Raw genomic sequence first — 72,089 nt, 5'->3', positions numbered from 1 at the left:
TCTAAACAAAACACAGGATGTTTTTAATTTCAATGCTGACATTAAACAGCGAATAATTTAGCCAAAATTGGACAGATTTATGTAGGGCACAACAAAAGCAACTCTAATTATGTGTTTTCAAGATTTTTTGATGGTCTGCCTTGGAATAACTTCTGGATTCTGTTTTGGATCATAAAGTGTTAGTAAGTGAATGTGGAGACCATTGCTACAGCCTTCTTGAACCACCTTTATGTGATTAATTATGGACAACACTGAATGATTGTACCTCTCCACCAACCTCTATGTTTCCACAGTGGCTAACATGGTGATGTCAGTTCTCACTAATGTGTTTGCCAATTAGGAAGATTTAGTGTGGTGACTGAGGACAGTAGAGCGTTGGTGGCAAATCTGTAGTTGTTCTAGTCAAATATGTGACAACCAGGTGTTAGAACAAGTGCTTTAGGTTTCATACTAATGTGGGTCTGACTGTGCATCTTCCTGCAGCACTTCAGTTTGGATCACATAAGGACACATCAGTCACATCTTATTATGTCCCAGCAAATCACTTTCTGTCTTGTCATTGTACTTAATCAACAAATCCAATGCCATGTGCCACACTCCAAAACATAAGTCAAGTTAATGCCACCAAGGAAGAGTTTTGATTTTCTTTGAATGAATGCAATGGACTGCTTCATCAAGACATGTGTTCTGTTATGCGAGACCCCTATAAAATGTCATAAGAATCTCTCTCCCCTAAAAAGCTTGCAAACAGGAAGCAAAACAATTTGACCATGCAGACCCCTGACACACATCGATAAAGAACACGTCTCCATCAACTTGACAGGCACACAAACGTTCAGTCCACCAAACCAGGCTGAGATATGTGCACTGCTGCCGTTGTATGAAATACTTCAAATGCTACTCATAGGCAGCAGGCTTCAGCTGTCGATGTCAAGGCAGTAACCCTGTAGCTTGCGTAATTGCCTCTGTACAGGAGTTCGTGTTCAGCCGTACCTCCCTCTGTGAAAAAGTTGAGCTGCAGGATAAGAGCTTTCACACAACCAGCTGCTGCCAAGCAGCAGATTAGCAGGTAATCAGTTGGCTGGTAGTAACTTCGTCAGCTCCCAGAGTCTTGCTGTGTGTTGAGGGCGAATGGTGAAGTGTCAAGGTAGGTGCGCAAGGGACTGAAGAAGATGGCTAAGGTGTGAGATTGTGTTGGTTGCGGGGTGAGAGGAGCAGGTGCAAAGTGGCCATGGGTCACTGGCTTTGGGGAGCAGTAGTGGGCAGAGGGTCTAGGAGGTAATGCAGAAGCCCTGATGTGAGGGGCTATCATCTTCTCCAGAAAGTGTACAGAAGTTCTGACATGCCTCAGCCTTCTGCTGCTGCTACTCAAACACATGTGAAAGGATGAAAAATGGCAATTTCCATGAGTTCAGAATAATGCTAGGTAACCCATGCAAGCACCACACACTGCAAGCTATCAGCAAGCTGTCTGCGTCTCCAGCATGGATAAAAACAACAGCATCCCAGGCTGGCAAGTGATCAGGAAGCAATGCCAAGTCCAAGTGGCTTAATAAAGAATCAGCCGTATCAAAGCCATTGTGGAAGTTTTACTTCACTGCTTTTTAAAGTTCATGATTTTATTTTCATTCTGTGGAAGACTGCTACTGGGTTTCCTATTTGGAGGAAACTTAAATCCTAAAGTAAGAGGTAGAGAGGCCTGCCTTATTCATTTCTATACGCACTGTGCTCACTGTACACACTGTGATGAGAGACAGTCGTATGCTTTGGCCACTTTATGCCAGCTACACAGACACAAAGAAACCATCCAGGGAAATAACTTTGACAGAGAGGGGTTTATCTGGCAGCATTTATCTAGCACTGCTTCTGCATTCCCTTTTCAGGACCTCCCCTCCTCCTCCACCCCCAGCATGATGGTGGAGGAAGGGATTAGGGAATAGAGGGAGAAGACCAGAAAGGAAACATCACCGGGGAATACTAAGTCTTCAGCTTTTCTCTGCCTGACAGCAGTCCCTCAGCACTGGGGATGCAAGCTACAGCAGCCCTGTGAAAAGGATAAACCAGCCCCTACGAGGACCTGAGAGCAGAAAAATAAACCGACAACACCCAGTACTTCTGTGACATTCCTGAGCTGTACAAATCACTTTCCCAAGTCCTCATGTATTCTCTCCCTCCTCCCAACTCTGCAGCACTGCCACAGCAAATCCACAGCGCCTGGACAGCTGGTGATGGCTGGGATTTGGCCCAGGATGTGGATGTTATTTGGGGGGTTTGTTGCATTTTTATGTTGACTAACTGCATACAATGGGCCAATGTTGCTATCACCACATAACTGTCACACAACTTTTTTGTTCTCACTATTATTTTATTTATTCCTTTCTTCCCCTGCCACCCCGTAACAAAGAAAAGAAAATTCAGAATAGGACATGTGTTATTTAATATCTGTGTCAGTGTCAGAATGCAGGCATGCTTTTATTCTTTTGCCTTTTGCAATGAATGTGTGATACCTGATATATTAGGTATTAATAAAGCAGACTGCTTTATACTGTTTATATTGGTAATATGATTCGCAATCATATCCCCAGCTGAGGGGGGTAGGAATGTGGATTTTTCCTTGTATATTACTGCCCAGCCATGGCTAATCAAGTATGCGATATGTTCTGATTTTTGTGTATTGTTTTATTTTTGATTGACTTTAATTAGAACCAGCTCTCTATATAGTAAGTAGATATATGAAAAAAGAAAGGAGAGAGCAATAGCTAAAAGGCATAGAGAATGAAAAAAAAAAAAAAGAATAAAAAAGAGAACCCTATGGAATTTTGTAGCCTTGCACATCACAAAAATTTTACAGCATTTAACCTATAATTGCCACTGCTAATCCCACCCATGCCTGCAAGAGCAATCAGTCCCAGACATCTGCACAAGAGGCATCAGTACCACCCAGGGTGGAAGATACCCATCTGCATTAACCAAGGGGTAACAGCAGAAGGGAAATAACAAAGCCATGATAGCATGGAGTGGCAAGGATTGTCTTCTGTTGACTGTGGGTGAACACTGAGATTTAGAGACCATGAACCAGTTCAGACAAAGTAAGATTCTCCTGAAGCTCTGACACACGTTTCAGAATTATGCGTAAGAAGTTTTGTGCTTCCCTTCGTCTTTCCTTATATACATACTTCCCACAAGTTTTTTCCTGGATTATATTCAAATTCCTGCTGTGGCTAATGTCAGTGACAAAACTCAGATGTCGTCAGGCACCTTCCCAGCAAGAAAAAATCCTTTGTCTGAATGTCCAGTGCCTCCCAAGGAACGGCTAATGCTTCCATTAATTCAGTCAGCACTGACCCTAATTTTCTTGCTCCTGGATAGAAGATCTGATCACATAAACCACTTGCACTAACTCCTAGGTTTATCCTGCTGAGGAAAATAGTGGCTAGCCTGCCTAGTATCACAGCACTTGATGCCTGTTCTGCAGGGCTTTTTGCATAACATCTGGGGAGCATCTACTTCTAAGGAAGTTTGAAAATGGTCCCTTTCATCAGCATCAGATCCCATTGTATTCAATGAGAGCTGCAGGTGTTCTGTACCACTTGGGGCCAGGCCCTTCATCATAATAAAAAGGCCAGATTTGAGCTGGAAGCTCTGTCTTTAAAACTGCCTGTAGTGTATTAGTAATCTGCTGAACCTCCTAGAGGCCCAGAGAAACCTTCTGCTGCGTTACTTTAACTCTTTGTGATTATTAGAACAGTGAGGATCTAAGAAGGGGCACATTAAATTCCTGTCACGTCACCTCTCTGAGTTGCCCAAAGACTAATAGACCCAACAAAACGTTTCTTGGGACCACAAAGTAAAAGGAGCTCTCTCTGTATGAGATTGCGTTGATTGTCAGAAGTGCCCGCAATGTTAAGATGACTGACAGTCTCTCCCTCCATTTTATTTTACAGTTATTTTAATTTATTGAACACCTGGAGATGCTCATGAGACTATCCAAACCAGTTTTTAGCACCACTGAAGTGCACATTGAATGAATCCATTCCCTGATGATCTCTTCCCAACTTTGCGGATGCAGTTGGTGTTTAACACAAGGTTTGAGGCCATTTCTGTTCCAGCCATGGGAAATGCACTCAATCTGCTTGCAATCCTGAAGGCACTGCAGTGACTTTTGTTATTCCTGGATAACAGGAAGTGAGCAGTGTCTGTGTGGAGACCACACGGGGAAGATGTGAGCTGACAACCAGACCATTGATAGGGACCATTTGAGCATGGAGGTGTTTCTCTTGCAGAGCTCTCCTAACATCTCATAGTTGGATCATTTGCTACCAGCGATATGTTGTGGACACAGATGAAGCTGGGGCATAATATCATCTGTACTACCAGCCAAGAAGCCATGTCACCCAGCATAGGTCGCAGTGGTACATTGGTGTGCTGGAATCAGCAGGAGGAACAGAGGCATAAAAAAGAGGCTAGGCTATTCAAGGAACTTAAATGCAATGTAGACTCTGTTCACATTGTATTTATTAAAAGCAAATTATTGGATCAGAATGGTTTTTCAAATCAGTTCAGCTAAATACTAGGATATGACCCAGATCTTCTATCCAAACGAACATATGTATACACTTTTCTGAAGCTTGAAAGACTTAGGCGGTTAAGATTTAAGAAAGGGGAGAGATTTATTTTCCTGGGGTAGGTAGCTGTTTATATTTTATTTCAGTTTTCACATAAGTCTGTTCTTGTTGGATTCAGGAAAGACCAGAAACTGCAACCAAATGATCTGCGTAGTGTCTTGGATAGTATGAAGACGAGGTTTGGAAAAGCTTCTGAGAAACTTCCAAATATCTATAGCCAAACTTTCTACAATTTGCCAATCTCTGTTATTGGAATATTTCTTCCTGTCAAAAGCTGTGACTTGCATAACTCAGAAGGGTCCACAGAGAGATTTTCATTTCTTTTTTTCTTCCTTTTCCATCTCATGAGATTCTACATGTCATTTTATTACGAGCCAGAGGCTACATTACTGTGAGCTTCAAGAAACAATTAGGGTTGTGGTCACAGCAACTTGCAGAGATGCAATGAATTAATAGCATCATGTTAGAACTTGATAATGATGCCATGTCACAGGTTTAGCACGGCATCACATGCCATTTCTCTTATGCTAAAAATAGACCTGAAACAAACCCCCCATACACTCCCAACCTCTGGGATTTGGCTCCCAATATAACTCTTTGCAAAGCCAACCACTTTTTAACAGGCTGTGCCAAAATCCTGGATCAGATACCTATCTATTTTTGGATCATACCCTATTCAGATCCCAAACTTTTCCAATGGGGCCTTGTCTCTGTTTATAGAGCAACTCAGCACTGTGAAACTGCTAGAGCTGACCTGGTGCCCACTGGCTGCAGGTCATGGATGTGCTGCACTCCCTTGGGTTGTCTATTCCTCCAGAGGTCCAAAAGGAGACTGAGACCTTGTGGTAAGTCCGACTGACAAATTCATCCATAGGTCCACCAGAAATAAGATATAATGCAAGCTCTGCATCTTTGCATACTACTGGTTCTACTCCTTTAAAGACTGGGAGAAGTTTTCAAGCTCAGGGTCTGGATTGCTCATGGTTGAAGGTCTGAATGAGCTATCCCACTACAACAAGTACTACAGTTCATTCTGCCAACAAATCTTATTTAGCTTTATTGACAGAGCAGCTGCTTTTGCATCCAAGAGCTGTCAGTCCAAGATGAAGAAGGACAGATTTCTCATGGAGTTAATATGTTAAAGCATCCAAAAAATAAATATAGTATCACCACACATGAAAACAAAGCTCTTTTTTCTTTTTTTTCTTTTTTTTTTTCGTTATCATCTTTGGCACAAAAACATACTTTTTCCTCTTTACACTTTGTGACTCCAACTGAAAACTATTTTAAATGAAATTTTCAGGAATTTTTTTCTCTTTATGTCATGCCTTCAGAAGTCTCAGAACCATGTGGTTAAGCTCATACTCCCTTTTTCTGCCCAGGTCTCAGAAGTTATTATGTGCTTTAGAAAGCACATCTCTCTGCTATCCCTCTGTATCTCAATGAGCTCTCACAGGAGATTCAGCTAGGCTGGGAACAATGCTCTGTCTGCCATTACCAAGAGAGGAAGGTACGTTTTCAGGGACTGGGACACGAGAGCTCATTCTTCTCTTGTTGGTGTTATAGTTTTTTGTCCTGAAAGACACAGACAAACAGAGCATAGAAACTAGGTATGGGTCTGCATTAGAACATGCCTGACCTCCAGAGAAACCTGCACCTCCTTGGGGACTCAGCAGCAGCAATAACCCCCTCTGCACACCAATGCTTTGTCCCCACTCCCATCCCCTGCCCTCTCCTTGCTGCCTTGTGTTCTGCATGGCAGTCTCAGTATTTCAGAGCCGGTCCTCTGGTTGGACTTTTTTTTGTTAAGATGTATGTCCATTTCAAAACACACTGACAGAAGACATGAATTACAAATATTATGATGCATTAAGCTGTGAAAAGACAATGGTTAAATAAGAAAGCTGAGTGGTAGGGACCGCAGAAAATAACTGGAATTCCATCAAAAAGGAAGATGAATGAACAGAACTACACTGACATCTGCTGGCCCATACATCAGCGCTGGTATTGTTCATGCCACCAAAAATTGCCGCGGTGATAGGAATAAAAGAAAAAGACATGCTAAAGTCAATAAATTCTTCAAACATACCTGTCACTTCAACCACACTTATCTACTACGTCCTGCCCTCCAGCACTCTCTGGTTATCCAGGCCATTATCTCAAAGGGAAGAAGTTTTTATAATTGCACAGGAATAGCATTTCTTTCTTTTTTCTTTTTCTTGTTTTGTTTTGAAGCAGACAAAATCCTTCATGTTACTGCAGCTTTATGTGGACTGCTGGACTTGCAGCAATCCTGCACATGCAGCCAGTGTATGCAAGGCTGGTTCTATACAGCTTGCACATCAAATCCCATGCATATGGGACATCACACCCTGCAGTGCTGCATCCCTGAAACTGCTAAGTTTGGTAATTGCACCCTCACTGAACTTGCTGTGTAAATATGATATGTGTAAGCACATACACAGAAGGTCATAGAATCATAGAATGGCATGAATTGGAAGGGACCTCAAAGTTCATCTAGTTCCAACCCTATTTGTGCCTGTCTGGGAGATCTTATAGAGAAATATGGAAGCAACCACACTTAAGAGTTTCAAATTTTGGCAGTTCAATTTATTAATTTATTTATTTTGAATGAGGATGCACAATACTCAAATGTTCTAAAGTATATATATATATATATATAATTTTATACCCAGCACAAATACAGTCAATAGGGATGGATGCAATTACGTTTATCAGAAAACACATACAGAAAAGAACTGTGATCAAGGAGATCTTGCTGCATGTTTATCCACTTTACAAGCTTTGTAGGGAGCTGTTTTCCTTTTTTTTTTTTTTTTTTTTTAATAACACTGAACCTTTGTCTTCTGAAGATGTAAAGAAAAAAATCTTTGTGCCCCATATCTTTTTTTTTTAATACTCATGTATGTCAGAACGCTTACATGTGGGAAGAAGAAGGCTATAAAGTCAGAAATGAATCATTATTTTTCCTTCAATTTAGTGACTCCTGTATGTTTTGTACATATTGATAAGAGAACATAGTCATTTATTAAAGCACAATCCTTACAGCTCAAGTCACAATATTGTCATATTTCAACATATGAATAAATGTATACATTCATTTAATTTCTTCTCAGAAAGATACCTTCACAAAACAGTCTCCCTTAAAGAGTACGTTAACAATGATGTTCTATTGCTCTTACAGAAAAAAAAGTCCTTTAGAAAGCAGCTGATTCACTTAGAAATATGCAACCCGCACCCTTGCTGTTTTAATCCTGATGACAAGGAGGTGGGGCTGGATGATCTGAAAAGGAGCACTTCGTTTCCCTTCCAAATCACTGCTTTGGGATTTCTCTGGGTTGATTTTGATAGTTCCACTTTTACTGCATGCAAAGCACCTTTTTTTCCACATCTAAACGAAGAGGCAAAAAGATCTCATTATTAAAAGAGTAGAGATAGGAAGAGACATTAATTCACATGTGAAAACATGAACGTTTGTTCAAAGTTATTGTTCGTTAAGCACCACTGATGAATCAAAGGAAGCAGCTAGATGGAATGACCAAAATATGTTCTGAAAGACAACTATAAATCGACTCAAATATTTTTGTTTTGAATATTTTTTGCCATTTCTAACAGTAACAGCAATTAAGTGCATTCCTAAGAAAGCATGTTTTGGGCTTACACTGTCTAAGCATATTGACTCCTCTCTGCTTTCTTCCTTATGCCTCCAAGTCAGAAGACCTGTGAGGTTTCAGTGACTTACCTTATCAAAGAGAAGGTAAATTGATCAAACATTGTTTTTTCTATCATAGAGGAACATGGAATTGATGATAAGTTTTTGGTCCACTAGAGAAGTTAAACAAGAGCAGGAAAACATTATTAAGCTTGATACAAATAGAATCACTAACAGAGAAAAGGGTATGAATGGGAAAGTCATCTCTCTTCCAATAATGTTAGGGTTTGAAGAGTTCTGAGTTTCTTTTCTTAATGGGAATACATTCTGTACTGTGCTAGACATACAAATTTTAAGGCTGGGGAAAGACCACTTTGATCATCTGACATTTAGCATTTCTTTGCAAAAAAAAACATGCAAATGCTGTTTTCTCACTTGAAATCAACAGCTGCTCTTGATTTGAACTATACTGTTTTACAAAAGTTCAGTTGAGATTTGAAAACATTTAGTAATGGAAATTGCACAGAAATAATACTAAACTGTTTCAATAATCAATTAGTCTTGCCGTTTAAAGTGCTCACCTTATCTCCAACTTGATCTAGTCTCTTTTTCAGACTTATATTCTTCTTATTTCTTTGTCTGCCAGCCTGTAGAGCCATCTATTATTGTGTTTCTGTGCCTTAAGAAGTTGCTATCAGCCCATGGTAAAATTTTCTCCTTCTTCTCTTCTTAAGCAAAAAGGATCAAGTACCTTCGATCTTTCACTATAAATAGCATATTTTGCATTTTTCATCATACCCACAGATTTTTCAGGAGATCTCTTTTCAGTACTATTTTCAAGGTAATTTATTTTTTTAGCAAGTAAACAATACAGAAGATTGGCATGGCTCGGTCAGTGAAGGTTAGCTAGATCAGCCACAGTAACTTGACCATCACTGGGTAACCAACTCCACGTACGCCAGAAGTGAGCTATACTTTTAAAACAGCGTGACTTGTGTCATTATTTAGACAAGTAAAGTTAATCATCCAGACTTAATGAGTTATGGAGATATTATCAGTCTGGACAGATATTGCACAGACTGCTGCTCTGTTCATCATAAATGAAAATAAATTATTGTGCATTGAAGAATTTCTGGAGGTACACCACATCCAGCCATACAAATAAGAACTTGCACTGAAGTTATAGCAATGTATGGATTTTCAAAAATAAAGCAACACACCGCACATCAGATCTCAGATTATTATCTCAGATAATACATTATCTCAGATAAATGTGCCTTTACTGGCTCTAGAGAGAAATGTAGAGATAAATGCTGAGGTATTGTTTGTTTGGAGTAACTTAGTGATGCATTGTGCTTGGAAACATCTCAACAACTTCTGCTAATGCAGATAATGGCCTTTGTTCTTTTGTTTGGCAAAGGTAGCCATGTCAAAAACACAACAGTTTCTGTCTGTATTGCTCTGGTACTCCATATTCTTTCAGGTTTGTTTCAAGTAGTTTATTTTCATGCCCTGATGTCTGATCTCTTTTGATTGTAGTATTCCTATAGATCTTGTGATAGAGACATGGACTCTTGATAAAAACATTCTTCAGTTCTGTTTGAAGAACCACTAGGTGTGGCCCCTATGTTACCTTGGATGGTGGACTGAAAACCACTGTCTCCATATTCTTAAAGACTGCAGGCAATGCCTATCCTTAAGATGCTATTCAAATGCTGAGATCAAGAAAAGGAAGGCTGAAAGTCTGATGAAAACCTATTATAACCACTGAAGTTGTTCATTTCTTTCAGCATAAGTGTCTCTTGATTGTCAAGGTGCCCCACATATACCATTACATAGACATGTTCCTATCTGGTTGAAGGTTCGATCAAAAATAACCCTACACTAATTCTGCTACGTATTCTGCATTCCATTTAATTAAGACAATTGTGACTGTTAGCAGAAGGGAATTTCCCAGAACATTTTGTACGTAGTTCACAATTAGCAAAAAACTGAAATGATGAATGTACTTGTGAATTTATGTGGTAGAATAGATCTTACATTTGCAGCTTTGGCATTTCTAATAATAGAAAGGAAAAAGAATCTCATGTCCTGTGTTGACTTCACAAATGAAGAAATAACAGAGTTATGATTAGAAACGTTTCCTAGCTCATTTGGACACTGATGTCCAACTCAGAGCAGCACCGCACCCACAGTTTCTGGGAATAAATCCATTAATGGATGAGTGAAAATTTTCAGCTTGTTGCATATGTCTGCAATGAGTATAAAAAAAAATTGGCTCAGTTTGACCATGAAGAACCTCATAATAGATTGGACACAGGTCCTGTCATGTAATAAAATTCAAAACGCAATGCAAAATGCAGAAGAATGCATTGGATGAGGACAATGCTGTTATTTACATTCATGCTCCCATGGTAAGTACAGAAGCTCTGTTTCCAGGGTTCCTGCTTCTTGTGTAGTTTCCTTGATGTATTTATATCTACAACAATGGCACACATCACTCCAGTGAAATCATCAGGATAGCATGTGGCAAGAGCCACAGTGTGGCTTCAGCTGGACTTCATTACTCCCTGGACAATTGACCGTGACATGTAACAGTGTATGCTGGGAGCTGACCTTATAACAGAGAATAAATCTGGTGCACCTGGGACACATCAACCATGTGGTATATATATGCAGATGCTGTGGAACACAAGTGTAACATAGCTGACAAATGTTACATGGGATCAGCTACTTTTGTTCACTTCAGTGTTGTCTATTTGGACATGGCAGTGTACACTGCCACAAGACTGATCAGCTGTATAGCCATGCAAAGGAGAAAATCCACAATGCTTCAGTCACTGAGAAGGTGCCACATGGTCTGGGAAAAGTTTTCTGGAAGGTAAGGCATGGTTTTGATAAAACCTTAGGGGTGCCTCAGGATGCTGAAATTCTACGGATGTGGCTGACGTGTCATCCAGTTAAGAGGATAAGCACATAACAAGCAATTATATTCTTCCAAACAAATCTAAATCACAGTGTAGTTGCAGTCTCTAATACACCTTGCAGCCATGGAATCCTACATGTTTTCCAAAAAAACACCATTCTTTATTTGAATAACATACGTAATCCAAATGGGTAAACCTATATCTGTACACATCTCACTCAATAGCTGCCCCATACCAACATACCATCTGATTTTGATACTGAAACAGTCCTGTTCTGATGCTGACACAGCAAACAAAGCGCACACACCTCGGCCACCTAGTTTATGTGTGAAAACACATAGCAAAGTGGCTGCTGTCTTTGCCCTGTGGTGTCCTACTTTTCTCCCAAAACTAACCTAATCAAAGTAAAAGGCTTGAAAAAGAAACAAATAAATACCAAATAAATAAACAAATCAGGAAAAAAAAAAAGTTTATCACATAAATAAATAGCAAACAAGAAAATAGTGTTAATTCCATCATTCTGAAGAAGCATTTATTGCCAGCCTGCTACAATTGCCCTTCAAAAGACGACAAGCACAGCAGCAAAGAGAAGGGACAAAATACACCTGTCATCAGCCAAGTGGCATTCTGGTCCTGTACATTCACTCCTCGCCCTCTGGCTTTTTCTTCCTCCAGGGTAGCAAAGCTTGATGATGCTCCAGGCTCCTAGTTCATGGGCCAGTGACTTTCCCTTCTGTCACCCGCTGGGCCCCCATCATAATGAGAAGTTGCAGTTTTCAAGGGTAACACTTTGCATGCCATAGCTATTTCACTCGAAGAGCAGGAAGGTCTGCATAAGAACACGCATGGCTAAGTGCAAATCTCAAATTATAAAAACACTGCTCCTAAAGTATTCATTTATTCCCGAAGAAAAACATATTGAAGTTTGGAGATGAAAATAAAATAAGCTCAAAATTCATAAGAAGTATTTGGCTAATTCCTTTTTTATGAAAACCATACAGCGCAGATTTGCAGAACGTTCACTTCTTCCATTGACATCAGTTGGAATTATTAGGTCAGTGCCTTTGGAAATCTTAAATCTGCAAAGAATATTTAACTTTCAATTAAACTGCTCACTCCAGTTAATTAAAAGGACAGTCTAGTAAAAAATTCTGCTTAAAATCTTTTCCATTCATCATGATATGTCTTTAAATTTCATAAAACTGAGAAACAATTATTGTGAAAGTGACCACTCAGGTATTGTCAGCATTCCTGAAGTGTTTTAGTAGTTTGCTGAAGTTTTCCCTGATATTCTTCTCTGTTCTTTTCAGAAGTGAGAAAATGTGTATCTAACAGCTTTTTACAATTTTACTTTGTTTTGGTCCATTTTCCTCTCCCCTTTCTCTTCCATAGCAAAACAAAAAAAAAAAAAGGAAAAAAAAAAAAAGGAAGCGAACAAATGGAAAGAACAAGAAACCTAAAAATAAATAAATAAATAAATAAATAAATAAATAAAAGTTGGAAAAAAAAAGAATGAAAAAAGTTAAATATGAAAGTATTTTCATTTTGAAAGCAAATTAATTAAAAAAAACACCCTTATATAAGCAGGAATCCGAATCTTTTGAAAACAAGTCAATGATTTAATTTTTCACATTTTCGTAGATAATATCACTAATATTAACAACATTTTGGAAAGATCACTTTTTTTTTCTTTCAATCAGCTTTCTGATCCTTGATGTGGATGTCATGAGTGACAGTATTCAGGATTTTAACTGCATGCGTTAACAAAAGGAAAGCTTATAAAGTAGCTAGCTTGCTTTTTGCCTTTTTCTACTTTTCATAATTAAAAAAAAATAGGAGTAAATTATTTCCCATGTTAAAAAGATGTCATTTTAAAAGCTGACCAGAATTCAGATTGAATCAAACATTATTGGATCGTTAAAAACAGTAGAAATGATGGATTCATCACAAGAATTCGTACATGGTGTTGTACGCCTACAACACATTAATATTGAAGATTATTTTTAAAAATAAAATAAAATAAACAAGCTAAAGTCTGGGTGCCTCTTCAAACCTGTCAGGAATGAGCCTTCAATTTATTGTTAAAGGTAATTTAAATAATGCAGCCAGCTTGGTCCTGAGTTAAGAATACCAGCTCATCACCATCAGCAGATCTCGATTTCAGCCTCTTGTCTTCCACGGATAGCATAATGTATTGTTTTTCCATGATTTATTTGTGTTGTGAGAGCTCCTAATGACCCCCTGGTGACACAGAAAGAAAGAAGGATTTGTCTATGACAGCAATGACTCTGAAATTCCAGATCTTCTGAGTTTTTGTCCAGCGTTCAGAGAGACAACACTGTCAGTCTTAATTATTCTTGAAATGTTTGTTTTATGCTCCCACTTACAGGGTAGTATTAAAACAGCAATTAAAGGGATTCAAAGTAGAAGACTGAAGACTTGTGTGCTTTGAGAATTGCCACTCCAAATCCAGTTAGGAAAATTCCAGGTTCTGAGACAAATTGAGCGGATCATTTTGCTGTTAAGAATCCGCAGTGTTCAGCATGGAATTTGTTTCCCAAACTGCCAGCTTCCCTCACTCCTTTTGTCATTTCTCTCCCTCTTGCCTTCCTTCTTTTTCCCCTTTTCTTCCTTCTTTCATTGCCTTTGGATTTTCTTTGTACAAAATTCTGCAATCAATTCCCTTTTGTCACCTGTTTTTTATGTCCCCAACTCTCCCCCAACATCGCTTCTCAGAGGCCATCCTCAACAAAAATTCCTAACATTTAATCAGAGGCCCAAATGATTTAGGCTTTTTTTTTTTTCAATTCCCACCACACCATGTGATTTCCATTATATGTATAAATGTTTCAAAATAAGTTGTTTGACAGAAGAGTCAGAACATCAAAAGGCTGCATGTTGCAGTCCTATGTAGAAATTCACTGCCAGAAGAAACATTTATTTGCAGCAGCAAGATGTGGAAGCTGCAGTGCACTCCTTTGGAGGAGAGTCTGGTTCTTGCTCAGTAGCTTTGCCTTCACCTGGAGGGAGGAGTAACCTCACCAAGTTTTCTCATTCTGGCTCGGCTCCCCAGCACCGAGAAACTCACACCTAATTACTGGGACTTCAATCCTCCACTTGGCCAGCTGTGTCAAAGTAAGGCTGCCATGGGTTCCCAGGTGCTTGAAGATCTATAATTCAACCGCCATATAAAAAAAGTCAATATTGGACAAAAGAGTGACATTTAAAAATCATAAAATAAGTAGCTTGGTATTTACCTAAGGTGCTCTCTTCTTCCCATAGTTTTATATAACATGTACTGGTGTGTTTATATTTCACTTGCTTTTTTCATGAGTGGAATAATTCTCCTTCAGCTTCAGAAGATACCTGCACAAGTAAAGAAGCGCGGACATCAAGGAAAGGCAACAGGGGATGGGCAACATTTGAGATAGCTGAATTTGTCATGTTCTGAAAGACATTAGGACTTCTGTAACTTGTGGTTTTCTCAATTTTTAAATAGAGTTTTGGTAGAAAGAAATGGAGGAAGGTATTCAGGAAGTATAAAGACAAGAAGATAACACTCTTGGTTTTAATGCACGAAGATACATTAGCTATGTTAAAGGCAACACATGAGTTCAGTGGGGCAAGAAAAAGTGGAACGGCTTCTTACATGTTGGACTCTGGTCTCATTGCTCTGTAGCTGTCAACATATTTTTTTTTCACCTAAAACAACAAAGGATGGGTTAAGGCAAAATGATCAATTTAGTGAATATTGCATTAAATCATCTCCTTAGAAAAAATTGAATAGAGGAGTTGCTTATGAGTAAATCCAGTGGCACCTAGCCAAATGTACCTAAAATGGAGGCCTGTGGAGGGGTGCAGTGACACACCAGTTGGGACACTAAAGCAATGTGGAAAAAAAAGGAAGGAAAATCAACCTGAATTTAAGGAAGGTCAGCTACTTTTCTTTCTTCTCCCATCTCTTTCTGCTGATCTTTTTTCTTGTCTGTTTGCTTACATTCTCTTGTTTTTCCTTTCATTTCTTTTTACTAATTTATCTTCAGCTTCAATTACTTTCTATTGGACAACTAATTCTGATAAGCTGCTACCTGTACACTTTGATCATTATCTCTCTAATTTTCCTTTCATTTTTTGCTTTTAGCCACTGAAATGCCACAACTGAGGATATTGTTTTGCAGTGTACAAAGCATTGTTTTCTGCAACTCCTGTTTCAAAGACCACTTACTTAACCAGCATGAGGACTCAAGCAGAGAGGAAAGAGATTGTATTTAGATTGTTACTTTAAAGATTTGATCTTTCACAGCTACTCAAAATACAAGACCAGACTATTCAATTAGCAGCAAGCAATTTGCCATGGCTTGCTAATTAATTATTGAAACTGGAATCTGTCAGCAGTTCCTCATCTCTCTGTACCTTTTGCTCATGATCCCAGAACAAACCTCAACAGTAGAGCCAGGATCACGAGATTTCTCAGTCCTTGATCTGCTGAAAAGAAGGAAGGGGCAGAAACTTTCTTTATGTAAGAGGACTCAACCCAGACTAGGGAAAGCTTTTACAGAAGGCAGCTCCGAACTGGCCACGCAGAGGACAAAGACCATGGCAGCCTTGTGATTTTCTCTTGCATCTCAAGTTCTAAAACCACTGTAATCACCACTCATTTCACCTGGGGTTTATCAATCTTGAGAGAAAAGAAGGAATTTTCTAGGAAGTGTTGAGGAAAGCTTTTTTTCAAATAGTTATCCACTTCCTTTTCTGACACTTTAGGAGTTTCCTGCTGCATTGAAAGACTTCCACTCGCTGATTGGAACCTTCCAAATGGGCATCAGCCAGTACAGCACTGCCCAGCCAAACAAATGCTAGGCATGCTGACAGCCCTGACATGTCCTGTTGGTCAGCATTTGCATTTGTACTGCAGGCATATCTCTGATCTGCATTACCATTCTGACCTCTCTTTCCTGTTCAGATGCACTGCAACTGACCTTCACCAACATACAAATTCCAGTTTACTTCACTTCAAATGCAAGAGTGTGAGTCAGCCCCCTGAGGGAATGGCAAGGAATTCATTATAGCAACACAAGAGAAAGATGTGGAGGAAGTAATGTGCTTTCTTTACACAAAAGGGAAAAGAAATAGATGGCGAGATCACCAAGAAAGCCCAAGAAATCATGAGATGTAATCTGACAAACTGGCACTGAACTCAGTTCTTTTTGTCTGTAGGTGTATGACCTTATTAGGGCTTAAAAAATAAGCCAAGCCTTGTCTGATCCACAATGCAGCCTGCCAAGCGAAGTAACCGGTGCCAGAAGAAGAAATCTTCATGATCAATGTAAAGTCATTAGAGGTACAACACTATTGTGAGTGATATCTTTCAGAGAGAGAAAAAAAAAAGTCACAATTACTTAGTCATAGAAATTAGAAGAGGGCAAGACTTATTCTATTATCTTGTCTGCCTTCTATCAGTGTTCTTTGGACATATCTGCCACATGCTGTATCAGCAGGATTGTTTTTCAAAGGTCCTAAAGAAAGAGGTCTCTATGTGAGTAGAGGACCCTCCTGAAACCACACAGACATTATCAATCCCGTTATCTTTTCCACAGGGACAAGGTATCAACCCTGCTTTTGGCTCCATCTGAGTTAGTTACGTTCCAATTTTTCAAATTCCTTCCAAAACTATTTTACCACTCTCATATCCTCCCCTCTGCTTTCCTCCGTAAAATGCCAGGAAGTGCAACACTGAGCTAAAAATCTGTCCTGTTCCACCATAGATAAGACTGTGTTTAGAAAAGTGCTCCGCAACTGAGGTTCTGAGGGATAGTTTTAACTGCCATCTCCTCAAAATATAGCTGGAGAAGGATGAAGAAAAGACAACATTGTGAGGCACTGGCATGGGTTGCCCAGAGAGGTGGTGGATCCCCCTCCTTGGAGACATTCAAGGTCAGGCTGGAAGGGGCACTGAGCAACCTGATGTAGCTGTAGATGCCTTTGCTCATTGCAAAGGAATTGAATGAGATGGACGTCAAGGGTCTTTTCCAACTCAATCCCGTGATCTTACAGTGGTGTGCTGGGCAGAGTGAAAGTGAACCCGAATTACCTTCATCAGGAATCCAGAAATCTGTATTAGTGCATAGAGCAACATATCCCCTCATATTCATTTATACTGTTAGCAATGGGAAATGCAAGTTAATTTAAAAAAAAAAAAAAAAAAAAAAAAAAGCCTTTTCAGTTTTTCTATCTCTTATGAGTCAACAAAAGGACGAAATGGGAAAACAGGACTGATAGATCTAAGTAGCAGTAATTACATCCCTGCTAATTTTATTTACAACTTGAAGGAAAATAAAATATTTTATGCTTTTAACGTACTCAGTTTTTTTGTTTGTATAATTATTAACTTAGGGATATTATGATCCCAAATGTTTTGAGAAATAACGGGGAATAGTTGTAGCATTGCACATTTTTACCGTTCATTATAATTTTTCTCTACAAAGTATGTCCAAACATTTACTTTCATTTTATAAAAAGAGTACACCAAACCAGCAAATTCAAAAAGAATATTCCACTACTAACTGCTAAATTATGGCTAAATTCACTGCACAGAAAGACTTTGTACAAAGGTTTGTTTTTTTCAGAAACAGGATTCACAATGAGGAGCTAAATTCACAGCTCAGTGCTCGGATGGTGGTTAAAAACTCTGCTAAAATCTGGAAAAGACCAATATCCATTATTAAACTGGCTCAGAGTTCGTATTTCTCAGAAATTAGGTGGTTTCTTCCCAGCATGGAACTTGGATTAAATTTTGTTTAAATTGTTTTAACTACTTTTCTACTGCTTGATTTTAGGACAGTTGTTCTTTAACATGTTGGTTTCAGGAGCGTGCAGATTTTTACACAGCAGTTTGAAGCTGTGTTTTTCCTGTTGAGATCCTACTTTCAATTCCTTAGTACTTCAACCTATTTACCAGCATCTGAGGAAATGGAAGAAAACACCAGAATTTTTGGCAGCTAGCAGTATCCCATTCCTTGCCAGTACAGAAACAGGTACCACAGAACATAATTCATAAAATCAAATAAGGTGGGACTGGAAAAGATCTTACCGTGTCCTGACTGCTTTGGCCACTTTCCCAAGCATACACACTGCCATGCTGTTCTCCACTCTTACCTGTGCCTGAGGAGGTTTGTTCTGCTACATATACTATAGCTTGTCTGATCTTTCCAATTTTTCAACTGCTTGACGGGAGTTTAGATCTGGACAAATTTGTTTCAACCAGAATTTACCAAATTTTGGATAACTTGAGAAATGTGGTTCCACCTAACTCAACAAACCGTAGTTCTTAGTTCTTTCTCTGCTTCCCTTTTTCTGGGAGATATACTTGTTTTGTTCCTCTTTGGATTTACAATAAAGATAAACCCTTGTCTGGTATCCTCAGAGTCGGATACTGCTTTCTATCTGACAAGTGTATGGAGGGAAGCCATCCTTTGCCATGTCTCAGTGAAGTGGGAGGTGGTTTCAAACAACCCACCTGAATCTCCAAGGACAAAAGCTCTTGCATGCTTCCCAATCCTCAAGCAGATCTCAAACGCTGCCTGCAAGATGGGCACAGTGGCATGACCGGTGTCAAGTATGTAATACCAGAAGTGCCAAAAGGCACTTCATTTGAAATAGTAGGAGCTTTAAGTCCCCCAAGCTTGAACCGCTCTGCTCAGGTCAAGGGGCTAGGGAGCACATGTGGCTTCACAGTCATCTCCATAGCATCTACCACAACTGATTGCACGTGCAGCTGAAAGCAATCATGACACTGGCTTCTATGTGTTATCCTCTCCTCAGGGCATGTGGGGGTTGCTTCCCACAGAGGTATGCCAATGGGAATATTCCTTGGAGGAGTCACCCCTGAGGGCAGACTATAGTGTGGTAACCTGTAAAATCCCTGCCATACCGACTAAAGAGATCAAACCGAAGGTCTTTTGTACTCTGGCAACAATGTTATGGACAGAGGACTGCTAGAAAGCAGCTTAGATCATTTCATTTTATATACACTACAGAACAAACAGCACATGCTTGCAGCTTTCAGAAGTCACTGGAGAACTGGGTCAGATTCAAATCAGCAACCTAGAGGTGAAAGTCTCCCTATCCCATTACCAAACCCTGAGACATCCAGTCCCCCATGTACACATTAATAGTTGATCATTATGAATTCCGTGTTGGGATAATTAATTACTGCATCTGAACTCTGCCTTAGGAATTATTAGATCATTTGGGGCCTGTAATTTATTTTATTTAGCACTGTATGAAAATTGCCACTTTTTTTTTTTTTTTTTTTTTTTTTTTTATTCTCTATATTTTAGGCTTTGAGAACCACACAGTGTTTTCTGCAAAACGCAAACCACAAAACAAATATCTCTCTTATTGGGCCTGGAGTTAGTCCTGCAGGATTTGTTAGCAGGCTCAGATGATCGACGGGAGCAGCCATGCATCCAGCTAATGAGCTGGCTCAAGGGAGAAGGAACACACCAAGCCACTAGCAATGGATGTGGAAAAAGAGTCAGGGGAACGCCGGAGCATGTAGCCAAATGATGAGTCTTAAAGGTGGCTTCCCATATGAAATTAAAGGTTTTTGCAAAAGCAAATGCTATTTTTCGCTCTCTCAAAATAAATAAATAAATAAATGAAATGGAAAACAAGGCACATTCTTTCCCAAAATGGATGTTCTCTTTGACTCCTCTATTTTATTAATAAGTCAAGATCGCTTAGAAAAAGTGAAATTCTTCAGAAATGATTTAACCTACACTTTTGGGAAGCAGTGGTAGGTCTTGTGTAATGAATCCTGAACTGTAATTGAGGACTGCAAAAATTTGATCCTTCGTGTACAGGAGTGAGAATTCCAAAGAAGTTGTAAGAAGCCTTTCTATGCATAGAAAGCCAAGGAAAAGCACCTCCACCCTTATTCTACAGACCATTTGGTATTCTGTTCTTCACTGCAGGGATGTGTCTTAGCTAGGTCTGAAATTCTCTTCAATCTAAGGGCCAGATTCTGACTCTCGGTACTATTGTGGAATTTATTCCTTGAAATATATATTTTATGTTCAGTACAGTAGACTAAAATACTGTCTATTGATTTTTTGCAGCAGATGGAATACTTTGTGCTGTTTTCACTTGTGTCAACAATTGGTAGATATCTAACTATTGGATGAAAAGTGTCTCAAGAGATAGAAAAATACAATCCAAGTTTGTTAACAATTGTAAGCCTCTACAAAGCTTCAATCTGGGCAAGATACGTCTGCTTTATAGTAATGTTAAATGCAACTAATTTTATTTCCCAAAAATGCCTCAGGAAAATTACCTGCATGAAGCAGAAAACAGAAATACTGTCAATTTTGTTTTCTACAGATATCCTTCCTCCACCATCATTCAATCACCTGCTAATAACGGACCCTACAGTTCTAGAAAATTCCCAGGAATCTTACTATATATAATGCTTTCTCAGGGTTTCATGAAAGATAATACTTGGGAAAATCCTGGTTTGTGCAAAAGATTCTGGATGAAGACCTTGATTTGATCATAATTTGTTGACTTTGGGTATTCTTACCACGTATCTGGCAGAGCACAGAGGGTCGTTGTTGGTGGTGCAGAGTCCGGTTGGAGGCCTGTAACCAGCAGTGTTCCTCAGGGGTCTGTGCTGGGTCCGGTCTTGTTCAACATCTTCATCAATGACCTTGATGAGGGGATAATGGCCACCCTCAGCAAGTTTGCCGATGATACGAAGTTGGGAGGATTGGCTGACACGCCTGAAGGCTGTGTTGCCATTCAGCGAGACCTGGACAGGCTGGAGAGCTGGGCAGAAAAAAACCGGATGAGGTTTAACAAAAGCAAGTGTAGAGTCTTGCATCTGGGGAGGAATAATTGCATGCACCAGTACAGGTTGGGGGATGACCTGCTGGAGGGGAGCTCTGCGGAAAGGGACCTGGGTGTCCTGGTGGAAGACAGATTGGCCATGAGCCAGCAGTGTGCCCTTGTGGCCAAGAAGGCCAATGGCATCCTGGGGTGCATTAAAAAGAGCGTGGCCAGCAGGTCAAAGGAGGTGATCCTCCCCCTCTACTCTGCCCTGGTAAGGCCTCATCTGGAGTACTGTGTCCAGTTCTGGGCTCCCCAGTACAAAAAAGACAGGGATCTCTTGGAAAGAGTCCAGCGGAGGGCCATGAAGATGGTGAAGGGCCTGGAGCATCTCTCCTATGAGGAAAGGCTGAGTGAACTGGGTCTGTTCAGCCTTGAGAAAAGAAGATGAGAGGGGACCTGATCCAGGTCTATAAATATCTAAGGTGTGGGGGGCAGAATGGCGAGGCCAGACTGTTTTCAGTGGTGAGTGGAGACAGGACAAGGGGAAATGGCCAGAAACTGCAGCATAGGAAGTTCCGCACAAACATGCGCAAGAACTTCTTTACAGTGAGGGTGACGGAGCACTGGAACAGGCTGCCCAGGGAGGTGGTGGAGTCTCCTTCTCTGGAGATGTTCAAGACCTGCCTGGATGCCTACCTGTGCGACCTGCTGTAGGGAACCTGCTTTGGCAGGGGGATTGGACTCGATGATCTCTGGAGGTCCCTTCCAACCACCACAATTCTGTGATTCTGTGATCTGCACATCATGTGAAATTAGGTCTCAGCTCTCATGTATGTTCAGCTTGTTGTGTAGGTTTTGCAACCATGAAAGAACCACCAAATGCTGAGATGTCAAGTGCAAGTGGCACATAAATGGATACAAGTGTTTCCGCTAGTGCTCCAGTGTCATTTCTTTTACTTGAGGATGCATGTTTTGTGCTTTCTGAGCAGGTACTTGGTATCCTGAGATTATCTTTTCCTGAAAGAGACCCCTGGAGATATCCTCCTACATGTTTTTTTATAATGGGGATTTGCATTCTGGGGAATCTCTATTTTATTAAGGTGGTTCATTGTATTAAGATTTTGGCATGCAGATCACCATACTGATAAACACAAGGACAATCAAAAACAACAAGCCTTGGCTAATTGGAACACCAAGTCACCAGCAAGATTCTGTCTCCCAGTTTTAAGTCTTGTAAAGCACATCATAAAAGCTTCAGTAGAATCATTGTACGCCATTATAACCCATTTGATAATACTTCCTGGAATACTTTGGGATCTCTTCTGCAGACAATGAATCTTCAGTCACCCAAAGCTGACCAGCAACACTGTCTAATACTGTACCACTGACAATAAGTGAGATGAGGTTAAGTTGCTGTTGCGTGGGAACATGCAGATCACTGAGCTGTTGACGTGCTTTCTTTCAGTGGAAGGAAGCTAGTTATTATGCCTCTGTGATGGGATTTGTACAGCTTAGTTATCAGAGTCAGATACATGGTCATGTTATGAAATCGTTTCAACCAATAGATTTCAACCTGTTATATAAGAGGTAAGTTGTCATCATTATTACTAAGCTGCTGAAAGCATATTTTGTCTAGTTTCACCCATCTAACTCAATTACATTCCCATCAATTACTGATTCAATTTCCATCATCTTTGTGGTGTCCTCATGCTTTCATGTTTCTCATTTTAAGTGTTTTGGACTCTCTCATGCAGCTTTAAGACCTCTTATTACCCTATGGGATTAATTCAGGCTTCCTTTTGTAAGGTTTTTCGAAGTTTATGATGAACTAACCACAAGGGAACCAGAAGTTTAGACTATATGTAGCCAAAAATTCTCAATATTCTTTCAACTTGAAAAATCAAGCTTGAAATCCAAAGATGACAAACCTTAGCACATTCATGCTGATTTCTTCGAGCAAGTCTCAGGAAAAAAAAAAATATATATAATATAAAAATATATATATATCAGTTTTTGAATGTGGTAGCTATCATGGCTGTTTGTTGTAGAACTATAAAAATCATAGGAATTTTAAAAACATTGTGAACATTAACCTAATAGTCTCAGTAGTCTCAAATCCTGCAAAAGGGAAATAGGTTAAACATAACGAAGAAGGGCTCAGGTTCATGTTTATGTTATATAACAAAGAGGACCCCATCTAGTAACTCCATTCTTTGATATTCAGTCACCTCTATTATGATTTTAGAACGAAGAACAATGCTCCAACTAGTCACAGCCGTTAATCCAGATGGGGTGTCCTGATCGTGCAGCCCAGAAGCTGTTGAGCCTAACAGAGTTTCTCTTAAGTGGAGACTTTCTGAGCGCAAAAGGGGGAGACATGGTTTCTGAGCTGGAAGTCTACTCTGAATCCCATCTGCCATCAGTGTAGAGTTATATAAATCGATTTTTCAGGCAAGGTGATACTCCAGAGCCAGGTGACAGGCTGGACTATGGGATGCTTAGGGAGGTTAGCATGAGCTTTATAGAGCTCCAGGGTAGAGTGCTGAATAATACTCTTCAAGCCAGTAGGACATAAGCACTAAATTATATTTCCACTTCCCATACTGACAGGTCTCTGGAATCTGCAGGAATTCCCCACTCTTCAAAGGATATCAGAGCGCACAGTATGCAGCTTTCAGGGGTTGGCAACCTCACTTTTGTGATCTCTTGTAATGAAATTTACCCATAATGCTGTAAGAATAAGGAAACACAGCACTCACAGACAGTAAAACTAACAGCAGATCCCTGCCCAGTGCCTGCACCACTCCTTCATCTGGCCAAAGATAATCATGCATACTTTGTTAAATTAAAACACTTTTCTAATTTATACATTGACTTGTGAGGAGGCATTTCCAATGACTTTGGCATTTACATCTTGGACAAGCTGTTCTCTCAAATCACTCTGGCACTTCATAACCTGCGCTGACTGGTATGTTGCATGACCCTGGCACTATCAGCCCAGCCTGGCTAGTGTTTCGATTCACCATAGCACTAATGGTCTGGAAGTTGTTCTTGTTTTCCAGATTAATGAGTACCCTAAAAAACACTCAAAACTGGAAATGAAAGAATGCTTTTGAAGGGGAAAAAATCAGCAGTTAGAACTGCCTCTTGTCCTTTCATTGCATTTTCCTCATCTGCCTTTTCTCCAGCTGCTTACACAGAATACTACTGTAGAGCAGAATATGTCCCTTGGCTCAGGGAGCTCGCCACTGACATCTGACCCCTAGAAAGCCCTGCGGGAACCTCCAGGAGAGAATCCTGCCTGCCAGCCCACTGCTGTGAGCAAGGAGAAATGATTGAAATGGGAAAGGCCTCATTTGCACATCCATTGTGTGAGACAGTGAAGACTTTCAGTCAAAATTCAATTGAAGGTCAGAGTCGCTTAACCAACATTGCCCTCATCAGGAGCTGAGAGCTTCACCCACACGCTCTTGGTTCCCCTCCAGCTAAGCCTTCATGTTCCCTGACTGGGCACGAAATGCAGCGCAGCAAAGGTGAGAGCAAGGACTCACTCAGTCCACCTGAGCTGCTGAATGCTGGTGGTTTGTCCTTGGAGGTTCAGCAGCTCAGGTGGGTGCCTCAACCCCCACAGATGGTATATCCGAGTCCTTTGAGCAACTTCAGGAAGAGGCAAGCAACCTCGCCCCATTTCCATCTTCACCAACCCTAGGCTCCCCCCAGCGTGCAGTGGGGGACTGCAGCAGAGGATACTACACGTCCGTTCTGTCTTATTAGGCCTTAGTGCGTGAGTGGGATGAATTTTAATGCCATTGTCAAGGCTCCATAGCAGGTCGGACTTTTTGTCTCACTTACATATAGATGTCCAGTTATGATGGGCATATCTAAATTTACTGCAAACCCCATCCTTGGTTTCTTCAAGGCTTTGTTCCTTGCTTTTTAGAAGCAAAGCCTATCCTACCTTTTTTAATCAGGGAGAGAGAGAAAAAGAGGAGTGAGATGGGGGGAGGGAGAGAATATCACCCAGGCCCTGCAGAAAGGTTTTAGAAGATTTTTACATCTCAGCATTTTTTAGCTTCACTATGCATTTTCCATTTTACTCAATCATTGGTTCAATATGTATACTGTGCTGTTTAAATGTAGGGGGGATACTGACTAGCAGTTATGGAAGAAGGCAGAGCTGTCACAACATATTCCTGTAAAGCCATGATTTGTTTTGTGTTCAGTCACACATTGTTTGGATTTCAGCTCTTATTTCAGTCCTGGCCTTAGGGTTTTCCAAGTAGCGTTGAAAATCAGATACATAGAGTGTTACACTGAATCTGGCATTCTGTATTTCTAACGCAGAAGATGGAAGAAGAGTTTTGTAGATGGAGGGAGGGAAGAACATATGACAAGCCAGTGCCTTATTATTTACAGACAGGTAATCAGAAATGAGTTTGTAGCTATGCAAAATGCCCACACATGTATGTCTGAGAGGCCATATGTTTGCCTTTCAGAAAGCTGATACCCCTCCCCAGCTGTCACAGCTCCCATCTTGCAGTCAGAAATGCTTAGAAAGAAACCTTTGCCCACAGAATCAGGCAGAAAAGGAGCCCAGAAAGGAGGTGGTTGCCCCCTGTAGGTCTCACTCTTCCTACTGTAGAACAGCTGCAGCTGTCCTTGAAACACAAAGTCCTTACATGCTCCAATCAGGTGTTTGTGTCACACCTCAGGCCCCAGAATTAGAATTCAGTAAATATATACGCATTCACCGTAAACAAAAAGACTGCCAAGTCTGATGAGCTGAGCCATCCTAATGCTCAGATTTTGCTGGAGACTTTTCTCTGTCCTTCTACACAGAAGAGTATCTACCATCAAGTCTACACAAACATGGTCAGGCAGAGGAACATTATCCAACTGTGCAGTTACTGTTAGCCTATCATGTTTATGAAACACACTTATATTTGGTCATTATGTGAGTCATTCTCAGAATCCACAAGCAAAACCATTCTCCAGAGCTGTGATGAGACAAAAATGTCAACTGAGTGGCAGTGCTCCTGAGGGATCTGCTGCAATATGTCTTCTCAACAGATCGACTATTTACTGTGTATTGTTTTCTGTTCATAAAGAAAAGTGCTAAGAAGCAGGAATGAAAGACAAACACAAAAATAAGAGGAGGAAGTGGGGTGGGTGATGATACTTTGGCCTTTTGGCCCCTCATCAGCTTTTGAGACGGAGGTGGAGCATCACCTTTGAGAAGCACACAGAAGACTTTACCAAAAGTACCATGATTGTACCAAAATTAAGCCTTGTCTGTTTTTACTTTTCTCCTTTGTTCTAAGCAGAACTCAGCCTTCTATTTACAGATGGCTAGTCACTGCCCCACCTAACAGCTAATGAAAACAGGAGAAGATCACAGCATCTTCCTTCTCCTCCCATCCCCTCCAAGCATGCACAAATGCTGAGACTTTCTTTCTGACATTTTTGGAAAAGCCAAGGCAATAATAGATGTATCTTAAATGTTCTTCTCTCATTCTTTTTAGCTGTTGCCATTTAGACTTACTGCCAGCCTGCAAGGACATGGTCTCTAAGTGATTATTTTTTATTGCCACCGTCAATGAAATAGAATAGCTAGGAAAGAAGATGCTGTGGTAGTTATTAATTCTGCAGAGAACCATTTTCATTGCCAATGTCTTTTCTTGTCTTTTAATATTATTTTATTCAGGTGGCACCTTCTGGGGAACAAAAGCCTTTTGGAAAAGGAATGATCTGGAAATGTAATCATAATATTATAGCAAGGTGACCTCCAATGCTCTGTGCCAGGGCATCAGTGTGAGGAAATCTGATCTTCTGGAAAAGCAGCAAAGAGCTTCCCAGCACTGTAAAGCACCATTCAAAGCCTCACCTTGTGACACTTGATATTGCTGCAGTCAATTAAGGCACAGGAATCTTCCCAGAAGACACTGAGTTGGCACAGGTAGTCTTATCTGTGACTTCAGTGGGTCATGGTTTTTTGTCAAATTGATTGAACATTATTAATGTTGGAAAATTATTTACCTGTCACAGAACTGTAAACTTACATAAAACTGTGTAAGCTTACCCAAAATCCATTCTCAAACTAAATCCAATCTCAAGCTAAAGGATGCACACAATAATAATCTATATTTCTATAGCATAAAACTCCCTCACAAGTAAAAGCTAAGTAATAAAAGGCTCCCATAGGCATAAAAATCATTTTCAAATAGTTAGTGATAGCCAGATCAGGTTATTTAGCAGTTAGTTGAAGAGCAGCCTGACGTGAAACAAAGCCAAAATAACCACCAAAATGATAGGTGGATTTCCTATAGATATTTTTCAAATCTCAAGAAATTCATTTGCTTTGGTTATTTGTAGAGGAAAATTTGAATTCTGAAGTTGAACTTCATCTTTAAAATCAGTCAGGAAACCTTAGTGACAGAGACTAATTTTTGGGAATCTGAATCTCCTTGCTCTGCCAGGAGGAATTAAAAGTTACCTGAGTCAGGAGATTCTCAATCCAAGTTAAATGAGGAAATACACTAGTATAGAAAAATCTCACCACTGCAACACTTCATATGCCTTGGATCTAACCATTATCTTTTGACTGCAATTGTAAATGCACCATTAACCAAATGGGAAAGCTATTCCAATCAACTGGGACAATGGGGAGAGGATGAGCAGAATGCTTTTCATCCTGATAAGTGTTCAACAAAGTCAGAGTAACACAAAGACCATGACTCATGGCTTGGTCCTCCAGTCAAGCTTTCATCTCCCAGTCACTGTTCCTTTATGACATTCATACAAATGTATACAAACTGATGAAGAGATCTCAGTGCATTTCATCACATACACAAAAAAAGAACATGAAGACAGTGATCCCTGATAGGACAAGGGGAAATGGCTTTAAGCTAAGTGTAAGCTAAAATAGAGAGGAAAAATACTGGCTACAAGTCATATCTTACTTTTCTATAATGGAGTTCATCCCAGAGTATAATACAAAATTTGCTCAGGCAGCCTCCAAAAGCAAAGTCCCTTGTCTGAAATACTTACCTAGATTAGAGGTCTGTTTCAGTCATTAATTTAGCTGTAATTGTAAGTCTCTCTAGCTTTTAACCATGTTCTGCAAGCTCTTTCAGGCCATCAAAAAGACACTTACAACAGGCTTCACAGTGAACTGATAGAAGTCCACTGCAATGCAGTCATCTCTGCAGAGCAGTGAAGGAAGCAACAAGTGGCATTTTGCACAGCTGAGTAGGAAAAAGTACTCCTCAAGGGCATCAGGCAACCACAGCTCTCAAACTACTGTTGGACTTCAGAGAGCACACAGGGTGAAAAAATATGATAGTAAGGCTGCTACTGGCTTAAGACAAAGAAAAAATTTCATCCAGCTATAGATCCAGATCACCTAAAAATCTCACAGCAAGTGAAATAAATTGTATTTTATCTGTGTAACAGGAATGTAGACCTCAACCGATTTTGCTGTGAACTGAGCCTATGTTTCCAGCTAATCAAATTATTTCTAACCTGTTCCTTACATGTTAGTATCACTTCTGCTGAAAAACACAGTGATTGCTCTGTTTTTCTAATGCATTCATCCCAAGGTTCACTTGTCCATCTGTTAAGTACTTACAAGTGTTTGTTTTAGAGGACTGTGTGTGTGCAGGTGATGAGAGAATTTCTACTGGTAGCTGGTAGTTTTATTGATGTTTCATCAGGTAATTATCTTTTCCTTAAAACTCCTGGCATGAAATATTGCAAAGATTGTTTTGTTTATTAATGAGTACCCATAACAGCAAGGCTTGATGTTCTTTTTTTTTTTTTTCTTTTTCCCCAGCATATCAAGGTCTGATTTAATTGTTATTAACAGCCAAAAATACTCAAATTTAATGAATAAAAATCATGAGGTGATGGGTTACTACTTAGTAATGAACTCATGGTCCTGTGAATCAGATAATAAGGCCTTAGGAGCTTGTGAAAGCTGCTTAGAAAACACAAATAAGCACAGAATACACTTCAGATTTTGAGCATTCTTACAAAGAAACCCAGTTCATAGGACTGCAATCACATGCTAAAACACAACAGTGATTCCAGGCTGACCTTAGCTTTGGCCAAAAAAGTCTCATGAAGGCCTTGGGAATACCTGCACAGTAGTAGGGAGAGAAGGGAAAGAAGGTTTGGCTGTTGAAGCATAAGGAAAGGTCTCTGCTATCCAGTAGGCAGCAGGAAATCTTCTCAGTCTTGAAGCAAATAGGATACTTGCCATTAGACAGTGTGGGAAGACAGAGGAAGGATGTCTGGCACAGATGACCACATTCTGGTTTTGAAGTTATTCTTCTTGCATGAGAAACTCTGTGCAGTTTAAGGGGAAATCTCAAACCCTATAATATTGAGAACCACTTAGTATCAGCACTGTCATGCCAGCAGATGAGAAACTCGTTCCTCCCAGTGCCTTGGGATGAGTTGCCTTAGCAAGTTCTCCAGCACTGCCGAGTCTGGCTTGCTGCAGACACAGTTCTAGCTCTGCAGGGACAGGACACAATAAACTTTCCCATGAAAAAACTGAGGAGCTTCACAGGAAATCAAGAAAAGGATCAGGAGCTTGGGAGTTGAATGGATGAAGCAGGAGCAGTGCTCTTTCTCAGCAAGAAAAGGAAATGAAGGGAGGACAGGAAAGCTCTGTGATCCTCTCGACAGAGCAGTGAATCAAAGCTAACAAGCAAAGACAGAATTCAATCAAAACACATGCTGGTGCCTGCATCATTACTGTCCTAAGTTACCTCATGATTTGCCAAAACCCTTTACCCTCATCTCTAGGAGCTTTGTTCACACAGATAGCATATAAATAAAATTCCCAGATAGACAAATACCCACGCTGTCCTTGGGTGACTTTTAAAATACACCTTTTGTGCAAAGACACCAACATTTCTAAAGCTTTTGGACCCATTCCTTCTGCAAACACAGAATACCTACTATGCTTTGTAGTTCCACTAGGTTGGTTAATGTTTTTTCATAAGGAATTCTAGCAGGAACCACCATTAGAGAAGGAACTTTATTCTTTGAACTGCTCTAAATAATATAAGTTTCACTTTCATCCCAAGAAGTGTTAAGGATGCGCAAAAACACACGGGGAATTTTGTGCCAGCACCACTGATTATATTAGTTTCAAAAGAGAAATAAAATCTTACCCTGAAGCTTAGAATTATTAGAGTGAACAGCCAGAATCTATTATACTATAGAAATATCACACAGAGAGCATTCATGAAAGAATTTGCCGGACAACTTGCTATAATACAAAATTGTTCATTTTGTACACATAGTCTTATTACTTACTTTCTTCCTTATTAATGAAGTCATAATATGTGGGTAAATTAAAAGTCTTTCTACTGTAACAGAGTAAAAAAAATCCCCAAATTGTCTGCTGGGTTTTAGTTACATCACACTTTCAGAAGAGTTGAGCTGGTGTGGGTATGAGCCCCTGGTTAGAAGGTAATCTCCTTTCTTCCTGCTAGCATTAACTTCCAAACAACCATGGCATGAGCCAAATCAAGAAACTGACCTAGCTGGAAACTGGTTTTTGTCCCCAGCTTCCTTTTCCTGGATTAGTTTGCAGCCAGTAGGTTCCTTCACCCATTCCCTGTCAGCACAAGGGATGCCATAGGAAACGTGCAGCTTGGGAGGAGGCTTTCAGTGGGAGCCCACAGCTGGGTATGTTGGCAACAAGGGATTGAGATACTAAAGTTTCCAAGCCTGTGGAAATCAGCAAAGGAAGGTGTTCGTACCACTGCAACTCAAAGAGTGTCCTAGGAGCATCAGCCCCACTGCTTCCATCACAACATGCCACCGCTCCCTTTGAAGAGGCAGCACCAGACCTCCCCAAGGCACCAAGGCACTCTCCAGCACTTCCAAGGTCTCACCCATTTTCAAGCATTACGTGCATTGTGTGCCCTCCTTTAGTCACCTTAAACCCTTTTCATTCAGTCACATCTATCACTTCCTTGCATAATGCTGTTAATTTTATTTTTTAATAAGTTGCATTAAAAATGTTACAGCCAGCATGAAATGTGCCTTACCATCAGTCTCTCCGGGCAGTTCTGCCCCAAGGACTGCGTATCACTCTGCTCTGAGTTCCTCATCACATATCAAAGGAACATTTTCATTAGTTCCTGGGTGACTCAGGAACCTAATTCCTGTTTTAAAAGCAACTTGGGAACTAAAATTTCTGCTAAAGTCCCAGGAAATTGACTCTCAGTCACTTTGACACTTCTCCATGCATTCCCCCATGGTTTTGTTCTTAATTTGTCTGGAATATAATAGAAGCAAATGAGGCACTAAGGAATTGTGCCTGATAGAGATACACATTCTTATGGAGACCGTGAAAAACAAAACAGGTTTCAAATTTTGTATTCCTCTAGGAAAAAATAAATCCTACACAGCACCCTGAGAGAGTCCTTTTAAACTCAGCCTAAGAAAGGCAGTGTCTTTATCCATGCTTTAGGAACTGAGAGCACCTGCTAGGCGAAAGTGCATGTCTTGGATCCACAGCTGGACACAATGTGCAAAGGCAGTTAATGGTAGTGAAATCAGGCTGAAAGTGAACCCCCAAACCCTCTGGTCAGCACTCCAGACATGGCTCACCTCCACTTTAAAGCACAGATACAGCTTTGGCAAATGCAGAACAGAAATACACTTGAACATAGGAGTAAGTCTTCCTATTGTCAACTGTATTTTTAAAGCAGGAAAAAAAATACTTCTACCTCTTTTTTCAGTCTACCTTATTCTTTGGTCATTTTACTATCTGCATATCTCATTGTTCAAAGAACTTGGATCTAAAGAAAAACACACAAAAAGTATTCTGAACATGAAGTGTTCCTTCTTTCTATCTCTATTTAGTGCATGGCAGTTAACACCCTTTTCTGGTAATTAGCAGAATATGCATCAAGTGCTCCAAAGGCTACTGAAGTCAGTGGATTTTTTGCACCAACTTTGAAGGGTTCAGATCAGCCTCAGAGCACTTAAATTCACGTTGTATTTTCAATTCTCTCCTGCCCAGGCTGCTTCTCATGTGGAGACAACTTGAAATAGAAGTCAGCCCATTAACTGTTCTTCTTCCAGACCTCCTCAATACAGTCAGAATTTGTCATGATTTTAAATACCGCATTTGTGGCCCTGATCTACTTTTTTGTTCTTACTTAACCTTTTGGATGTGCCTGAGTTCACACAGCCAGGGAGCTGCTCTTCAAAGATAAACAAATTGTTGGAAAATGAAGCAATGCAGGAAATTCACGTGATTTGCTACTGAATTTAAGGGTGGTAGGCCGAAAAAGTCATTACTTTTAGTGACCACAGTGGGTTTTATATAGAAGAAAGGTTTCATTCCCTAAATTGGCTCACATGTCATTGCTAATGAATGTCTAACAAAGATTCTTCTCTATAAAATGTGATCATTTTACACAGAAGATTTATCAGTCGAGTTCTTGGAGAGATTGAGGCATTGGAGTCTTTTAAAAGTCCATTTTTTAAGTCTCTACTCCACATATCGCTTTTATGACCTAAAAAGCAAAGGGACTCCACATGCTGTAGGGTTCAATTGAAATTATTGTTGGAACATAGGAATACAACAGTAGGACTGTATTCATCACAAGAGTTACACTTTTTGTAGCAAGAGCTCAAGAAAAGTCCACAAGGATCAGAGTTGTGAGCCAGCTCTTTCATTTGCTGGCTCTTTATGCCACACTTTGTCTCTCCCTCTCTGTTGGCAAGAGGGTCACCTCGTGCAGACAGCCTTCTCCCACACTTGCCCTGCTAAAAGTTTTCTGGCAATTTGTTCAAACGTTTCCTAGTCTTGTTAAAACACAAGCATTGGTACAACCAGGCTGCTGGCTGTGAGCTTTGCAAGCCATGAGGCAGGGGAATTCACTTCACCCACTTGTGGCATTTAGTGTGGATGGGGTCAGGCACCGACGGTCAAGGCTCTCAGAATCTCCCTGGTCAGCAGAGGGGTGGGCAGCTCTGGAGTCAGCCAAGAAAACCATCCATTTCACATTAAAAAAGGGAAAGAAATCTTTTCCTTGACTGGAGACCAAACAAGCCTTTCAAAACCCCCCTTGGCAGGCCGCAACAGTGCACGCTGCAGCATTATCCAACAACAATAAACACACACATACACATGCATAAAAGAGAGACCTTGTGGCCACAAGCCATATGAAATGAAGCACTAGACCATGTCGGACCTCCCGCTGTATGTTTTGTGTTGAGGCAGGAGAGGTATAAATACCTTACTCCTCATGCAGTGTATTACAGCACTCTGGCGAAGGAGTCTTGGGTATTAACAAAAGCTTTGTGCTACCATTGATAACAGTGGCAGAGTGAGAAAAGAGGAAAAATAGTAGACAAAAAAACTATACTTGGATGCCAAGTATAGCTGTGCAGTTGTGATCATTCAGAACTAGAACTTCTGTAACTTCAATGCTACCCTTCAGAAGGCAACAGTTTGCAATTGCTGCAGTTATTGAGCAAAAGGCATTGCGGTGTAGGATTTCTGATCCTTGGGGGACTGAGATTAAATTTGAGTACAAGCATAATCTTTAGCAGCAATCACACACAGAGTCATTTGTGTGTAGAAGCAGAGGGGCCACTGGCTGGGAGCTGCAAGGGATGATCAGGCAGCTCTCTGCAATTCAGGTGAGGGCAATAGGGAACAAGCATAACCCTCAGTTACGTGAGATGATAAGAAGTGCCTGCAGCTGAGAGGATATCTTTCAGCATTGCTCTAGTACATGTGAACCCTTGAGGAGGGGGCAACATCTTCCACCTTAAGCCTCTAGTTGCCAGTGAGCTACTCTGTACTTCACTTGCCCCAAAACCCAAGGAAGGAATGATTACATCACATCACTCATACAATGCCCAATTGCATTCAGCAAAGATGATGAGACCTGGTCTTATATACATGAAGACCAGGTATGTATGTAAGAATCTCATCAGAGAAATAAGAGACATTTTGGATGGGCATAATTCCTGTTTTTGTTTGTTCCCCTTCATTTTGAGTGTTACTGGCACTTGTGCATTGCACACTCATAAAAAGCCCCACGATGACAACAACAACAAAGAAAAATAATACAGAAGACATTCAGATTAGTTGATTGTTATTGCTGTAATCTTCAGCAATGCCACTGCTAGCAGCAGACACATGTTTAGGAACCATAACATGTTTGATAAATAAATTACTATCATAAGCAAAAAAAGCAGTCTTCAACCAAGTGGTAGCTCATCTTAACCCGCTGCTGTCTGCTGTGGGATTGTAAGTTTTGTTGGATACCATTAACAAGCCTTTGGATAAGAGCAGAAGGCTGTTGAGTTTCAGAAACCTGTTCCAGACTGCATCCATTAAGGCCCTAAAACAGAAGACAAAAGCGGCTGTTGCTCATGAACACATTCTAAACACTTTGATTTTTTGAAACGACTTACTTTGCAATCATTATCTTGGCTCTGGTCCTCTCTTATTTAACCTCATCTGCCTGACTTGATATTCATGGAACGGATTTGTACTGCCTTGGACTCCATGCAGTTGGCTGCCAAAGTATTCTTGGTCTTAAAAAAAAGAAAGCATTTGATACCATTAATCATATTGCCATATGTAATAAATTGGCTGCCTGTGGTACGTTGCCTCCAAGTGTCACATGGTTCCAATCACAACTCTGCCAACTGAAAGTGGTTGCTGGAAACTCTGACTCTTCCTCTCAGGCGCTCCTACGCGGGGTCCTGTCCCGCTTGTACTGTACATTAATGACCTGCTGGTTGCCTAGCGGCACCCAGGCCAAGAGTTACAAGTATGCACATGTTTGCAAGTGCTGCTGTACATAAGCAATAACCTGCTTGATATCAAAGTCACATAATTACAAAGTCAGCTTTTTGACAGCATTTGCGAGGTTCGAAGCCTAATTCAGTACATCTCTAATTTGCAGCTTAACTGTCTGCCAGAATGAAAGGTAGAAAAGAAGGGGGAAAAGTATTAAATTTAGCTGCATAAAATAATTCAGGGAACAAGAGCACTGCTCTTACTATTCAGCTTTGTAACTGTCAGGGCTCTTGTCAAGGCACAGCTGGAATTCTGCAGATTTATAAGAACAATAGAATTATTCGGGGGAGAAGGTGGCGAGAAAGGAATAACATGCTATTCGTAGCACTTCAGCTAACACTTTGACACAGGTTCTTTGGATCTTTTTAAGTAGGCGTGGACATTGGCTTAAGTAAACAAATAAAAAGCCCTTTTGATCCTTTACCAAAGTTTTCCTTGAATCTTTTCTCAGAGCAGCAAAAATAATCTATTGACTTTAGAAATGGGCCCAGAAAAACAGTGTTGATTTTGACCATTGTGAAGTGTCTCTATACATGAAAGTTGGATGTGGTGAAGGAAAATGAGGCTACTGTAATGAAATAATTGTTGAGAATTTGCATTGTATTAGAGCCACAGTTACGGAGCAGGGCCGCTCTGTTTATTAATTACAGTGAAAAGGCAGAACAAAGCTCCTGTGTTCACATCTCCATCTGGTCTCTAACCTTCTGGATTCAGTTCTTCTCTCTCAAATCTTTTTACTGCTTCCTACCCTTAGTTGAAGAAAATGCACATATAATGCTGCAGATGTAGGAAAGGAGTGAAAGAACACAACAGGAACATTGTTCTCACAGGCTCTTGATCTGACCAGGGAAAGTAATCCCTGTAAGACTACAGAGAGAAATGAAAATAATACTTGCAGAGGGCCAAGCCCTCTTCGTTGTTCAGATACTCGAAGCATAAACAAAGGACAGGTGCCAGTATGACTGCAGATGCAGTAATGTCAGAGTAAGCATACACTAGTAGCAAGGGCTAATGCTTTCATATACTGAGTGCTAGCCTACACTGTACTACTTTGACTTATCTCATTATTCATCCTATCCAGATTAATACATGCATCAATCTTGCCATGTTATTTTCATGTGCCTATAACGCAGAGAGACATTACAACACCTACACTAGAAGACAACAGTGAACTAAAGCTCAACAGCATGAGAAACCTTGGTCTTGTGATATCTGCTGTTCCATCTCTGGTCTTTCGTCATTGGCTGCAACCACAGTGGATTTTATATAGAAGAAACTATGAACTGAGATTTAAAACTGAGGGCCAAACTAGAAAGCAGCACAGGAATTCAAGTTCATAAACAAATATTAATGACCCTTGTCTATTTTCTTCAAGATAAAGATGAGATTCTTTTCCTGATTTTTCCTCAGCTTTGTTTGATCTGTTTTTCTTAGAAGACATTTCAAGTTAATACCTCATAGGCTTTTCTTTCCCAGGAAGTTTCTCTGAAAGAATTTTTTCCTCAAAGGTCTTGATCTTTCAGGCCTTTACACTTGTGTTTCACTCAACACGTGATAAAAATCCCAGTTGTAGGATCATTTGTGAGAAGAGACAAGCATGCACAAAAATGCTTACAGGATCTCAGATGCACAAGGAAAAACTGTATAGTTGTCAAGTTGAAAATGCACGTTACTGAATCATGCTGTCAGGAAGCTGACACCTCTACAATGCTTGGTGTCTTACTACCCACTGGTGACATTTCTGACTTTTTTTTTTTTTAAAGTTCCATGAGCCTCTCTCTCAAAGAAGCTCTTGAAAGAAGACTATGTGAAACCATGCCAGCTGACTTCACAAACATATCACTTTCTGAAATGTATACAATCAAAGGCAAATTTATAGATGAATCCATAGGTACCTTACAGTATTTCAACTATAACAACCAGACAAAAGTGTTATTTCTGCATTGTACCCTGTTGTACCTTTATAGGGCAAGCTTGTCAGATGAACTGACCTATACATGTTTACAATACTGTTTTGTTGTAATTTATACCAAACAGAAGATAACATTAACTTCAAAGGAGAAAGAGATTCCATTTTTTCAGTCTAGACTCATAGGCCTGAGCGGATTTGGGTGCATGAGCTCAGAGTATTGCTGGAAACCCCTAATTTACAAAGCAATGCAACTGGTATGTCAGTTTTTATTCATTTATCTTTGTCTGCTAAATATCTTACTAGCAGGTATACACAAAGCCTCACTCTAGCTCAGTGAGAAGCCTTTGAAAAAAATGAAGAAAAAAAAAAAGAAAAAAAAAAGGGAAAAACAGCTTATAAGGCTGTGCAAGTATCACTCAAAAAGAATGAGCCTTAATTGAGAAGGTCGGTGTAAGGGGAAGAGCACTATTCCTACTTTCACCATTTTCAAGAACAAACACATAGGATTAGCATTGTTTGAGTTGTTTGTTTTCACAGACCTCTTGAGAAGAAGCATTAATTTACAAACTCTGCAAGATCTGACTAATGCAGCAGCCCATTCTCAATTTGGGTATACACACGAGTTATAGCAGAAGCTGCTTGATGCACTCCAGTAAAACTTCACGCTGTTCCTAAAATCCCTCAGTCTCTGCTCTGAGGACATTGACTCAGCAAATAAGTTTAAAGATATGTTTAATTTTAAGCTCATGTGCAGGTTCAGAGAAGTCAACAAACCTTCCCTAAAAGTTTGGCGTTTTGGTTTATTATATTTGGATTAAGACAAGTGTCTGCAATGCCTTAGTAATGCAGACTGATTCTCTGCAAAAGCACCTGGAAGAATAAGGCAGCCTGCCTGGTCCTGTGTGATCAACAGGATAGACAGCCACCATCACTGTATTCCTCCCTTATTATCCAAAGCAGAAGAGGCACACTTCTGTTGCAGTTCAACCATGCAAGAAGCACTACAGAGTAAGTATATAACATCATTAAGTGGATCAGTATAATAAAAGCTACAACCACCTCTCCCTCCTCCTCACAAAAAAAAAAAAAAAAAAAAAAAAAAGTTCTTCATGAGGTAGAAAGGAAGGAAAAAAAGAAAGCAGCACCAAAAAATTTATTGTTTATTATTAATAATTTTTCTACTATATCAAGTCTATTCCTTGTGAAGAGTACTATCTTTGAGATGTAACAGAACTTTGCCAATGGGATGCATTTTCAGATTAACATGAAGGCTTACCAGTCAGGTTTTCAGTAATGACATACTGTAGTTACACAGCTTGGCCTAGTATTATCTGTAAACTTCACCTACTGACTAAATAGGAAACAAATCTAGACCATGAGTTGCTTTCAACTACACATTCTTTCACAAAGAAAAGAGAAAAATTCAATATCTTTAGAACAAAGTAAGTTTTAAAAAAATTAAAGTTCATTTCACATGATCAATTAACCCCAACTAGAGAATGGTTGGGCTTTTCACCCCTTGTTTATCATAGGATGTATCCTAGCTATCTCATACTGCTTTACACAGCTGTTTATGGATATATGAACAACCAAATATATGCAGTGAATTATAATTTTTAGATCAAGAAAAACACAAAACAGTAAACCCTCTAGGCTTTTATAGAAGAAATTAAAGCACTTACTGAAAGGAAATAGTGGCATATACGAGGGCTTTGAATTTCAAATATCCTTCAAGAAGTTATTAAAAAGAGAGACGATACTACTGAGAAAGAGACAAAATATGACGATATTTCTTGGTATATCCATTACAAATGCAAAAGAAATAGTCATTATATTAGCTTAGACTCAGTCATATTTCCATTTTTAACACCTTATAATTGTTACAGGATTCTAAACTCCCAAAGAAGGCAACTCATATGAAGGATTTATTTTCACTCCAGTTTTGTCCTTCCTTGCTGCCTGTCAATCTAAGAGAAATGTGCTGGGCTTCACCCCATTTGAACCTTCATGGGTTTAATGCAGACTTCAGCCTGCATTTCTATAAACTGTGTACATGAGGATTGGCATTCATATCTCAAGAAAATCTCTATCTTAAATTCTAAACAGATGTGCTGAAGCTCAGAGCCTTTTAAAACATCTTTCTACTAGCAAGTCAAAATTCAAAGCAGAGTATTTCCTTTGCATATTTAAGGGAACTAGTGAAAACTCTTCTGCCAAGCTTCTGGGAGCATCACTGCTGACAACACCTGCCTGGGAGCTGGCTGTCCCCAAATCATCATAGTCTTCATCCCTTGAGAAAAGCTCCTCTCTTAACACGGATCTCAGGCTATCTTTCTCAGCTTGGAGATTGGCTTTTATCAGATGTCTTCTAGGACCATGATCTGCTGAGCAGGCCAGTCCAGTACAGTCTTTGACCCAACACGGTACAGGTTCAAGACGTACCCAAGGGCTGGCAGACCTAGCCAGTGTTTTCACAGTCCTTCCACTGTTTCTCGGCACAGGAATACTGGACAGCCCCAGCGCTTCTTCACCAGTGGAGTGCACGCTGATAGCTGGAGGACGACTCATAAATTTGTAAACTATGGAGAAAGAAACAGCAATAGACAATGCTAAACATCCAAAAAGAAAAAAAAATCAAGGAAGACTTTGAGTCTGGATGCATCCTGCAACTCTCCATCATTAAATACTTCAAGCCTCTTACACTGTTTCTGGGCCAAGCCTTTGAAAAGGCATATTGGTTACTTTGAGAATAATATGATTTTTCCAAGTTAACAAAGTTATACTTTAAAGGAACTAGAAATTGCACTGTACTCCATTTCAAGTCTCTACTGTTGTGAAAATAGCTCTTAATTTTTTCCTAGGAAACGCGGAAAAATCCTTGCTCCAGAAAACAGGGCCCAGATCTAAACCCAGAGAATCAGGATCATTAAACTTCACTTGCATGGTTTGAGAGAATGTGTTATCCTCCCACTATACTTACACTACTCCCACTTATATATTAAGATATTATTTCCACTTCTGCAGCTGGTGAAGAACTCCACTCACAGCACAGGGTGCCCACACTGATGCTATATTAAGTGCTTTAACTCAGGCTTCAAGATCATACACAACTTTTAGGAAAGATATCTATACTGAAAAAAATCTAAAAACATTTTTGACTGTTTACAACATGAAAAATTACTTTTATTTTCTGTTGTTTAACCAAAAAAATTGAGACCAAGTAATACAAGCATTTTGTACATATCAGAAAGCGGTACCACTTAATAACAAAGACAGGACAACCACCAGAGTACCACCTGAAGATCTTTTACCTTTCTGAATCCTTAATTCACTTTAATTATATACGTATCCATGGGCAGGACACACAAAGAATTATTTCACAGAACTACAGAATTGTAGGGGCTGGAAGAAACCTCCAGAGATCACTGAGTCCAACCCCACTGCAAATCAGGCTCCCTGCAGCAGACTACACAGGTAGGCATACAGGCAGGTCTTGAATATCTCCAGAGAAGGAGAATCCACAGCCTCCCTGGGCAGCCTGTTCCAGTGCTTCATTGTTTCAGTAGCACTCATACACTGTTGAAGTCACATTAGAATTATTTCCCCCTACAAACATCCTCTTCTTGCTGATTACCTTGCAAAACCCTAGTTTCTTCTCCCCCTGGCCGTGCTGAATGCAGCTGCTTGCATTTTCTTCTCGGAAATCTAGTTTGACGTGGTCTAGCACCCTGCTGGCCCTGGTTGCCTGCTGCATCATTCTCCTCCACATGGACACGGGAATGCCCTAAGTTGTCTTGATGAGCCATTTTGGTGTGTTCCACCTAAAACTAACAGCAAAGTTGTATTGAAAACACAGAACTAGCCAGGAATTCTTAGAAGACAATGGGAAAGAGACTTCAAGAGCCCCAAAAGCCAGATTTATTTCATACCTGGCAAGATAAAAGAAGCCAAAATACAAAGTCAACACCAAAAGCCCTTTCCAAATACAACAGCAGCTTACCTTGTTCTCTAGCCTTAACTCTTTATAAAAGAGCCTTCTTTTCTTATTCTTAGAAAGAAAAAGATAACCCCACTGACTCAGGGAGACAGAGGGGACTGGGACTAGAAGAAGGAAAAGGACTACTGGAGGAGGAGCTAGCACAGCATCTGATCATTTGTAATTAGCACAGCCTTACAGCTTTTCTGGCCTAATGGGATGAAGATAGCTCACAAAAAGCTGTGTGTTATAATTGTGTCTTAAAGGAATACTGAGTGAAAAAGTTTCTTTTATCCCTAGAGAAGCAGGGGAGAAGGGATAAGGAAGACAAAATAAATAATCTTTATTTCCTTGTAATGTGTAAGCATGTTCTATTCTACTGTTTTTTAAGGTTTTCCTCTCAGTTTTTATCATTCTGTGTGTCTGCTGCAACTACTACCTGAGTAGTAGTTCTTTTCTAACAGCACTATTTCCTAGGTTTTTTCTGTTTTTTCTGGAGTATTAGAGTCTTGTACAGCCTCTCTTAAGTTCAACTGGGCAGTAGATTTTCACTAGTTTGAATGTTTCTTAACCTTCTTCTAGCACTTAGTGAATTCCTCTACTGTGTCTTACGACCCTCTGAGGGCTGTGACATGTAACTAGAAGAAAAAAAGAAAAGTTCTAACAAAAAGAAGAGGCAAAGGATTTTTGCACTGTCTTCTATGTCCTATGTACGAAGGGAAAAGGCAGTTTTGAAAGAAAGAAAGAAATTAGGCTGATCTAATTTTTTGTTAGATGTCATGTGTTTGAAAATTGCTAGCATTTGCAAATGGCAACTTGTTTGCATGAGGACCCAGAGTCCATTATATCATCCAAAACTTATGCGAGTGGGTACGCTTTCTAAAAGTATTGAAAGCTTGATGAGCTTCCAGCCAGTTACTGGCCATTTTGATATTTGTGATTATGATCAACAACTTGAAAAAAAAAACAATGTTAAACCCCACGTTAGAACTGCAACTGCACTTGTAAATACTGTGTTTTCTCCTTGCTGTGTTTCAGAAGTAGCAAATTGAATGCAGACTTACTAAATGACTTGCACCAGGCCACAGCAAGCTTGCTCAATTTCTGGCTTCTGCTATGTACGTGTTCAGCAATAAAATGCTTCTTTCCCTCCCCAGTCTGTCAAAGGCAGGGGCATTGTATCATGACTTACCACTGGGGAAAGTGGGGGTGAGCAAGGAATAGCGGCCACGAATTGAGGTGGGCGAATACTAGATGATCCAGTTCATATGACCTAATAGACTGTGTCACTGCCTTTGGGAGATACAAGCCTCTTGACACATGCCCTTGGCTGGAAGGTCAGAACAGAAAAGCCCAAGCTCAGAAAATGAAGCCCTCTAGCTGAGAAAAATTATCCAACCATGAATTGGCAAAAGCACTTTTTTTCCTCCCCACCTTTTTTTTTATTCCCAAATTTTCTGACTTGACGTGTTGCTGTAGTGCACTTCACATTTGATTAAATTAGTCACATTGCATTATGCTGTATCAAATGTGACAAGTTGCAATGGAATGTGAGGGTTGTATAAAGATGCACAGGCATCAAATAGCTGCTACCTGCTTCTGACTAGCATCGATGTGTTAGCAGCAGGTAAGGGAGGCACACAAGGTGCAAATCCTTCTTTGTTATTAAGTCACTCTTCTGCAGCTCATCACTAGGTTTTCTGTGGTTAATAACTACACATCAAATGAGTAATCAGTTACTCTTACACCAAGAAATTCTTTATTTTTTCTTCTGCATTTCCCCCACACCTGCTTGTGATACTAAAGAAGGAGGAGGTATCTGTTCAGGATTCAGCCTGTCTCTTAAAAGCATACTAGCTACTCTAACTGAAACAGTATTAGCAAGATGCTGAATGTATAAATAATTACAGCCTACAGAGAAAAAGGCAGAGGTACCCTGTTATTGCTTATGTAAATGCAGTCACTATTAGTCTTGGGCTAAAGGAATTACACCATCAGGAAGCCCTAAGCTCATGTTCACTGACTAAGCATCCCCTGTTAATCTTTTCAGCACAGCTCTCATTGGGTTCTGCAAGGAGTTAAAGCCACAACATGTACGTAGAGCATGAAGAAACTGTTAACGTTGTTCTTCACCTTTCTTGGGGTAAATGCCTGCTTCCATGCATGGCAAAGTAGACAAACGGATTAGAGAAAGCTCAAGTTAATTTAATCTGGACTGCATTTGTACAAGTAGATTTGTTGTCCACTGTCAATTTCATGTTTTATCTGGAATTCTTATAGGACCTTTTGAGAAAGTTAAAAACAGCTCTATGAAGAGGGCTGGTTGAACTATTTATCAGCTCAACAGCCCCTAGCTCATCACTGTTCTTCCACGTTCTCCAGATGTCAGTAACAGTGCCTAATATAGAGCAAATGGTTGAGTCTTCCTCTGAAAACATTGCCTAAGCAGTTAGTAAAGCCTTATGGTTGAGTAATCCACACTAAAAGACCAGAAATAGGATGTCCAGAGGAGGGAAGAACATCTGTATTATTGTCTCCACACATAGCCTGGACTAGAAGTTAAGAAAGAACAGTCACATCGATTACACTTAACCTTTTGATATCCTCCTGGCTACATGGCTTGCTCTATGCAACATGTTTTTTTGTATATTATACATAAAATATATCTGATAAACTATGGAGACAAACTCTCTTTGTCTTAATCATCTGAAGATGCAACTTTTTCTGCCATGTTTACAAATGACAAACATTTTCTCTCAAGCAGTACTGTGTTTGTCTTACAGTCCTGGAGGTCCTTCGCTCCAGAGTTCTGGGGAGCCATAGCATAGTAGAAAACTCTCCCTACTTGGACAAGTTTGCAATGAAAGGATTTTAACTAAGTGGATGCAATGGGGACTCAAGAACTCAAGACTAAGAAGCTGAAGTATGTTAGTATAGCTGGAAGTGTCTAGGATCTCATTGTCTGTGAGTATGATCACAGTGCACATGCTTTCTACCTTGCGTTTCTTCAGGAAGCCATGTCTTCTTGTTGTTTTTTTTCTTGCATCACTCCTCTTTCTTGTCCTGAGAAGAGAATGGACTGTTTTTGATAGCATTCGTGATGTGTGTCCTACAATGGAAGCCCAAGAGCCTAGGGTTTCTGGGCGCTACATTGTCAAACAAGTACACAGTTACAATACAGTTGTGAGAAGAATGGTATGCAAGCTTTAATAATGAAAATTATATTCAAATCTCTTAGCCCCAACTTATTTTTTCCTGCTTTTTAGAATCTGTCATATCCAAAAATATTCAATCCAAACAAGAATTTAAAAGCACATTCTGAATGTCCTGTGATATTGTTCAGAATTCCGTTTCTCCTAATTTCTAGCATTAATTTAAGCCAGATATCCACAGTAAGTGAAAAAAAAAAAAAAAAAAAAAAAAAAAAAACAACTCTGAGTTTGTTTCAGGAGCATGACTGTCCAGCTAAGAAGTCCTACAGACCTTACATAGGAAAAATACCAATCAGTCTTCAAAGAGTTGAGCCCAGTAAGCAATTCTAGATCTGGACTTGGCTGTGTCTGACATAGGATATGTTTCTCTTTACTTCTCCCATACCCTGCAATTGTCTAGTTTTGAATCACTTCCAGTGTGAGATCCAGAAAAGCAGAACCATTCATAGTTTGCCCTGGCTTCCCTTTTCTGTCTACCGTTTCTTCTTACTCAAATTCATACATATTTAACAGATGAAATGAATAGCAAATGTCTACTCTGTTGTAATTAATGCACATACATAAAATCAGTGCCTGCATTGCTGACCTTTCCATTTGTCTAAACTTGGCTGAGTATAAAAGCCATTCTACAATTTTCCGTTGGTAATGACGTGTTTATGACCGAACTGGACTGTAGCACCTTCTATTTTCTGATGGGTAAGTGATGTAAGGAGGATGGTGATGGCCAAAGCAGCTCTGGATCTGAGCTAATCCAGTGCAGTACATCTACAGAGGTCTTTCCATGACAGGTAAATTGTGACTTCAGCACTCCCTGGATTCAGCTGCTCAAACAGTCCCTATTCTGGACTCTGGAAACTCAAAAAAAAATACATCAAATATTTGGCCATGTGCTTGCACCTGCAGTATGTCTGGTGGGGAGAAAAGGGCTAATGTTTGAAGCAGATTGAGGAGGATATGTCCCTGGAAGGGCAGCTTTGGAGAAGATTTGTTACACAAAAATGTTTTTGGTTCTAGAAAACATTGTCATCAGCTCCCTGTGAAGAGCAAGATCCATCTTAAGGCTGCTGAAAAGGAGCAATCTGGAGCTGCAAAGCACTGCTGCTGTAACTTGCTGTCCAGCTTCGACACGAACTTCCTCTAAACCATGCAGAGCTTGCACTGAAGTTGTGAACAGTACAAAATGCATCACAAGATAGAGAGCATATCTCAGGTTGGTTCTGAACTAGAAACACTATTGCCTTCTCCCAAATCCATGGATGAACTTACAGCATCATCAGGATGGATTAAGTCCCTACTTACCCCCTTACCTTCTTACCCTTCTCCTATGTACATCCGTGCATGGAATTAGTCCAGTTGAACTTTGGCTAGTTTTGACTGCACAGGAACCTGGCATTTGAGTAGCAGCAGTCTGAGCTGGTTTGGAGTTGCCAGACTCCATGCTGACTCCAGTCCGGGCCAAAATCTGTGAGGAGCACATCTGAGATGCAGCCTCCATTATTCTCCTTCTTGATGAGACACACCTGTACTTACTGGCCAGGCAGCAAAGATGAGGGAATTTGACACTGCACTAGCAGCAAAACTCAGATTTTAAATGCCATTCAGCCATCTGATTTGCCAAGAGACCAGTACGTGTATCTCAGTACTGGGGAAAACAGAGGAATTATAACACAATGCTGAAATTGCCAGAGTGGAAAGCTGTGATATCCCCCTTCTTCTTCACCCACTTGGTGTAGTCTGATAAGAAAGATGTTCCCCAAATGCTTCCAGAAACACATACTCTCAGCAAACCTGAGGCTGCTTGAGTGTTTTCAGTTACCAACAAAGCTTGAGTGGCAAAGGTGTATCTGGGTGAACACACTAGGGAGAAGGTTCCACTGCCTTGGGAGGAAGAGTGGAAGGATTTCAAAAAATGTGTGAATTGGAATGGTTATAAAAATGAATAGGGAAGCTAGCATTTTGTCATTCCTGAGCTGAGCTAGGAGTGTGGCTGCTAGAGTGCTGGGCTGCATGGGTTGTAATTAAGAATATTAGGCCAGAAATTGAGTGCAGGCATAGAATCATAGAATCGTTAAGATTGGAAAAAAACTCATCTAGCCCAACCATCCCTACCATGCTCAATAATCATCCCTTAGTGCCACATCTCTATGTTTCTTGAACACCTCCAGGGACAGTGACTTCACCACCTCCCTGGAGAGCCTGTGCCTCTGCCTCACTGCTCTTTTGGAGAATAAACTTTTTCTAGCATCCAACCCGAAGCTCACCTGGCATAACTTAAGGCCATTACCCTTCATCCAATTGTTGTTATCTGGGAGAAGACGCTGACCCCCACCTCGCCACAACCTACTTTCAGAAAGTTCTGAATAGAGATAAAGCCTCCCTCGAGCCTCCCCTTCTCCAGACTGAACAACCTCTTTTCCCTCAGCCACTCCCAGTAAGACTTGTACTCCAGACTCTTCACAGCTTTGTTGCCATTCTTTGAATGCTTTCCATGGCCTCAATGTCATTTTTGACATGAGGGGCCCAAAACTGAACACAGTACTCAAGGTGCAACCTCACTAGTGCTGAGTACAGAGGATCACCTCCCTGGTTCTGCTGACTACACTACTTTCTGATACAAGCCAGGATGCTGCTGGTCTTCTTGGCCACCTGAGCATACTGCTGGATCATGTTCAGCTGAATGTCAACCAACACCCACCAGATCCTTTTCCTCAGTGCAGCTTTCTAGCCACTCTTCTCCAGGTGTGTAGCAATGCACGGAGTTGTGAATAAAGTGCAGGACCTCACACTTGGTCTTGTTGAAGCTCATAAAATTGGTCTCAGACCATCAATCCATCCTGGGCTTCCTGCAGTCAAGAACAAAAGAGGGAGAGAGCAGATCTTCCAGGAAGCCCTTCAAGACCACTAAGGTGTGGGTCGCTCACTGGGGGCTGTCTCGCCACCTTCAGCTCCACACTAGTGGCTGGAGTATCACAAATTTGGTGGATCCAAGCCTTTGGGTTCAAACATAGTAACAAGCTACTGTAAGGTAAGGAAGGATTACAGGGAAATAGTCTTGGTGAGTTTATGCTTCTGAAAGATTACCAAATTTCTCTGCGTGTACTTCTAACGCTCATCTCTGTTGGGGACTGCCACCACCTGTGTGTGCCCATCCAAGTCCATGGGACAGAAATCCAGGATAGCTCCAAAAATAGCTCCAAAAAGGAGCCAAACACACAAGAGCTCAGTGTCTGAGCATAGACACCTTCCTAAAGCAGACAAAGGAGAGGAAATCTGGGTCAGAAGAGTTTCTTCCAGTGCTTAGCGAAGTCCCTCTCAGCTGCCTCTGCATGCCGGCAGCCCTTCCCCTGTTATTTTACACTTCATGCCCATGAAGGAGATAACAGATTTGCTGGTAGATATTCAGCCAATATGTGGGGAAGATCTCGAATTTCTGACAGCTATGCATTGAAACAGAATGCAAGCTAATCTGCCAGATATGGAATTTACATATACATGGACTTTAATATCAAGTGAGATGCACTTTGTGTGAACTCTGTAGCTCTTAAACAGCATTTTCAATTAATATCTGTTCAGTGGTTTTAATAGTTTTTTCCCATGATGTTTACAAGACTGTATGGCCTCTCTCTTTTGACTAATTAACACATTCTTAAATTCCTTTGACTACAGCTTTTCCTAGTCTAGTGAGTAATACTTTGATTTATCAGCTTCAGATCCAACTATTTGTGGGGAGGAGTCGTATGCTCATTAAAAGTTATCTTTAATATTCTGTCCTTACATAGTAAGGCTACGCAGCAAGTCTTCACTAAGTCAATTTGTATTTTAAAAGCTTCCATTTTATTTGTGCTTTAATTTTACCGGTACCACTTCATGTGGGGAAACAGAGATAAATAATTCTGTCAAAGAAATGATGGCTCAGAAGACTTCATCTTTACTCCAACAGTCTAATTCTGCTGACAAGAAACAAACAGGACCGTAACAGAGTTGTCTTTTTCTCTGTAGCCTGAGCATTACTTTGTGATGAAAACAACCATACAATCACAGAATGGCTTGTGTTGGAAAGGACCCCAAAGCCCATCCAGTTTCAATCTCCTGCCATGGGCAGCGCTGCCACCTACCAGATCAGGCAGCCCAGGGCCCCATCCAACCTTGCCCCAAACACCTTCAGGAATGGGACAGACACAGCTTCTCTGGGCAAAACCATCACGTGAGACCTACAGGAAAAAAAAAGACAAAAACCAGGATAACACTCTGTACCATCTACCACAGCTTTTGTCAGCAGAATTGTGAAGAAGAATTAGAGACCCAGTTTTCCATACTGGAAAAGCTAATCACAACCTTTACAAAAACACTGGATTAACAGCTGATGCCTTCAAAACAAAGCTTCCCAAATTCACAGCTATAGAGGAAAACAATGCCTGATTCTGCTCACAAGGCATCCTCAATACTGACTGCAACTCCGAGTTTCTCAAGGTGTATGTGTACCTTCCTCACAGTGTATGTTCTGGGGCCATGTGGTCAGCCATGAACTTCTGGCTCTTTTACGTTCTTCATTTCAGTGTCCCTCTATTATGTTTAAAAGTTTATCTGAAAAAGTAGTCAATTAAAGTTCTATTAAATCATAGAATCATTAATGTTGGAAAGACCACTAAGATCATCTAGTTCAACCAACACACTCAGTGCAGCATCTACCCTTGAAGTAGAACTACTATGTAAGAGGAGATCTTTGCTTTATGGAGAAAAAAAAGAAGAAAAAAAAAACCCTACACAATTGGCATCTAATATATCAACCTTTGAAATGAATTAGTAAGTTCACAGCATGTAGCTATTTTTTCAGGTGGACATCACTGATACTTGAGGATCAGATTTTTCAGATTTTCTTTGCTATTGTAACATTAAGTGATAACTTTTTAAAACAAGGAAAAGTAATGATGGCATTCCGGAGTGAGTGAAGAGAACAGTCTGTCTCTTCTAGTTCTTGTGTGGCCTTCTAAGTTCAAATCATGCAGCATAATGGACTCAGAATCTTCAAAAACACACTTGCATATCAATATTCATGATTGAGTATATCACTGCTAGGTAAATTAAAATAGATTCTGAAGGACTCTGTTTTATATTACACTAAGTATTACTTACAATGCATTAAGTATTATTAGAGTGCTTACACAAAGAAGTAAAAAAGCAACGACAACAAAACCCACTAGCTAACACTTTTTCATTGTTTTATTTCCATAGTGAAATTTATTTCCCCACATGGAGAAATAAAGAAAATAATAATATAGCTCCCTAAGTATAGTTTCCATAATGACCTTATAATAAGCAAAGCTGGTGGCCGCATGTGTTATATAGTTCCATTAAAAATAAAAATGTGTCTGCTTATTAACTTGCCATACCCAACCATTTTTGCTGTACTTCTCAATACCAGGTGTCTACCCAAGCTGACTGGTTTTAGAAGTCTGTGTCAGAATTTATCAATCGCTTTCTAAACTACAGAATAAAACCTGTGAAGGTATTATTCTTCCCAAATTTAAAATTTTGGTAGCCATATCTTGGATACTTTCTAAGGCCCAATGCTTTGGAAGAGCAATTTTATATTTGGCAGGCAGCAACCTTTTCATTCAGGAATGACGTACCATGCAAGGCCTTCAAAAAGTGCTGATGAATCAAGCACATGAGGATTTCAGAAGCTTCATATCCTAAGATATGAATAGAATATCTGGTATGAGATATGAATAAGATATCTGGTTCCCACTAGGCATGGCCCAGACAAAGACCAAGCAAGATTTTCTTGAAGTTTACATAATTGTGAAACAGATGGGTTGGGGCTGGGTCAAAACTCCAAGCGAGCTCTCAGATCTTTCCTCTCTTGTTCATTGTGGGGTCCCAGAAAGGAGACTGCAGTTTGGATCAGCAACAGTTGTCCTTCTTTCCTATCCTGTCAGGAATATGATAGCAGTCAGAGCTGTTGATGATCCAAACAAGAGCAGTGCTTTGAATATAACCAGTGCTGTATAAAATATATGCACATCACACATATACTCAGCATATAAAGCAGAGGTGTATGCATGTGTATATACGGACATGTTGTTTGTTCAGAAAAACCTGACTCTTCGTGCCTCAAATTCAGCATTCAAAATTCTTGAGTAGTCTTGCTCTTCATTTCTGTGTGCCTTTGTTCACCATTCATGAAACACAGACAACAGCATTTCCTTATTCTATTTCAGTGCAGTGAAAATAAGTACCTTAAGAAGCGAGGCCATCCAGTGCTGTAAGAAAGGGTACCACAAAAATGTCCACAAGGAGATGAAGAATTCTATCTTCTGAGCAGGATTTGAGTGCTCTGAGGTATGTGAAACAAGCAGCCAAACACCTGATACCTAAAAGAAAGCACTGGATAGCTGTTCATTACTTTGGGTACTGAGTCCAGTAAAGATCTCATGGAAGAAATAGAATTTGATCAGCTAAGAATTAAACATGATATTGATGCCAGGACACTCTGAATTCTAGATTTAAGATGTTATGAGTGCTTGATTTTGTATCTTCATTTGTGTCTTGTATGTTGTAACGTTCTTTTAATTTTTTGCATGTGATGCAATCCAAAGCATGAAGGAACATGCAGGCAAGTGGGTGCTGTCGATCGTCTGTATTGTAGAATTAATTTCTTTCTGTGTCTGCTGAAAACAAATCTCAATGAACATTCTCTCTTAAAGTTTGCTGGTGTAAAATGACATTTAACATAGGAGAGATCTTCGATTAACAACAACAACAAAAAAAACAACAGGGAAGAAATGAACAAAAGAAAACAGTCTGCCCAAGGAAGTACTAATTTAGCCTAACAGAAGGCTAAGAAGAGCTATTGAACAATTTCATTATCACATTCTTTTCAAAAAAGGAAGTCTTCTGCTTTCCTATTTCATGATAATTGGATGAAGAAATGTGGGTAGGAGAATTTGATGAATTATTTACTAATTAAGGAGAGAAACAGGATAGTATAAGCAATATTACTTTGATATGAATGTTCCTTTTATTATATTATTTATACACATGCGATTGTTGCTTTTATTAACTAAGAGGTTAATCACTTGAATGGGATGCTTTGCATTCTCTACAATTACATACACCAGCAAATTGGCTAATTTTATGTGAAAAAAAATAACCTAGCAATTTTTCTAGTACTTATCTGTATGGTGCAGTTTAATAACATTTTTGCACTGTGTAAAATGTATAAACCAGCTGTTCTCATGTTTTGGCAGCAGCTCTGCACATTGCAGTGTGGCATACATGGGCCCAGGAGCCCACGCTAGGGCTTAGGCACTCTGCAGAGGTGATGACACGCAGCTCCCGGAGGGGTGGAAGACAAATCTGATGATGCTGCTTACCAGGCAGGCTTGGGAGTGACTTCAAAGGTGGCCACTTCATTTTTTCAGCAGCTGAGACTGCCATTTTGTTCTAAGCTCATTGTTTCTTTAGCCAACTAATCACTGTCTAGACGGGATGAAATCAAACCCGCATTGCTGTATGCCTTGCACCCTGCTAAGACAGCAGACACAGGGAACCCTCCCTACACGGGGCAATCAGGTTTCCAGAGCTGAAGGATTGATCCCATCCGCTGCTTAGAAGCTGTGGTACCATTCACTGGGCTGCTATCACCATCCAGATTGATTCTTCTGAAGCCTTTGATGACGACTCCACTCTGCGGCTGCTCCCCAGAAGCACATCCCATTGCTCAGGCTTCTGCAGGATGTCAAAATTTTGTGGGATTGATGATATTCAGACGGGATCAAAATAGTGCAGCTTGTGCCCGCAGGAAAATGATTTTTCATCTGGACAGTTCTTCATATCTCGATCACCTCACCAGAACTCCAGAGGAGCCCACACTCTAGCAACCCCTAGCATTTGTAAATTTTATATATATACATACAGGTTGTTAAAAAAAAATAAAAAATGGAACATATGGTCTCCAGACAGAAACACCTAACTGGGTTAAAAATACATATAAAAATATGAAAGACTCTGTTTAGATTCCTCGTTCACATGCTCCACCCTTTCTTGTCTGATGCATATAAAAGCATTCATAAGTAAACTTCAGTTGCTAGTCATTAATTAAAAAAAAAAAACCCAACATGTAAAACTACATGCTTTGCATTGGTGATGTAATAAGTCACTTAATGATTTTCATTGATTTAATTTAAAAATATATCTTATTGTTCACTAGAGATGGGGGATGGGAGGTTAATATACATTTTGCTTTAGATACAAATCATGTTGGGAACACTAATGATTTTTTTTTTTTTTTTAAATTTTAGCCACATGCGGTTTTTTTAAATTTTAAAATAAAAAAAAAAAAAAAAAAAAATTGCAGATGAGGCAGCCCAGACACATAGCTCAGTGTTCACATCTCCATAACACACCATGGTGCAGCCAAACCAAGCATTCGTGACTGCAGCCCTGGAAGGTCTGGCAAAGCCCAAGCCCAGCAGTTAAGGAGACCACATCAAACTCTTCCATTCTCAAGGAAGCCTGGCAGAGCTCTGGTCAACATGGTTGTCTTATGTGGACATCTTTCACAGAATCATAGCATATCTAGAGTTGGAAGGGACCCATAAGGATCATCGAGTCCAACTCAATTTTTGGGACCACCCAAAAATCAGATCATATGTCTGATAGCATTCTCCAGACACTCATTGAACTCCATCAGCTCAGGGCCGTGCCCACTGCCCTCGGCAGCCTGTTCCATGCCCACCGCCCTCTTGTGAAGAACCTTTCCCTAACCCCCAACCTGAACTCCCCCAACACAGCTCCATGCCTTTCCCTCCAGTCCTGTTGCTGTCACAGAGCAGAGCGCTGCTCTGTTCCATTTGTGAGGAGCTGTATGCCAGTATGAGGCTTCTCCTTCAGCCTCCTCTGCTCTGGGCTGAACAAACTGAGGGACTTAGCTGCCTCTCATCCATCTTCCTCATATATCTTCCCTTTGAAACATATTACTCAGACCCAGATGAAAAAGGACAAGGAGGTATCGGCAACTGAATGCAGGAGTAAAAGTATTCTTAACGAACTTCCCCACTGTTTGGCAGCTGTTTTCTGAAGAAGACATTGATCAAACACAAATAACCAGCATGTCCAGAACAAGGAAATTAAGAGGTGAAGAGATAATAGTGAAGTAGAAGAGAAGCTCATTCTGTGTCCCCAGTCATACGAGCAAGAATGTTTCCATGCAGCACAGAGGTAGGAGCAAGCTCTTGGTTGTTAGTAAGATTGTCTGGAAAAAAAAAAATCCTCTCTCAGAAGATATCTCTGCAAAAGATGTTTGAAAGAACTACTGCAAACTGACAAACAGAATACACATGTAAAAGTGAATAAATAAATAAATATATATATGAGTGGAAATCCTTCCATGTATTAATGTCAAAATGTGCTAAAAAAACTTAAGTGTGGATTACGCTAAACATATCTTTCATGGAGCCATGGATGTAAAATTAAAAGAGCTTATTTAAATGAATTTTCTTTTACCTTTCTGAAAAGATCACATGAAAAACTCCACCAAAACTGACCTCTCTCTTTTAAACATTTATTCATTAACAAATCTTCTTTCTTCCCATGTGAAATCCATCCATCAAAACCCAAGCCGACCCCTGGCTGGGAACTAGCCCCTTGGTGTGCATGGAGCAGGGGCCCCCGCAGGACCATACCCCACCAAGCAGGGGAACCAGGGAGGTCTCATCCCCTCAGGCACCTCCGCTACTGCTCAGCACAGAACTGCTGGCAGACCAGGGGCAGCAGCAAGATGACCTTTCCTTCCCACAGGCGCAGCGGGTGGTATCACAGCACAGGGGCGGAAACGGGGGGATGGTTGGTTCAGATCTGCCCCCAGCTATACGAGGATGCAGCTGGGTAACTCTGGAATTGAGATCTTATTCAGCTTTGCACCAGATTTTCACTCCTCTTGAAAAGGGTTGAGGCAAGAACCTCTATGGGCTGAGTCACTCTGCCACCATGATAGTCAAGGAGATAGTTTTCCGAAGGATGGAGTGGCAAACCTTGAAGATGCCATCTCTCTCATTTTTTTCCATCTTTCCCAGCTTTAGGAATCTTGCATTTACCTGTGTGAGTGCTGCACTGGTCAAACAAACCCTCAGTGACACTTTGGCATGGCTGGACTAGCTATATCTGCACATTTTAAAATGAAAATGTAATAATAGACCATATGGTTTTAATTAAAGAAAAATCTATTTACATTTTAAAATGCATACATTTTATTGAAAACAGCTTACATAAACACATCTGGAACACAGCTTTAGATAAAAAGCATATGCAGGGTCTGATTCTGTTCTTTCTGATGCTGGAGTAAGTAAAATGCGACTCCATCAAAGTCCACAGGTGTAAGGCCAATGGGAGATTAAGATCTGACTTGGGGTCTTTCACTTCAACAAAGTAAAGCCAAGCTTTACTTCAATCTCACAACTTGTAAGAGAGGGAAACAAAAAGTTTATAGCATATATGAAGAATTATTGTATTATGAATAACTGAATTTTATAGAAATTTTGTTTCCAACGTTCGGAGCTATGGTTCCACTCGCCACAAAAGCAGACAGAAAACAGGCACTGACCTCTCCATTCCAGCAGATTTTTATTGAGAAATCTTTTCTCTAAGCAATATACAGACCTCTTCCATGCTCTCCTGCTAGCAGTTCACCTTCCATTTCATCTTTCGGAGTCAAAAAGAAAAATAAATGTAAATGATTTTATCATGTTCCATCACATGGACTCTCAAAATGCCTTTTGATATGAAGTGTCTGCTTTGCCATACATTTATTCCATGAGTTTGCTTTCTATTTCAGGGATTTGGCCAATGCAGAAGTGAATGATAGATATATGCAGATAAAATGCTGAAGATCTACTTAGGTCACTCTGGAAGTCATGCCTTCTATTTATTTCCGTGGAAAATACAACAGGTACAAAGAGCACAATAACACTATTTGGCAGAAAATTATCAGCTACAAAACGCTATTCTTCTACTCATGCCACACTTGAAAATATCTACACCAGTGGAGGTCATCCACTGTTGCTGCTGCCACTGCTAAAATGCACCACCCATCACCTCACTGTGCTCACATCCCCTGTTTAGTCTCCATACACATTCTGAAAGTATAAGTGAATGTCAAAGAGTGCAATTTTTTCAAAGGCACACCTTTGCTTCATATGCTCTTCAGTATCAGACACCATTCTGTCAGACTGCCCCTCTGCTGCCATCTGTCACACAGCAACAACATGCAACAGAATATTGGTGGGAAGGTTCGACCCCTACTGCAATAACACCAACATCCACCTCTGACATTGTTGGCCAACATAATGAAGTAGATAGTCATTACTTTCAGTGCAGCCCTCATATAGATTAGGAACTGTCAGTGGAGTCCTGGATACTTGCTACACATACTGAAACAAACAAGTAATGCAGTCTCTCAGCTCTGCTCAGAACAGGATCTTGGCTGTGACACACCAGCCAGGCAGATGTGTCCAGTGATCTTCATTTTCAGGTGTCTCAGGGTTAAATGTATTCCTCTATTTAGCAGAATTTAAAGAAAAATCAACATTACAAGAGAACATTAAACATGCAGTATACAGCATTATAAGACACAAGCACATTCAAGACAAATACTGTCCTTCTCATTTTTTCATGTGTATGTTCTGCATCCAGCAGAGCAGTAAATTAAAAACACTGAGGTAATGGTAGATAATTTATTCTGCTTTTACATGCACACTGTTTTTAGCTTCCAGACATAGGAGGATTGGCTCTCTTTGCAGCCGACACTATCATTTTTCCAGTGGGACTTGCCCCTCTATTGACCAGAAAAGGCTCAGGATCTCCAAGATGCCAGATTCATAATTTCATAACTATGTAAAAACGAAAGCCTTGGAATGCTGAGTGGGCTACGTGCTTCTGTGTGTGTGTGTGTACATCACTGTGCTGAGACAGGCTCAGACTGTGCCATCGTGTGACCAATAGGACGAACATGTGTACTTGCACACTTCATTTAACCCAGTACTATAATGCTATAACTTCTGCAGTAGAATGTGGCAACCACTATATTATGGACACTGAAGAGAAACAGTGCATCTCATATTAAAAGCTCTGGATGAATTTTAGGGCAGAAAGAATTCATTTCTTAGACTGAAATTTAGTGCTGAGACTAGAATTACCATCTCCACCTTTAGAAGCATGCCATGGGATCCTTAATGACCACAGATGGTCAGGACCTCAGTTTTATGTCTTGTCTTAGACAGACAGTGCAGCCTTTATAGATCTAGATGCAACTAACTGCTGGCAAAGCTGAAACTTTTACAGTTAATGAAGCTGAGGATCTAACAACAAATAGCAACTATTGAACTTGTTATGGACAAACCAAGAGTCTGATTAAGTCCATGGAGCATTCACTGAAAAAAGGAAGCCCACTGTGGTTTACTTGTCAACTCTCCTTCACTGTTAAAGAAACCACTAAGTTTAGTATGGTCTATGGACATGGAAAAGGCATCTGCCCTGCAAACCAGGACCAAAGACCGTGCACTTAGAGCAAAACCCATAAGCTGCACCCAGGAATTATCTCCTGTGGGACTGAGTATCTCAGCTGGATTTTCACCTGAGAGGAACATAGCTCAGAAGAAGACATTTGGCTTCTGTAATGCAGTCACCTTGATACCATCATGCACACAGCTTAGTGAGTCCTAGGAGCATTCCTGGATGGGAGTCGTGGGCTAGAATCTCCAAGGTGACAAATGACGTTTGAGGACCCTTTTGTCAAAGGAGCCACATGTCTTTCCCTTGAGATTTGTGAGAAAACATACATGCTACAACAAAAATGTATGTTATTTTAAGCAGCTGTAGAGGGCAGGGCTACATGGCAAATCTGAAAGCACATGCAGACAACCCAGGGGAAGAAACAAGGCTATATTCTTTATGCACCACTCTCAAAAACATAGCATTGGCATCCTGCTCCAGGTTTTCATTAATTAATTAATTAATTTGTTTATTTATTTATAAGGACTGTGTGGGGTAGACATAATATTGGCATTTTCCTCTGAATTCAGCCTGGATGTATCGACTCCAGACCCTCTCAGCTCACAGAGTTTGCAGGCCGCTCTGCAGCTCTGTGATGTTTTTGTGCTTTGCAGTCATTTTCTGCTGTTCCGCTGCCAAGCCTCGCAATTAACTGGAATGTACAAACATTTCTCCTGGGTTTGACGGGAGCAGAGACCTGTCTATATGCTGAAGGTCATGTGAGAAGTTTCAGCAGGGTGCACTGTCTGAAGCGACAGCCTCATGACATCCCCCTTGCAACCCAGTGTGCTCATTCTCAATGTTTTTTGACCATAGTTTGGCTGCTCTCAGTGTTTATTTTGGAGCTGGAAACTATACCCAAAAGACAAGCGGTGTTTTTACTGCCCGGTGGGAGGCTGAGCCTGCGAATTGGATCTGATCTGACTCACCACTGTAGGAGAGAAAACAAGCACATCCTGAGGCTCAATCCAAGCGTGGAGTCCTCACCTAAACCCCCAGCCCCAGGGACCTCCAGGGGCCAGGGTCTGGCCCTCATTCAAGCCTGGAGTCTCTGAAGAGCTTTCCACAAATGTTTTCCTATGCAATCAGAGTTTCAGTGAGGATCTTCCTGTAGCAAAAGGGGAATATAAGGATTACTCGGATTTTGCATCTTACCTGTAGTCCGAAGTTTTCTTTGTAAGCAGAATATTCCACTTACTTACATTTTGCTGTGTTAAAAGTGCAGTTCTTGTTTCTAGCTACTACCATGATGGCATAGGGCAGGGGGCAGACTGTGGCAGGAGCTGCGTTGGGCTGCATGCTGCCCACAGGCCTCACGTTGGATGTGCCTCTGTTAACTATTTAGTCTAGATGTCAGGCAGAATTTTTTCCACTCAGAGGTTGCTGAGGCGCTGGCACAGCTGTCCATGTGAGCTGTGGTGCCCCATCCCTGGAGGTGCTCAAGGCCAGGTTGGATGGAGCCCTGGGCAGCTGAGCTGCTGGGTGGCAGCCCTGCCCATGGCACGGGGTGGGACTGGGTGGATTTGGAGGTCTCTTCCAACCTAATCCATTCTTGATTCCATTATTCTACTTCCATGATTCTAATCTTTTTTAATATCCACCAGGCATGAAAGATCACATTGGAGGTTCTACAATGTAAATTGATTGAACTTAAGGGTCATTAAAAGGGTAAGACACTAGGAATTATACATATCTAAATTGCACCTGTGCACAGGCAAAACCATTCCACTGGAAGATGTTGATACTGTCTCATAGCAAAGGAGACATACATGGTTGTATATGTTAGCCATCAGGCCCTGACCAGGAGGGCTGTGCTGGAAAATCTCTGCTTTAACTTCTGTGCACTTCTGCCCTGTGTACTGATGGCCTAAAAATAACTTCTCTGTCTTTGTTAAAGCAGTCACACATCTACATGTGAAAGTCACTATAAAATGTTAAGTATGTTGTTACTGCTGATCACAGACAGTGTTGACTTTGAAAGCTGAGCTTATTCTCTTTTCATCATTCAGAAAGGTGATATTGAGAGTGAAGTAAAATAGGGATTAACTGAGGATAACATGAAAGCCATGAAGGGGCTCCAAGGGAAGTGCTACTCTTTCCCCTCAGTTACAGACAAAGGTGAATGACAGGAGCAGCAAGATCAGTAGGAAGCCATATTTTAATGCTGGAAAAAGAAGATAAAGACTCATCCTTAAAAGAACAACAACAACAGCAACAAATTATAACCCTCTAGTCAGCAGGCTGAATAAAACAACAGTTATTTAAAAATTTGGAAATCCCAATCAGAAAGCAAAAATGAAAAATCAAACTCATAGTTTTCTTCCAATATTTAGTCATCTGTTGTTCTGAACGTGGCAGCTCAGAAGTTACGTGTCAGCAGACTATCTCTCCACATGTGGTTAAAAGCAGAGGTTGGCTCCAAGTTGTGATATGACAGACGTGTAATATTGTGTAATATTGCACAGGGGCTATTTTGTCTTTCTAAAAGCTGTGCAGTATAGCACTGAACTAGTTTTGTTAGTCCCTCTGATGGATACAAAGTGCAAAGTGGTATCCATATGGCCCTATGGAAGTATAGCATCACATTCTTCCAGCTTATACAAGTTTAATGGCACTGAATTAGCATGGGCTGCCCTTTGGTGCTAATTCTTTCTGCACTCAGGGGGTTAAAGGAGCTTCATACTATCCAGATGTTCAGTGGCTCCTGCAAATGAAAGATTAGCAATTTTTGCAACTGCTGCTCTTTCTTCTGCTCCTTTTTTAAAGCTGATATTTTCCTTAAGAACTTGCTTAGTATCTGAGTCAGAGGAATCTTTTCCCTAAGGTAAATCAATCAATAGGCTGCACAAGAAAAGGAACAAAATGTAGAGGAGGCAGCCCTGAGTTGTATTAATTTGTTTACAGGAATTGCCTTCCAGGGACCAATATATTCATCCCAGGGTTTCATTTTCCTCCGTGAAATAGGAATCAAATGCAGCATTATTTCAGGATTTAAAAATAATAACAAATAAAAGGAGCCCAAACTTCTGCCCCCCTCAAAATGCTTCTTTTAATTGCTAGTGAATGAGCACCCCTTTTGATTGTCCAGGTTAGACTACAGACAGGTGACACAGGTATAAGAAACACGGTTGCCTTAACTCCTGTATGCCACCAACAAGGCTTCCATGAGAGAAATAGGAAAACTAGCCAAAGAAATTCCAATAAATTAATGCCAGTTTAAAAACTAAGCCTGCCTTTTGTATACATAGTTTTACTCAGGTTCCTGCTGCTGCAAGAGCTGCTCAAGCACAAAATAAGTAGAGTTCCAATGAGACAAAACCTTCTGCCTCAGCTGGTATTTAACAACCTGCTTTCTTGCTGCAGCTCAGCTAGAATTTTTCTAACCTTAACAGAATTGCTAGACTTCACATCTTGCTCTAATACACACTTTTCTAGTATGCCAGTTATTGCACAGGAAGCAATGAATCGTCTGAAGCAGAAAGCAGTGTCGGGTGTGTGCTGCAAGGATCATGACTGTACTTTGTGGAAGTTTCCTAATGATCTGAGCACGAGGACACTCACCATGCTTCTCTTGCAACCCATCCTCAGCCCTTTGTGTGGTGCAGAAAAATGCTGTGCCTGAGAACAAGCTTCTTCTTGCACAGCTCCATGTGCAAGAGGAAAAGGACCCTTCCTGAACAGAGGACTTGGGTATAGGCTTCCAAAGTTTCAGTGTGTCCCATAGAGTTGCAGCCTGAAACACACAGCTGGTTGTAACTGATTCAAGTCTTGCATGTAGCATGTGCTCAGTGAACTGTAGCATACATGAACCAATCGGTCACATATGTGCTTCTTACCCTGAGTATTGACTCAGGAAGGATATTTATTTGTACGGAGACAGTTGTTTGCTGGGGACTCAAGGTCATATTGCATACAAGCTGAAGAGCAAGGCAAATAATTTCATCTATGGTCTTTTAATGGGAAATCTCCATACTCTACCAGACTTCAGGAAATCTAATAATTCTTTTGCTTATTTGCTTCAAGAGGCAGTAACTGTTCCATGGCTTTTCACAACAGAACAAAAATTCTGTTCAGAACAGAAGTTCAAGAACAGCTCTTGAACTTAGGGAATGGAGGGAAAGAGGCGGAGAAAGAAGGGGAAAAAAAACAACTAAGGATCTTCCGTTGTTCTCACCTGTGTGAGGATCTCAAGGAATGGAAAAGCTGGTTCTCTTGGACTTCTCATTAATTCTCTTCCCTCTCAAAAACACCTTTGAAATTTCAGTGGCCAGCTATGTTTATGTATTTCGTACAGATCCATAGAGTTCTACTGTAGTATGTCTTATTCAGAAATATTTTTTATCACAGGCCAGATCTATAATCAGACAAAATCCAGTGTAGGCATCTTTCCCTTGAAAGAAAATGTTGATTTGAACTCCGGGTTATGATGTATCTCCAGACAAATAAAAGCAAAATTTTAGCAAGAAGAAAGCTTCTGTTGCTGAAGCAGCTAGCTCAAATTCAAGGCCCTGTGGGTTGTTTCCATTAGGAAACATGGCAATCTACTGTTTTTGACAGAATCACAGAACAGTAGAGGTTGGAAAGAATCTCTGGAGGTCTTCAGCTCCAGCCCCTGCAGGGCCACCTAGAGCAGAGTGTCCTTTTATCTGTCTTGCAGGAATTACAAAGTCTTGCTTCCCAAAACACTGCAGGTAACCAGGCAATAGGAGTCTGCTTCACTTTTTACAGCTCCTGGCTTCTTATAGTCAGCATTCAGCCCCCATACACTGTCTCCAGGTAACTGTTTTGTTTCAGGGCCACATTAGCAGTGCTCTTGCATCTCTCTCACTTTACCTCACTGACTCTTCCCTCAGTTGCTCTGGTCTTTCTGCTGTTTCTCAGAGTCACTAAATTACAGCCCCTTCCATCAACTTGGGGTTTGCTGTGCCAGCAACAAGGGACATTGCTCGGTTTGTAGCTAATGCAGCTTTGTGCAAATCTTGCTTGTTTTGGGGAAGGGTCCTTTTCTAGCAGGTACTTGATACCACAAAAAAGACACTTGTGGTTTTCTACAGATATCTCAAAAGAAGGTGGAAGAATAGTTCCTTTGATGGAAATTCAGTCCTTCCTGTGAGAGTAGTCTAAAACTCCAATCATTCACTAAATCTTTTGTTTCTGCCAGCTGTCTAATAAAACAGGTTTCCTATCCCAGCAGAAAACATGAACTTGAACCCCAAGCCAGTGTTAAGGGATGACTGTATCCACCACTACCTTCCAGGCTGCTAATGCAAATCAAATATTTGAAAAACCAAACATTCTCTCTGAAAGAGTAGATATAACATGAGCTCCATCCCGGTTAGCAAGCCTGTTCAGCTCAGGAAATACCCTGGGACAATGAAATTCTATGAGGAAGATATGATCACCAGAAAACTTCACAGCCTCATCTCTTACCAGCTCCTAGTTTCCACAGTACAACAGGAAACTATTTTATCTGCATATGCTCTCTCCCTATTTCTATTTCCCTTATTCTTCTCAGCTCAGCCATAACCCCACAGCAACCAGTGTTCTTCAAGTCTCTGTGGCTTCTGATGCCTGTGATCCCCTTGTTCAAGGCATCAGACGCCAAAGGTCAGAATCGCAGGGCAGAAGCAGTATGTGCCACATCACTGGATTACCATTATTTAGACAATAAAAATGAGATTACCAGCAACAAAAGTCACCTTGGCTGTCCTGCTTCTTCCCTCCTTGAACTCTAGTGGCTCCTTGGCTTTCAAAATAATGTAGCACAGCAAGACGGTCTCCCAGGCACCGAGCCTCCTCTGCTAGGTTCCAGCCAGCTGCTCTATTTGCCTGTTTTCTCTCTTCATGGCAATTTATTGGCTGCCCAACACCCTTTTTTTCCCTCTTAAATTTTTCGTTTTCTGGGCAAGCTGTGTACCTGACTTACTTGGCAGTATATTTCCCCTGTACTTGAGCAAGAACATGTCAACTGCAAGGAAAAGGAGTCATCCCTCACTGAATCTGCCACCGTGCCACAGCCATGCCTGTTAACATCAAAATACAGCGTGCTTGGGAAATGAAACCACTCTTCCTTTCAGTGCTACCTCTTGCTTGTACCTTTATACTTGGCTTCCTTGGATCATCTCACAGGGCTCTGAAGGATGGTCTCAAACATCCTAGCCTCCCACCTCTCCAGTGGCCTCTCCTCATGCTGGATGTCAAGCTCCAGTTCTCTCTTCCCCCTCCAGTTGCTATGCCCAGCAGCCCCCACAGGCATTCATTTCTATGCTCAGCTTCAGGAAGCATGTTTAAAATCACTTTACATTTAAATTAGCTAAGGGCCCTAATGTTTGGATTATGACTAAAGAGCAATCATGTCGTAACTCTTTCCTTCCCTTTGAAATATAACATCTCGATTAAGGAAGGATGGAATTTTCCCTCTCAGGCTCTGCCTCCATTCTTTCTCTCAGCAGGTCCCTACACATGGCACTGGTAGGAACAAACAGCCTGTCCGTGCTTGGGACTAATCATAGCTGGCCACAGGATGTCACTATTACTCCACAAACATACAGAGAACAAGATGTTTGTTTATAGAAGAGCTGAGCTTGATTTTTAATTCCCTGCAACTCATATTTTGTCAGCACACTTCATTCTGGTGTGGTACTTGTGGAAAAACATCCTGATGTTCCTTACCAGAATCTCACATAAAATTCAGTGCTGTACATACAAATGTCACTTCTGTGTGTGCATGCACTAGATTCAATTTGCCCTACATTTACACAGCCCTTGGACTTCACTTTGGTTATGGGATTCATATGATCGAAGTCTGCCAAGGATTGCTTTGTTTCAAGCCAAAATCACATTAAGCCTCTGAGTATCAAATGGTTCCCTGTAAAATCTTAAATCAGCCCAGGTCTCCTCCAGCTCAGTCTAGGCTCATAAAACTTACGGTAAAAATCAGTTTCGAGTTCACAACTAAACCCAAAGGCAGGTTTCAGGTTCATTTTTGGACTTTGTTCTGAATATTTGACAAGCTCTGCTCAATGCAAGGTCACACAGACTGGAGAGGGAAAAGGCTTTTAAAAATGTTCCCATTCTCCATAAAAGAGAGAAGCACATGACTGTTAGCTGATGCAGTCGTCGGGTGAAAACTCAAACACAGGAACAGATAGAAACATCAATTCAGGAGAAGTAAATCTTTGTAAGTGCGGACAGGAGCCAGGCAGTTGAGAGAAAACTTCCCCATCTTGGGAAGCTGTCTACCAAAACATCAGCATTAGCACTGCTGCTTTCCTGTCCCTACCACCTCTACAGCGCCTTTTCCCCTTCTTCCTTGTTGCCTGAGGTACACAAGCTGCTGCTGTACCTTCACTCTGATTTGAGAACTCCCTTCTCCCTTCCATGCCAGTAAATTCCACTACTCACTTCTTGCTCACGAAACATCCCAATTCACTAAATTGTGTCCTCTGGATATATTAACCTCTGTTTGCTGGGTTCTGTGAAGTTACATTATGTTTACACCTTACTATACTGAACTCAAGGGGCTTATGATCATTGGTACCAACTTGTTTTTCTACAAACAATAAGGCTTCAGGTATTAATGGCAACTGCAAGATTTTTCAGAAGAAAAAAAAAGAAAAAAGAACAACCAATAGATGTGCAAATAACAAGTTGTAAATTTGTGCCTCATTTTGAAAAATTTGGTTGACCAAATGGGACTTTTCCTATAGTTTGAGAAGCTTTTTAGTAGCACTGGGCATAATTTTTCCCTTTACATAACAAAGTAGCCAGTACACCAGAAGTAATGATACCCTATTCCTTTACAAAAAAGGAATGCTTTTCTCAATATTTTTAAGGAATACCTATTCTACACTGCTCATGCTGCAATGGGTGACATGCAACAGGACAAACACTGGAAAGAAGACTGGTACCAGAAGATCAGCGCTGGTAGATCTGTCTACAAATGTGCAATCCAGAAATGCTTGATGAGTCCTTGGAACGTTATTCTGTACTTCACTTATATGGTGTTGGTAGGCTCAGGCATTTTGGAGAAAGGCTGCTAGAAAATGCAAGTGCATTCTTCTGGTTTCCATAGAGCCACAATGTCTACATATGCGTAAGTCATTAGAGGTGGAGAGTTTTCACAAGTCTTATTGTTTACTAGTCCTTCTCTATAGTCACAGCACCCTGTCACTAAGTCAAAGTCACTAAGACTTCTGCTACACAGAATCATAGAATCAGTTGAGTTGGAAGAGATTGTTAAAGGTCATCCAGTCCAACTCCCCTGCAATGAACAGGGTCATCTACAGCAAGATATATGTCTCGCTGTGTAACTCAAAAGACTTTTTATTTGAACTTCTGATATTCACCTAATGCTTCTTGGGCTGGCTTCTGCCATCAGGAGACAACAGGAAATGTGAAACATCAAACAGTTAGACTTCCCTTCTGATTCTAGCTTCCACCACAGAGTGATGGGCCAGGGAGAAGACTGCTGCCTCCAAGAAGGAACTGCAGCTCCAGCCTGGTGTATAGCAGCTGCCCACCTGAACTGACCATGAACAAGTTTTCTCCTCAACCTCCTCTCTTTTCAGCACTTTGCACGTCTCCTTAAGTACAGAAATTAAGCTGCCAGACAGCCACAGTTAGAGTAGGCTTTGAAACCTTGAATTATGCTGATTCTAAGCTACACAACAATGAGTCAAGGAAGATATATGCTGATGCATTTAAAAGGGTAAATTTCAATTTTCTCTTTTTTTTCCCCATATTATTACAGTTGTCATAAGTCTAGGAAAGAATTTGAAACATGGAGCTGGCTGCTTGGATTAGTTTTTATTAAGTTGAAAACAAAACAAGTAGCAGAGTTTGTCCAAAAATCTGAGTGAAAAAATAGCTGGTAAAAACCTACACTGAGCTGTGTGGCAATATTACTAACACCACTGGAGACAGCTCACTTAAAGCTAGCCAGAACATGTCTCTTGCAGTGCCCTCAGCCTACCTTCTCCTGTGCTCCACAGCAGCAGCTATCTGCTAGAGGTCCATATAAACAGCAATGTCTGGCCCACCCACCACAGTTTGGGGCTGTAAGAAGGAAGACCCAAGCCCCACAGCACCCTTCCTAGCACTCAGCCACTACCCCTGGCTGAGACAACCACTGTTGGTTGGTGCACTCCAGGCACATACTATGTGCACATCCCACAGTGCATACCCTCTCTGTGAAGGTATGGAAGGTCAGTAGGCAGCAGAAAGAGGTTTGGTACACAGGGCTGCTAAGATTTCTGTTGAGAAATTAAAGCTGATTTTAGATGTATGCAAGTTTCAGTTAATAAGGCAGAGCTGTATTTTGTCTTCATTAGACATGAATAGAAGATTCTGAGGCTGCTGTGGCAGTAAGTTATGTCATTTTATCAGAACAGAGCATCATCAATATTAACCACAAGCCTGGTTGAATGGGTTCTGTTTTTTGTATCTGTTTTCCTACTCAGATGAAGGCATTTTCTGCAATGAGAATTTTCATTAGAGGAACCACTGCTCTTTATCCAGAAATTTTGCACTTAATGTTGTGTCCTTCATAGCTGAGTTGCAGCAACAAAGACACCTGGATGCATTAAGCAACTCCATCCCCCTTCTAGCTGTCCAGTTGCAATGATGGTTCCACCAATTTAGATTAGACTCAGGAGTCATAATTTGCATGAGTTACACTTGTTCTTCCTACTTACATTGTATAAAGTGCATATCGTACATAGATGTACATCAATTTATCAAGATGCTTCTGAGGCCTTTTTCCTCCAGAGGCAAGCATGGCAGTTCAGGTTAGAAATCACTCCACTGATGCCAGTTGGGTATAAGAGAGATATAAACAAAATTAGACCTGCACTTCTTTCTTAACAGTTGCTGAGTCTTTCCCTACTAGATATTTTATTAACATTGGGTATTTTATGTTGTGCCTGTAAATTCATGCTGTGATCTTTGAGTTAAATATCTTACTTCTGTATTTTGCCTATCTTAGACCTCTCTCTGTGCTTTATGCCTTAACATTGCCTTACAGGTACTAACATATGGCCATATGCTTGTATCCTGGTACTAGAGGACAATGAGGAATAAGGACATCTGTCAAACATGTTATTATCTACCTCCACACTTTTAGCTTTGGGACCAGCAGAGCTGCTTTGAGGTATCTGAAAAAAGCACAGCAAGATTTTTTAACCATCAGTCTGAATGCATACATGGCCAGAATGCTTTCAGGTGTCATTTCAGCTCATAAGAGATGAATCTATTTTTTTCTGGTTTAGCTATTCAAGTCACAAAACAGCTTAAATACAAATGTAATAATTTTACAATATATCCACTAGATGGTAGTCTATCCTTATCCTTTCCATTTTACCAATCACACGAAGACATTTTGTACAATGATCAACGATCCATCTCAAGAAATCTCATTGTTTGTATTTCTTTTGTTAAAGAGATACTTGCCCAGTGCTTCCTAGCATGAGAGCAGGGAACTTGTCACAGCTCCCTGTCAGAAATCCGCTTGTCCACTGTCCCAGCCCATATCTGCAGTTATGTCTCCAAGTTTGAGTTATCCTTAGAAAGCATCTAAGCAGTGAAACCTACATTATCCTGGCATCTGTAGGCACCTGGCACCTGCACTACTTCAGATTCAGAACAGTCTTCTAGTGGTTTCCCTGCTTATATTGGTACCAAAGACTTCTCATTTACAACAGCTTTTCTAAGCACAATTAGCCTTTTTCTAAGAGTCAGATTCTATACAGAAAGTCTAAGACATTTTCCTGCATAACATTTTTGGAAGAGATAATCAGTAGAAGTTCAATGTATAAGTCTTCCTCTGAGCTTTCCCAAAAGAGATTAGGATAGTCATGCATTTTTGTGCCTGCTAAACAAAACACACTTCTTTGATTCACTTTTCCCAAAACAAATAAGAGAAGAGAGAAAAAGAGAGAAATACATTATTAAGAAACATCATCCCTCTGTACTTTCTATGCACCAACATAGAGAAATACAATTTCTGAGGACTTTAAAGAGGAAAACAGTAAAGATTACAGTATTTTATGCAGTGTGGGGCATACACTGGTTGAAATAAAAGCATGCCACACAGCTGCTTTTCTGCCATGTGTGCTTCTAATCTCTGTCCTCTCACTGCTGCCAGGTAGGAGGTCGCAGACCGCAGCAGGTGCTTGACAGACCTTTCACTTTAATGACGTTACATCAACATGCTACAGAATGCTGCAGCTACCTCTAATTAGCTGCATAAGCATTTCCTGCTTTTGTGTATATACAATATATACATGTATATTCCCAGCAGCTCTGCTCCAAGCTTGTTCCACCAGCCCCTTGAGGGATTGCAGATGTGTCTGCAGATGAAGGCTCTCCCAGGCAGCTGACAGGCCTCAGATGCTGAGGCTGAAGACATTCAGATGACAACTCAGGAGAGACATCTCAGAGAGCCAGCATGAGCCCTGACTTCTGTCCAACACAGAGAGGTGACCATCAGCCACTATAGCATGGCACAGATTGCAGGCTATTCTTAGCCCTGATTCTTGCCTAGATACAAGTTGATTTCTCGAGCTGTTGTGTCACTTTTCTCTCCTCAAACTTTAATATATATATATTAAGAGAAACCTAATTGGTGAGATTTCTTCATGCAGATCTGGAAGCACATTTACACCCTAAATTGTTTTTACTCAGCAACTGAAAATGCTTCCCTGGTTTCTCTATCTCATTTGTATGATACATGGCAGTTAATAGAACACTTAGGAGAGTTATTAAAAGTGCTCATTCCATACTGTCTTTGCCATTTTTATATTATACCAAGGGGAGTGAAGCTTGCTAATGCAACGCTAAAGCCTTCAGAGTTCTGACTGTACTTTTTTGTGCTTGGTTCACGTACCATGAGTTCATATAACGTGGTCTGAATGAAAATAAGAGAAATACAATGAAAAAGGTTTCCTCTGACTTAAACTTGTGCTTGGTGACTCAGTTGAGATCAGGTTGAAAAGAAGTTGGCCTGAAGTCCATGGCATATCTTTCTATATATTCAACTACAGGAAGGAAATATTTGTTAAATATTACAGATTAATATGGCATTTGCGCGTTATCTACCTTTTCATCACATTAAATAAAACTCTTCATCTCAGTTCAGGATAAATAGATACATCCATCACATGGGACAAAATAGGATGCCTTGACACCTTGACTATAGGAGACCGCATTACTCTTTACAACTGCCTTTAAGGAGGTTGTGTTGAGGTGGGGATTGGCTCTTCTTCCAGGGAACAGCAATAGGATGAGAGGGAATGGCCTCAAGTTACACCAGGGAAGGTTCAGGTTGGATACTGGGACAAATTTCTTTTCTGAAAGAGTCGCCAAGCATTGGAATAGGATGCACAGGGAAGTAGAGGAGTTACCATCCCTGGAGGTGTTCAGGAAGCGTGAAGATGTACTGAAGGATGTGGGTTAGTGGGGAATATTGGTGGTAGGTGGATGGTTGAACAAGGTGATCTTAGAGATCTTTTCCAATCTTAATGGTTCTCTCTACTTCTGCTCCTCTGTCTTTGATGCATAGACAAAAAGGGTTCTATTGCTGCTCCTGGATAATTCACAGCCTGATGGACTGAATCCTTTATTTCCTACATCCTCCATCAGGGATATCAAAATACCAAAAAGAATGAAACTGAGAAATGCACCCAGTTGCAAAATGTGCTTCTCCGTTTTTAAATTCTAAGAGTTAATATCTGACACAGGAAAATGGAGGACTGTGTCAGGCCTTTTGTACTGGCACACGAAGAATGCATTTATGCTGATGTTTAAGAATAAGTCCCCAAATACCACTGTTGATCACTTAATGAAAAGTCTTCTCAGAATTTAATTGCCTTTAAAAGAAAAATAGTTGAACATTATCCTGATTTTTAAAGAGAAGAAAAGAGTAGTGATTCCATGGTGCCACAATAAGTATCAATCATTCTTATGGTGCAACTTTAGCGTTCTGTACATCCAGCTTTTGAAAGGACACAGCAGAGGCAGGAAGCAAAATGAATAGGAGTCTGGTGTGGTTTCTGTATGAAAGGAGCCAAGGAGAATGGGACAGTTAAGCACAGAGAGAAGATGAATACAAATAATACAAACAAACTGCTGTACTTGGAGCAGTATGTTGTTTAAAAAAAAAAAAAAAGAATAGTTAGATGACCATAGTTATAATAGAGTACATTGAATTACTCTGGAAAACTGGTGAAAGAAAGTACCTTTTACATACCCAGCAATTAATTTCACTGTATCCCAATAACATTGTTGTAAATCACTAGTATGATCCAAAATTGGACATTTTAAAGAATCTAGATCTTGAACTGAATACAACATTTTTAGCCAGAATGAACTTGGAAATACTTGTTATAAAGTATTAACACTTGTCAGACAAAGAATATACGATGCAGAAACAAGCCTACATGAACAACAACACATGTTTAGCTGCTTCTCTGTACTCAGTGAACATCACTCCCATTTAACATGACTTCACATCACTTGTGAAGGAAGTCTGAAAAGAGCGCAGCTTCAAAGAAAACCTTTGCCCTTGGCAGTGGCTGCAGAGGCATCTGTAAAAGCTTAAGGATTTATTTGCCTAGGGAGGTCTTCAGGAGCAAAAACTGTACTTTAAATTTGTATCTTATTTCATCCAAAGCAACATAGAAATTTCAGCAAGGCCTAAATTCCTATGCCTACACAAACCCTGCCATGTGGCAAACAGTGCAGTGCAATGCAGGCAGCTGCACCTTGTGCTCATTACAGGCCATTGATCACTCCAGTAGAAACCCCAGGAGAAGCCACATCAACAAAAACTTTCACCTTGTTAAAACAGAAGGCCTGTCCCCCTTCCTCAGATGATCTTTTACCCCAGCACTAGCATACCAGCAGGACTGCGCACAAACATCCTCCTACCAGAGCAAATTGCAAGAGATGGTATGCAATCAATAATGGTTTGGATTAGTGATAGCTACAGTGGGACAAAAGCAAACCCCCACTGCATACAAACCCCAGCTGAGATCTACGAGGCATTTAAAGTGGGCCATGCTTTATTGGTAAGGCAGGTCAATCAACATGTAATTAATTTTAATTAGCACTTCGTTAAACTCTTCACATGCAGCCAGCTGTTAGCTCCACCAACAGCAGGTGAGTTTCATTAAAAAAATATGTACAAAATACTTTCCTACAACATGGAAACTTGAAAGTAAATGATTACAAAGCTGATTCTTAGATATAGAAACTTTTGCCAGTTGTTCATTAGTCTGAATGACAAACATTCCAGCACTGCTGCCAGAATTTTAAGGTTGCCTTTGATCCTAATGGGGCTAATGATCATTAAATAGTGACATACAAACCCAAACCACATTGTGTTGGATAGTCTTTCTGCAGCCAGATAGTTATATCCATGCAATGCAGTGACTGTGACTATTGATTATGTTACAAGCTAAGAAACAGCTATTTGATTAATTTCTGCTGAGGTCTACTGGGTAATTTGCTGAGATGTTTGCTCTACAAAAAACACCATGGAAGCTGCATTGAAGCAGTTCTTCAGCAAACCATGAGGAAGCTGGGAAATGCAAGATCTCTGCAGCATTACAAGAGATATTTCATGGCTTGCTGCAAGTTTGCTGAGATGTATGAATAAGTTGAAAATCTACTGTTAAGGTAACTCTGCTTTAAGCATTCATTTCTTCTATCTTAGGGGGTTCCTTTTGGCCTCATATTCTCTTCTTGTCTTCTCCTTAGTTTTGAGCATCTCATATGTTTTTCTCAATTATGTTTCCCACCACACTGTGAGACAAGGAAGCACTCTTCCATACAGCACATTCATAGAAGCAGAGCAGTCAGAAGGGATGTTGGGATACCATCTAGTCTAACCCACCTGCTAAAGCAGGTTCGTTATAGGAGGTTACACAGGTGAGTTTTAAATATCTTCAGACTAAGAGACTCCACAATCTCTCTGGGCAACCTGTTTCAGTGTTCTGGAACTCTCAAATCAAAGCTTTTCCTTACCTTCATAAGGAACTTCCTGTGTTCCGGTTTGTGTCCACTGCCCCTTGTTCTGTCATTGTGTGCCACTGAAAAGAGCCTGGGCCCATCCAATCTTGTATATAAACTTTCCAATATTAACAGTGAACAGGCTACATCCCAAATCGAAGATTCTTAAGAACATGTATGTATCTTTGCCCAGCCGATTACATCAAGTAAAAAAATAAATAAAAAATAAAAATAAAAAAATTAAGACTTTAAAGCTGTAGATATCACTGCCAAAATCCCATGTTTAGATCATCCAGCCACTTCTCAAACCCTTGAATATTTTTCTACGCAGAATTGTCTTCGGTGTTAATTTCATCATGAGCCTTGAATCATGATGAAATTTCATCGTGAGCCTCAAGCACTTCGCTCTCAACACAGGTGAACAGGTTGACACAGCTTCATCAGCTCAGCTGCTGCAGCAGAGTAGACATTTCTCCATACCTCTGTTGTTTCATGACTCAACACAGAAAGTGGTCCAAGTGCCATC

General features: G+C 40.5%; 1 protein-coding gene across 1 annotated transcript; it reads right to left on the bottom strand.

Annotated features, from left to right (window-relative positions):
* Positions 1–37,925: 37,925 nt before the first annotated feature.
* On the bottom strand, positions 37,926–40,964 carry LOC122179188. Its single transcript, XM_042869909.1, has 3 exons — positions 40,818–40,964; positions 40,452–40,644; positions 37,926–39,396 (listed from the first exon to the last, which is right to left on the bottom strand). The coding sequence occupies exons 2-3, from the start codon at positions 40,621–40,623 to the stop codon at positions 38,936–38,938; spliced, it is 633 nt and encodes a 210-aa protein (XP_042725843.1). The 5' UTR covers positions 40,624–40,644; positions 40,818–40,964; the 3' UTR covers positions 37,926–38,935.
* Between the last annotated feature and the right edge of the window lie 31,125 nt (positions 40,965–72,089).

Source organism: Lagopus leucura, unplaced genomic scaffold (assembly GCF_019238085.1).
Source record: "Lagopus leucura isolate 7727_CA_CO unplaced genomic scaffold, USGS_WTPT01 Super-Scaffold_100002, whole genome shotgun sequence".
NCBI classification, from domain to species: Eukaryota; Metazoa; Chordata; class Aves; order Galliformes; family Phasianidae; genus Lagopus; species Lagopus leucura.
Note: the sequence above shows the minus strand (reverse complement) of the source record. Positions and strands in the feature narration are given on the sequence as shown.

What these genes read in the sequence shown, in the direction of transcription:
- LOC122179188 (XM_042869909.1), bottom strand. Translation starts at nt 40,623, where the DNA reads ATGGCTCATCAAGACAACTTAGGGCATTCCCGTGTCCATGTGGAGGAG. An exon ending in AGAAACTAGGGTTTTGCAAG is followed by an intron (nt 39,397 to 40,451) that starts GTAATCAGCAAG and finishes CTTTCTCCATAG; the next exon opens with TTTACAAATTTATGAGTCGT.